This window comes from Eucalyptus grandis, chromosome 11 (genome assembly GCF_016545825.1).
Source record: "Eucalyptus grandis isolate ANBG69807.140 chromosome 11, ASM1654582v1, whole genome shotgun sequence".
Lineage (NCBI taxonomy): Eukaryota > Viridiplantae > Streptophyta > Magnoliopsida > Myrtales > Myrtaceae > Eucalyptus > Eucalyptus grandis.
The window spans coordinates 20139787-20211875 of record NC_052622.1 but is presented as its reverse complement, the minus strand read 5'-3'; the positions used below and the strand labels follow the sequence as shown (position 1 = coordinate 20211875).

At 39.8% G+C, this 72089-nt stretch overlaps 3 protein-coding genes and 2 pseudogenes across 3 annotated transcripts in view; all 5 read right to left on the bottom strand.

The window, feature by feature from the left end:
- Positions 1-19744: 19744 nt before the first annotated feature.
- On the bottom strand, positions 19745-28969 carry LOC104427404 (annotated as a pseudogene).
- Positions 28970-30563: 1594 nt separating this feature from the next.
- Positions 30564-31292, bottom strand: LOC104427403 (annotated as a pseudogene).
- An 8552-nt stretch (positions 31293-39844) lies between these two features.
- Positions 39845-41136, bottom strand: LOC104427402 (tropinone reductase-like 1). Its single transcript, XM_010040498.3, is given in 3 exon segments — positions 39845-40636; positions 40639-40889; positions 41045-41136. Coding segments are annotated over 3 exon segments (843 nt in total). The 5' UTR covers positions 41068-41136; the 3' UTR covers positions 39845-40067.
- A 9203-nt stretch (positions 41137-50339) lies between these two features.
- Positions 50340-50723, bottom strand: LOC120289813 (tropinone reductase-like 1). The gene has a single exon (XM_039305163.1). It carries the CDS (start codon positions 50721-50723, stop codon positions 50340-50342), a length of 384 nt encoding a protein of 127 aa, XP_039161097.1.
- A 16524-nt stretch (positions 50724-67247) lies between these two features.
- The window catches only part of LOC104425324 (tropinone reductase-like 1), a 6018-nt gene continuing 1176 nt past the window's right edge, over positions 67248-72089 (bottom strand). The window contains 2 exon segments of the mRNA XM_010038001.3: positions 67248-67815; positions 67818-68305. Coding sequence (XP_010036303.2) covers positions 67484-67815; positions 67818-68305 — 820 coding nt within the window. The 3' untranslated portion in view covers positions 67248-67483.

The following is a 72089-nucleotide window of genomic DNA, read 5'->3' as shown; positions in this document are numbered from 1 at the left end:
GTACGGAATTATGAAGGGTGCTTGGACGTTCGCAGGCATCGAAGGGGTACTTGGATGATCACAAGTACGAACTCTTGGAAGATACCTGGTTGTTTTTGAAGGTCTCTTGGTAGATGGAATATGGAGGATGTGCCTTGCATATTCATGAAGGTCTCCTATCTCCTCGTATGTGAAATATCGAGGACATGCCCCGCATATTCATGAAGGTCTCTTATCTCTTGGTAAAGGGAATATCAAGGGTGTGTCCCGCATATTCATAAAGGTCTCTCACCTCTTGGTAAAGGGAATATCAAGGACGCGCCTCGCATATTCATGAAAGTCTCTCACCTACTGGTAATAGAAATATCGAGGACGAACCTGAGATATTCGTGAAGGTCTCCCATCTTCTGGTAGTTGGAATATCAAGGATATTCATGAAGGTCTCTCATATCTTAGTAATGGGAATATTGAGGACGTACTTGGGATATTTGTGAATGTCTCTCACCTTCTGGTAATGTAACTTCAAATGCAGCTCGAGACTTACCTGGATGGCTGTAGGCACTCAGAAGGGTTGGAACACTTGGGTAGCCGCAGGCACACAAAGTAGTGGAATGCTTGAACAACTACTAATATTATTTGGGGACAACTCAGGTAGGTTGAGTGTCATGAAAATGTAGTACCTGGACGGCGGCAGGTACTGGCGATATCTCTGATTTCTAAGAATATGTATGCTATTTGCACAGTATGCACACATGATTGTATATGCTATAAATTCATGAGTTCAAATGCGATTTATGCATGATAATTTTGTTAGTTTTGTATCATCTAAGTTTCACTGGGAAAAATTTTGACAAATAATCTTCATTCAGAATGTAGATGTGTTGAACATGCTAGATGAGGGACTTTCAGTCTGAAAAGACTTTCTGCTTATTCTCATAGGAAAAACTATTCTATCATGACCATTAATGTATGATTTATAAGGATCATACTATCTCACTATCATCATGTCAGCAGGGGTTCGAGTATTCTTGCAAGCAGTACGGCTTTACCAATATGAGAAGTCTATGCCAGGTCCGTAATGTAGGCTCGATTGACAACTCATCCAAGGGGACCCTCAAGGTCACAGCTCTGTGAAAAAAATGCCGCACGATCATCTCCAGGTTTGCAAGTCAAGAATCCTACGCAAAGAGATAGAATAATCTTACTCGTACTTCTTCAAGCGATGTTTATAAACATATGAAATCTTACGTTAATTGAAGTGCCCTAGTTTGAAAAGACTTTTACAATGACATGCAATGTAGGCTTGATTCATGTGTGAAAGGATGAGAGTTGGTGATTGCCTTGGCATTGTCACCAATCCTTCTTCTCACTGCAAGATGGATGCTCTATTAATTGAACCACAACATCAACTTTTCCTAGCTGAATTTTTTGTCTGGGGGCATCGGCTTTGCTTTTACCAGGCACAGTACTTTTTTATGCCCCGAGTCCTTTTAATTCAATTTTTTTCATTTATTGAATTGAACCTTGCTTTTACCAGGTACATTGCTTTTTTTCATGCCCCTGCTTTTCATTATTATCGTTAGAGGAACTGGCCTAGGCATGTTCAAGCACAACACTGTTGTTAGACTCCTGAGTCTTCATTCAGCCGGCATTTTGGGCTATACTGCTTGAATGGTAGTAACTTCTGTTTTGTCTCAATGTGAGAGTAAAATTACAAACTCAATTAGGTTGTACAGTGAATTGCTCTTCGTGATTCTATGGCACTTAAATTAACGCGAGTGTTCATACGCAATAAAGACACATGGAGATTGATGCATGTGTGAGTAAGAAAATTTATATCCATCTTCTCACCTTGCGATGATGTCTTGCCTTCGATCTGCCCCAGTGTGGGGTGGTTTTTGACGGGGGTAGGACATAAACTTCACCAATGTATAGGGCTCAAAGGGGGTGAGCAATGAAATGCCTCTAATTGTTTTGATTATCATACCATTTGCGAGAGAACTATTTACCCTGTAGCCATGGAATCTTCTGCACTCATCTCACAAGTGTGTAGATGAGGGACTGTGTGTAAGATATGGCTTGCCTTTCATCATTCTGACACGCCTTGTCTAGCATGCTCAGTCAATCTTATATTCTTCATTTAATTGTCTATTCTAATAATCCTTAGTGAAATCAATGATTTAGACAGACAAAATCATCATGCAAAATTTATTTGGAAACGGCGTGTAGCATTTTACATATGATGGAACTTGTACTCTCAAAGCAAATGGTTTTTGCTCAAAAAAGACTTTATTGGTAGCTTTAGGGGTTAATAGAATGGTGTTTCCAAATATGTTAAATTTTGAATATCAAAAGGGTTATTCACAAATGGGTGTCAATGGATTTTTTTTATTAAGTAGGGAAATGACACAAGAAAGATCAGCCAGGGTTGGGTTTCTGATCATTGATTTAACAAGCATTTCTGCTTTTGCCCCTGTAGAAGAGAAGATGTGGAAATAGATCAATCAGTAGGGCCAAGATCACACGTGATTTGAGGCCTGAAAGGTTTCTATCATTTGCTTTAGCGATTACTCAGGACGCCATTTCGCTTAGGAGAGTTTGTCATGCCTCTCATTGATTTGTTATCCTTGTTTTTGACAGTCAGGTGATCCTACAAAAGATAGGAAAAAACATGTTATTCGCGAATTCTCTTAAGAGTTAAACAACCGGGAGCGATGCAACATTACCCTTCACTAGTTTGCATATGATTGGATGGACTTGAAGTGTGAGTGGGACACGAAGTCCTACGTCTCTTGCTTCGTTAGGTCAATTATTCTCCCGCTTTTACAATTGCAGGAGAAGCAAAAACTTTTATATTAGTTTTTACATATGGCAACTAGTTGCCACTCCCGAGAATCGAACCCCGGTTGTGTTTGGACCATTTCATCCCCCATACCACTAGGCTAAGGCACCAGTGGTGTCCATAGGGGGTTTCTTTTTTCATTTAATCGAATCGGCTCCTGGATGACATGTCCTTTTACATACTGGTTAGGTGGATTCGATACAGGTTATTTGATTCGCCTAGATTAACCATTAAGCTTGGTTCTTAAATCCGGATGCTTCCTTCAATAGGGAAAATACATCAAAAACGGGTTCAGATAGTGGGAGTATTGGAAACAATAATAAATTACCCTTCCCCAAAGTTTGTATTCGCTGACTCCTAGGGATATTTGAATGTTGATGACGGCCTTTTTGTCTCGACACAGTTCAACATCTCCTTTGATGGGCCTTCCTCATTTGTGGCAATGTGTGCACAATTGATGGCCATTGATTTATTTTCCACACATTCCTTCTATGGAATTTTTCCTTGTATCTTTGACTATATGATCATTAGCAGCATTAGGTAAAGTCATGTATCTCAAGCTTTTATGGAATCTAAGATGGACAATCAAAACCTATAATTCTCTTATGGCAATCACTTCTTGGGGAGAGCACGCGTCTGGAGCAAGAAGTGAGGTTTCCAAGCCCTAATGTCATCATTCGAAATAGGGGGCTAGAGACCACTTCGACTATTTGGATTTTTACTATTGACAGTAGCCAATTCAAAGGGATTGAAGAAATTTCTTCCTTGTGCTTCTTGGCTCGTCGGAGAAAGGGTGAAGGCTGAAGGCAACATGGATGAGGCTATCTTGCCTTGAGCTACCATGGTGTGCATGCGTCAAATTTAACCGTATGCCTATGCCTATTACGTCCTATCTTTTGTCTCCTATAAATAGAAAAGAAAGGACGTTATTTCTGAAATATGTTCAAGGAATAAGCATACCTTTTTTGAAGTGGGATGATCCTTTCTATTTACCCTTGCTTTCTTGGAAGGGTGTCTTTGAATTTGGCCAATTCATATGATGTGTTAGCTTCAAATCCCCCCCCCCCCCCATCAGTTAAGTTAAAGGGGATGATAATTCTGAGACATGAAGTGAACAGGATAAAAATTAACATCTTGTTTTGACAAGAGCTTTTGGTAATGAAATATTTTTTGTTTTCAAAAGTATATATCTTTGGAGGGAAGAAAGCATGAGGAAGCCCAAATGATATTTTCTTTTCATGGTTGGATAGCATTACCGGACTAGTTTGGGATACCTCCTTATGCTTTCAAAACAAAATATTATAATTATACATTAGATTATTGAAATGGAAAATGCAATAGTAGCACACTAGAAAGGATAAAAAACATGAAATTATAAAAACTAGCAAAACCCATGAAAACTCTTATGAAAAGGAGCCCTTTGATAGTGCTGATTCTGAAATCAAGTGCCTTTGAGTTCCTCGCCTCCAGTAGACTCAAAATATTCGCATGAAAGGACCACTTCATTGAAGCTATGGAAGTGCAACCCATGCAACCAACATCGATGCTTGCGAGGTAAAGCCCCTATGAACAGTCATTTCTTCTTCGGCTAGTTGAGGGTAGGTTTGCATCATAAAAGCCTCCACCTCCTTGAATATGCTCAGAAATCCTCCATTGGTCTTCTTCTGAAGTAAACCAAGTTCTCGCAAGGTAGTTTAGTTCCAATCTGGCTTTGATACTGATGGAGGAATGCGGAAGACGACTCATTCCAATCCCTCACGAGATAGATATTGGTTGTGACGAACCATTGCAATGTAGATCCTGTAAGACTTTCTTGGAAGTCCTGAGTTGTGAATGACATCGAGTTGTAGTGCCAACTCATTTCTGCATAGAAATATTGCAAGTGGGCCATGGGGCAAGTCGTGTCGTTATAATTGCAAAGATTAGGTATCCACATTTCTCCGGGGGTCATGATCCTATGAGGGCAAGATAAGCCTGCTGTGTCTTGATTAGGCCACTGGTTTTCTCATTGCATATTTACTATGGCTATGAATTATGTTGCTTAAGGAAAGTTGGACTCTACCGAGATCTTCTCATGGCTTTCTTCCGGGTTGAAATCACTAAATGAGGATGAGGCGTTTACATCATCCTCATAGTCAAGTGATAAGCTTAGTAGTTGATTGGGAGACAAGTCATGATGTACGAGAGTTCCCTCTTCTAACAAACCTTGGATCCTGTGTGTGGGTGGGAGGCAGTCATATGATAAATGGTTGATTTCTTCTGTATAATATTGGTAGTCCTCGGGATTGTACCTTAGGGATTGATAGTCTTCAGGATTGTACCTTAGAGACTGGTAGCCTTCAAGATTATACCCTAAGGGATGGTAGCCTTCAGGATTGTACCCTAGGGAATGCTCGAAGTCTTGGTATAGTGACTCATTAGTTGTCGGATTTGCCTACATTTAGTAGCGAGCGTTGACTCGAACTGCTTAGGCCTTCTTTTCTTGACTCTTGGTCTAAACTTTTTGAGTAAAGCTCTTCGTTTCGCTAGCTGGACTTTGTCAAGGGGACTGGGAGATGGTGGGGTTTCGCTCCCTAGGTTAATGGGGGTCGGCATTCTTTGGACCCTAGCTCTTGCAGTAAGCCTAAAAAACTGTCTCGTCAAGTTTTGGTTATGAGTAGTGATGAGTTCGTCTACGAGCTCCTTGCCTTTCCTAGTGGGAAGCTTCTTAGTAATAAGATATTGTTCGGTTGCCCTTTTATCGTGCAAGGCTTCATTGACATCTTCTTCTCTGAGCCGCAAGTTCGAATGGGTGATCAAGCTCCTCCCGAACATGGCATGTGTTGTTAAAAACATATTATCTCCCATCTTTATGGCTATCGACTCTTCGAGCTCCGTAACCATCGGTTCTTCGTAGGGCAAGGTGATGTCGACGCCGATGTTAACACTATATTCTTGACGGAAAGTATTAGTTAGTTCTCCTTAGGTCTTAAGGAGACTAATCCTCTTGACAATGTACCATCGCAAGGCAGGGCCAGTCAAGTTTGATTGGTACGATTGAATCATCTATTGGACCAGGTAGGCCTGCAAATAGGTCTCTGGGCGAGAGGTATCAGCATAGCTTTCGCATTTAGGTACTTTGAGCTCTTCAAGGATCTTAATGCTGGCATAATCAGATAAGTCTATGGGATCTTGCCCCTGCAACTGACTTACCTTCTTCATGATCTTTACAAACTGTCTATCTTGTTGATCATCCTTTCGAAAATTTGCAGGTGTCATGAGAGTGTTTAAAGCAGCTATGGAGTTGGGCTTAGCTTGAGTGGATTCCATTTGCCTCAAGAGTTGTTGAAGGACAACGGACATCTATCCTATACCGTTTTCAATGTTGGTGATGCGATTTTGTACATCATTCTGATCAAGCCCTATCACGTGAGGCCATTCACGGGTGGCTGGTAACTAGCGATTCATAATTACCTAGCATCGCAAAAACAATGAATGAGCACGAAAGTAAACAAAGATTGACCCATGGCAATGGTCTAATTGTTTTTTATTTATCAAAAGAGGATTTTATAAGTCGTAGACTTCTGACTTCTAAAACTTAAAATTAAAACAACAAAATGAAATACTAGGTATTAAACAAAAGTCCCTAACAATGAGACAACTTTTGCGATATTAACACTAGGGGGCACATAACTGCTATTTTATATGCAACGGGGAGTCTTGTTCTTACGAGAATGCCTGCTTCCTAGACTAGCTCTGAGACATGTACCCAACTTATTCCTAAATCCCCTTCCATATGCTTTGCTGCTCTTATAGGCTGATCTCGCTGATTAGATGAGGGATTGATGGCTTTAGTTTCGTTGGGATGCGATGGTTGTTGATGTAGGACTCAGAGGCATGATGGGTTTTTTCCTGTCCCTCAAGGTCTTTGGGTACCACGATTCTCTTGCAATGGCACTTGTTCCATGTTTCATCGATAATGGCAATCTCAAACGTGTAGTCACGACTTTGATGGGTGAAACGGAGTGGGCGGAGCTTTCTCTTGAAAAGCGGCGTGATTTCCTAAAGGGCTCCATACTGTCGGGTCACCGGTGAGGCCAAGCAACGGGATTGGATTGTAACATTTGTAAGCAAAACAAGCTCTTTTTTCATGGAACCAATCATCACACCATTGGAATGCCTCAAGAGCGAGGTTCCTTAGAAAGTTTATCCAATTAAAACAGCTTTGGTTGGGAATGTATGGTCATAGGACCACAAATTTCTGTAATGGATTTTCGAAATCATTTGTTTCAGACGATTGCATAGGGCCTTGAAATTCACTTAGGTGAGAAAAGAACCAAACTTGCAAAATTTCCGAGGAGACTCGCATGATTTTTTTCCACATTTTCTTTAAAACAATCAAGAGACAAGAATGTTTCGATTAAAATCATGTTGACACAATTTTGCCCCCTTGAGACCTAATCAACCACCCATGCCATTGAGGGATTTATGGCGTCTCTTTGATGGGGAAAAATGATGAACCTGAAAAATGCTAAAAGGAAAATTTCACTATTTTGGGTCATGAGTTGATTTTCAAAATAGGCCGTCAAAAATGCTAGTGGGCAGGTGTTATGATTGTTTTCAAGAATTTGTCTCATAACATGAAGTTCAGTTCCTAAAAATCACACTAACCCATGCAACGGGTCGATGCCTATTAGTGGCCTAAGAAGCCTATTCTCGAGAGACTTTCTAGTGATGATGCAATATTCCTTTAGAGTTGGGGTTAGCTCAAATCTACCGAACATAAAAGTGGATGTTCTCGAGCACTAGAAATGTGCTATGGCCCGTAGGATTTTAGGACGAACATGGATTTGGAACAACGATAGGAGATGACTAACTTTGGTGGCTGGGGTTCAAGAGGAGGAATGTGATGGCGACAACGCGGCCAGTGGCGGTGGCGGCAGTGGCGGCTACTGCTACCTATTTGTAGCAATGGCGTGATGAGGCGGCGAACAGTGGTGGTGATGACAACAAGCCAGCAACGGCGGCCCCACAGCTCTCAGATCTAGCGTGGCGTCAGTAGATCAGTCACAACACAGCTCTGTAGGGATCTCGACTCACGTCGGACAGTGTCAAAGGATGACAGCGGCATGGCGGCTGGTTGGAGCTTCAGCGTGGGCTATCAACAGCGTTAGGGATGGCAGTGGTGGCTCGGTAGGTGATGGCGAAGCAGCGCCGTCTCCCAAATCTAATCAAATCTGGCCCTTCTGCAGACCCTCGCCCTCAAATCTTCAGATCTAGTCTGTAGATCTCAGCCCCTCCAGTCTTCCTCCTCTCTTCGGGTTCACTTGCCGCTAGCCTCCCTCGATGTCTCTCAATGGGAGGTTGTTTAAGCTCATGACCCCTCTTTGTTGTGCTCTCTCTTTAGGTTCCCCTGAAGTCTCTCAAGGGGATCTCTTTGAGCTCGATAGCTTGTGTGTCCATTGAAGGAGGTGGTGCTCTGCTATTTATAGGCGAGGGGGTTCGGTCAACGGAGGGGCTTGGTTGCAGGCCTTTGGCTTGCCGACCAAACCTCCGCAGCTGAATCGGCATCCCATCCTCGCTCCTCCACTAAGGCGGGCTTGGCATTGAATGCGGCCATTAATGGCACCTGAGATCTGTCTCTCTCATTCGACGTCAGCCTACCCTCCTTGGCCATAGGTTGTCCTTCGCGTGTCGGCTCCTTCTGCGCACGTGAGTTGCAGAGGCGGAGGGGAAGAAGAGGGAAGAAGAAGAAGAAGAAGAAGAAGAAGAAGAAGAAGAAGAAGAAGAGAGATGGGGTTGGGTTGGGGGTGAAAAGGGCCGGGTCGCACAAGTTGGGTCTTGGGGGCCCGCTCGAGAAAGAAGGGAGGGGCTAGGCTTGTAGGCCCAACCCCCTTTGGCTACTTCTTTTTTTGTTTTCTTGTTTTTGTTTGTTTTGTTGTTGTTTTCTCTTGTTATTATCTATTATTTATTTATCTGAAAAGAAGGAAAAATACATAAATAGAGAAGCTAAGGCCTAATTAAAAATCTAGTCAAAATTTAGGTGTCAACATAGGATCAATCTAGACTGACTTTTACCATTTATTTTTTTGCCTAATCAAAATCTTGCGGTTTCAAAACAATGACATTTTTTGCAAAATGTATATGTTGACTCACCTAGATCCATATATGTAACTTCTTTGCATCTTTTGACATTTCAATAATATTTTAAATTTTAATAGGAAAGCAAGAAAGTTTATGAAAAAGGATTGAAGATTCCGACTCTTATATGTTCTTATTTCAATCTATTTATTTCAATCATGAGGACTTGCGTAACTCTGGACTCAAACCTTACCTATTAGAGGAGGGCGGGAAAGGGATTTGCACTCGTTTACTATTGTTGAGAAGACGGATGGAAGGGTGTGCCTTCTTAACATCTATTAAAGGAGTATATAAGGAGGACGTTCTTAGTTGTTTAAGTAGAGTGCGCGATAGAAAAATTCCAAAGTCTGAAGCTCCTATTTGTTTAGATAAATCCTTTGAGCGAATACTTGTATACAAAAGAGAGTCTATATTTGTGAGAGACCTTGAGGAGGTGTGGCAGTACATCTACACTGTGGAATCAAGGCAAAGCGTGCTGTAACTACTCTTTTGATCATAGTGAAATCCAGCCGGTGGGCTGTCAGTGCGGAAGAGTGGACGTAGGCTTGGAATAAGCCGAACCACTATAAATCCTGTGTTTGATTTTCTCTTCCTTACTCTCTCTACATCGATCGTATTTCAATATGTTGCTTCCGTATATAGACAAATTGTTTGTGCGCCTATTCACCCCCCCTCTAGGTGTTTATACTAGCAATATCAATTGGTATCAGAGCTCGTGTACTTACTTTATTTGAAGTGTTTTACTTCATAGTAAAAGATCCATGGCTAGTATGTTAGCACCAGGGCTGATGGAAGGTCAAAGTAATACCAGACCACCCTACTTTGATGGAAAGGATTACAACATCTGGAAGAACAAAATGAAAGCTTTCCTACGATCAAAGGATCCTCTGGAATGGGACGTTGTAGAAAAAGGAATTACTCCTACCACTGCATAGTCTCTGAAAGAGGAAAAGAAACTGAAGAATCCAGCGGAATGTCTCAGGAAGAAAAAACCAAGAGACAGACACTCGATGCAAAAGCAATTTACTCCTTATATTGTGCTTTATCACCAACTGAATATAATAGAATATCTTCCTGTGGTACAGCAAAAGAAGTTTGGGACAGATTGCATATCACCTATGAAGGAACAGATCGAGTGAAGGAAACAAGAATCAACATTCTTCTTGGTCAATACGAAGCCTTCGTAATGAAACCGGGAGAATCAATATCGACATGTTTAGTCGTTTTTACGATATTGTGAATGGTCTTGAAAATCAAGGCCAACCAACTTCTGATCCCATGAAGGTAAACAAGCTACTGCGTGGACTCTCAAGGGATTGGAATCACATAAAGACTTCGATAAGAGAGACGCGGAGAATTATGCCACTATCTGTCGACGAGCTGATTGGAACTCTTCAGTCCTATGAAGTGGAAAGGATCAATGAAGATGAAGATCCAAGAGGTAAGAAATCCATTGCGTTAAAATCAAATGATGATTACGATGTTACAGATTTCGAAGAAGATATGGACGATGAGGAGCTTGCTCTCATGATAAGAAGATTCAGAAATCTAAACGAAGAAAAGGAAGAAGGTTCAACTCAAAGAAACAAGGCTTTCAAAGACAGCAGACCAAGTACGTTGATGATGAGGAACCAAACAAAGATGTAGTCCGCTTTGAATGCAAGAAAAAGGGACACATCGACCCAACTGTCCTCTTTTGAAGAAAAAGAAAGGAAAAGCTGAAAAATTTTGAAAAGCTCTCAAAGCTGAAAACTGGAGTGATACCGAGTGTGAAGAAAGTGATAATGAATATGCCAATCTATGTCCGATGGCACAATCGGACTCGGACTGGATCGACTCGGGATCGACTGACAAAGTGAATTTGAGGCAAGTAATTTTAAAATTCTGTCAAAGTTTCTAAATATATTGAGGAACTATGCTTTAGTCTTAAGATTTCTCTCAAAAGAATTTCCAAACTGAAAAAAGAAAACTCAGCTCTAACACTAAAAGAAAATGTTTTAGAAGAAAGAGTTAAAAGTCTAGACATGTCTGTTTCCAATCTTTTGAAAGAAAATGCTTGTTTAAAAACAGACTTATCTAATATATCAAAGAAATTTTCTATGGGGTCTGAAAAACTTGAGAAAATTCTTTCAGCGCAAAGACCTTACTTCAATAAGTCTGGTCTAGGTATGACAGAAGAAACAATTCCCTTGATTGATTTTCCTAAAGTAAAAGAAAGAATCAAGAAAAGGTTTTCGAGTGAAGTTTACAAAAATAACTCAGTTTTTGTTAAACCCGTAGGAAGAAATGCTCTCAAATGTTCAAAGTGTAATAGTCCGGATCACTTTGAAAAAGAGTGTCCTATGGTATGGAAACCTGTTAAGAAAGTATGGGCTAATACTGTTTATATTACTAACACCAAAGGACCCAAGAAAGTTTGGGTACCAAAGAAAGCTTGAGACTTTATTTTAAATGCAGGTCTCGTCAAGAAACAGTAAAGTGGTATCTTGACAACGGATGCTCAAGACACATGACAGAGACTCAAATTGTTTTATAAAGCTTGCTCAAGTAAATGGTGGAAAAGTTTCATTTGGAGGAAATAGCAAAGGAAGTTTTGTGGGATTTGGAACCGTGAAAATTGGTACTCTCACAATAAGTAATGTCTCCCTAGTGGAAGGACTCAATTACAATCTTCTCAGCATTAGTCAATTGTGTGATACTGGTTTCAAGATCTTCTTTCAAGAAGGAACATGTTCTGGAATCAGTAAAGACTCTACTCAATCTTTCATGGGTCGAAGACATGGAAATATCTATCTTCTGGATGTGAAACCAAATGAATCGCAATGCCTTATCTCAATTCAAGACGAAGCAAGCTTATGGCACAAAAAGCTTGGTCATGTCAACATGAAGCAATTAGCCAAAATTTCTTCAAAACAGCTTGTTCGAGGTCTACCTGATTGCCATACCAAAAGACTCGATTCATGCATTCCATGTATTCTGGGAAAGCAAGTAAGAAATTCTTTTAAGCTAATTAATTATGTCTCTACTAATCAAGTACTACGGTTGCTGCATATGGATCTCTTCGGACCAACAGAACTCAAAGTATTGGGGGTAAGAAGTATTGCCTAGTAATTGTTGATGATTACTCCCGTTTTACTTGGGTATATTTCCTTGCAAGTAAGTCTGAAACCTTTTCGTATTTTAAAAAATTTGCTAAAATGATTCAAAATGAAAAAGGTTGTGTTATATCAAGTATAAGAACAGATCATGGAGGTGAATTTGAAAATCAAGATTTTGCAAAATTCTGTGATGAATCTGGCTGTAAGCATGTGTTTTCCTCTCCATATACTCCTCAGCAAAATGGAGTTGTGGAAAGAAAGAACAGATCTTTTCAAGAAATGGCTAGAACTCTTTTAATTGAAAGTAAAATTTCTTCTCGATTTTGGGTTGAAGCTGTTTCAACGGCTTGCTATATCATCAATAGAGTCTTCTTAAGATCTATTCTTCAGAAAACCCCTTATGAGTTATTCAAAGATAAGAAGCCTATTGTTTCATACTTTCATGTATTTGGGTGCAAATGTTTCACATTGAAAAATGCAAAAGATCGAGTTGGTAAGTTTGAAGAAAGATCAGATGAAGGTATCTTCCTTGGATATTCTACTTCAAGCAAAGCCTACAGAGTCTATAACAAGAAGAGCCGACCGTGGAGGAGTCAATGAATGTCAAATTTCAAGACTCAACGCAAGATGAATCAAGTCAGACTCATCAAGAAGAATCTGAACCTGCTACAGACCCTCCAAAGTCTACAACTCAAGAAGCATCTCAAACTCTGGAAAACCAGCTTCAAGATGTTCGTGAAGATCTAAACAAAGAAAAAGATCATCAACCAGACAAATCAACGAGTAACTGGAAGCATAAGTCTAGTCATCCCAAAGATCTTATAATCGGCGAAATTAATGAAGGAATTCGCACCAGATCCAAAAGGCGAGAAGAGTCTAGTGCTGTGGCACTCGTTTCGAAATTGAACCAAAGAGCATAGAAGAAGCTTTATCGATGAAAGCTGGATTGAAGCTATGCAAGAAGAGCTCGACAGTTCAGCATAAATGATGTCTGGAAATTGACATCCAAACCTAAAGGTAAAATTGTTATTGGAGCTAAATGGGTTTTCGAAACAAGATGAACGAAAAGGAAAAGTCGTACGAAATAAAGCAAGACTCATGGCCAAGGGATATACGCAAGAAGAAGGAATAGACTATGATGAGACTTACGCTCCAAAGTGGCAAGGTTAGAAGCTATTCGACTATTACTTGCGTTTGCTTGTTATAAGAATTTCAGGTTATTCCAAATGGACGTCAAAAGCGCCTTCTTAAATGGATTTATCCATGAGGAAGTTTATGTGGAACAACCGCCAAGGTTTGAAGACCCAAAGAAGCCGACTCGGTCTTGATCGAAAAAGGCTTTGTATGGTTTAAAGCAAGCACCTCGGGATTGGTACGACAGATTGAGTAAATTTTTAATTCAAAATGGTTTTGTCAAAGGTAAAGTAGATACGACCTTATTTATCAAGAAGGAAAACAAAAGTTTCTTACTTGTTCAAATATATGTGGATGACATTATTTTCGGATCCTCTAATGAGAATCTGTGCAAGAAATTTTCTAAGTCTATGCAGGATGAGTTTGAAATGAGTATGATGGGAGAATTAACATTCTTTCTTGGTCTTCAAATAAAACAATTGAAGGAATGAACTTTTATTTATCAAGAAAAATATGTGAATGATCTTGTCAAAAGGTTTGACCTGGAGAATTGCAAAAAGGTCGACATTCCAATGTCAAGTTCTTTAAAGATAGACAAAGATGAAGAAGGGAAGAAAGTTGATCAAAAGCTGTACAGAGCATTATTGGATCACTTCTTTATCTTACTGCCTCTAGACATGATATTTTGTTGAGTGTTTGCATATGTGCTAGGTTTCAATCAGATCCTAGAGAATCCCATCTCAGTGCTGCCAAACGCATCATTAAATACGTCGCTTCATCATCAAGCATCGGTCTTTGGTATCCTAAGAAGGGAGACTTTAATCTTCTGGGATATTCAGACGCAGATCTGGCCGGTTGCAGAGTTGATAGAAAGAGCACTTCAGAACTTGCCGGTTGCTTGGAAGCGGGGGATGTGTCTTGGTTTTCAAGGAAACAAAGCACTGTGTCTCTTTCAACAACAGAAGCAGAGTATGTAGCTCTTGGAAGCTGCTGTTCGCAAATTCTATGGATAAAACAACAGCTAAGAGACTTTGAAATTGAAGACTCATGCACGGAGATTAATTGCGACAACACCAGCGCTATCAACCTCACCAAAATCCAATTCTCCATTCAAGAGCAAAGCATATAGAGATTCGACATCACTTTATAAGAGACCATGTTCAAAATGGAGATGTTTCAATTCAATTTGTTGACTCAAAGAATCAACGGCGGATATATTCACAAAGCCTTTGGAGAAAAATCAATTTGAGTCTATACGGTCCAGACTCAACATTTTGAGGTATGAGGATATCAAAGTCTAAAGACTTTCAGACTCAGGCTTACAAGACTTTATCTACTGTCTTGGCTCGACCTTCAGACTGTAAGTCTCTCTCTCTCCAATCTTATCTTGAAAAGGTACGATCATCATACTGTGTTTAAATTGTTGCTATATTTAATTAACATAAATATTGCATCGATTCATTTTCAAAAGGGAAGTTACTTTTGAAATAACTATTTTTGCGGATAAAGACAGTTATTTTGAAAAGGCATATTTTTATTTCCTTTGTGACGGTTTGTTTACTCTTCTTTTAACCGAACGAGCACCTTTTGTCGATTTCTCTTCACTCTTCTACTCTCTCTCAAAAACCCTAGAAAGCATCGATCCTCCATTCCCGTTTGTCTTCTTCGCTAAATCTTCAAAAAGTTGTCATCTTTTCGGGAAAGTCAAGCAAGGAAACTTCCAAACACGTTAAAGATGTCTTCTTCACGAAAGTCGTCAAGAATCGCAAGCGGGGACCACGGAGAATGAGTGAGGGGCCTACGCACTTCGATCTTCGAAGATGAAGTTACTCCAGATCAGCAACCGAGCCCACAACATTCTCAAGCAGCGTCATTCTCCACCATCTAGTCCTCAAGGCGTTGTTGATCAGCATCGGAAGAAATCATCGAGGAGGGCACCAGTAAGAGTTCAAAAGCCCGCTTTTATCTACAAGCTATATCGTGCTTTAAAAGGAATTCGTACTCCTTTGAACTATGTTGATGATTTTGTTAAAGAAAAAGGATATAGGAACGAATATATCTTTCGAAAAGAATGGAAAGTTTGGGAATCGCTCGTAAAGGGGTGGCCGAGGAAACCCTTGCGAATATCCCAAGTGATCCTCATGACCGGGGCCGAATCGTAGATGGGAATGATGATGACAATCTGTTCAGTCTATTTCAACCGAAAATGGGTATTGCGGCTGAAATTCAAGGAAAAATGGGAGATTTGTTCAGATCAAAGGAACAAAAGGATCTGTACTCGAAATTGCTGAAGCGTGGGGTAATAAACCCTAGAAGTGTGGACTTTGATTTTCTGGATCTTTGTGAAAGTGAACTTGAGGGAAAAGTTCAGTTATCTTCAACTTGAGAAGTTTTGCTCTGACTCTACTGAGGCTTACGCTGAATTGACTGCTTACTTCTATTCAAATCTTAGCTTTTTAGATGCGAATAGATTTTCCTTCAGTGTCAAAGAACAAGACTATGTTGTGGATATGAATATACTGGCAGATGTGCTAGAAGTTGAGAGAGGAGATATCAACCGATTAAAGTTTCCATTCTCGGGGCTACACTTGAATTGGTGAAGGACAGGAGAACAGATGAGAAGATCACTTACTCACGGATGAATGCATTCAACATTTTGCTTCACAAAATTGTGATCAATTGCCTTCGGCCGAAATCAACTTCCAAAACTGATGTGTCAAGTTCTGAGGCAAAGTTGATGTATGCCATCCTCTGTGGTAAGAAGTTTTCTCTCCCTCATACTGTTATGTTTCATATGTATAGAGCGGTGATGAAGGACAGAGGTCAACTCCCTTACCCAAGCCTTGTTACTAAGTTATTCGAGACATCTCGAATATTCAGCCTCCGCAAATCTTTTGTGTTCGATCATGCGATCATATGGTGGTAGGACTGAAAATGGTAACCAAAATGCGTCTGAAGGAACTGAGCAAGGAATTGGAGAAATTCAAGGAGAAGACTCCTACCAAATCTCATCAATTCTCTTCTTTTGCTAAGAGAAAAGGGAAGGAGCCCATGGCTGCTCCATCAAAGAAAAGAAGAGCTCTCCTCGTTGAGGATGAAGATGATGACGATGACATCACCATCTCCGCAATGGCTTTGAAGAACTTAAGTCGTCCCTGTTCCACGAAAGAATCGGAACAAAGGACGAAAGAAGCGGAAGAGGAGAAGGAAGAAGAAGAAAGAGAAGCAAAGGAGAAGGAAGAGCAAGAAAGGGAAACAGAGCAAGAAGCAGAGCAAGAAAGACCTGAAGAAGAAAGAAGAGAAGAAGAACCTGAGGAAATCTCTTCTCCACCTGTAGGCATGAAAACAGGGGGAGTTCAGGAGAAAGGAGTGACATCTTCATTTCCGGATGAAAGTGAAGGAGTCGCCGCTCGCCTCTGCACCCGAGAAGATGTTTATGCATCTCAATTTCTAGAGGAAGGTCATGAAGCTTCATCGCCCAACCTGCGAGATTATGCTGATCCACCATCATATGCTTTTACTCCATCAGAACGAGCAGAAGCAAGTACTCAGACTGATAATGGAGCAGATTTTCGCAGAATCATGGATATTCTCTTGGAGATGAAAGGTCAGATTTATGCCTTGGGATGCGAAGTTCAAAGCTTGAAGAATGAAGGTCAAGCTTCTTCCTGTTCATTAAATGAAAAGATGCAAGCCCTCTCTATTCAGAATCAGGCCAATGCCAAGAGTGAGGAGGTTGTACAGCTGAAGGAAGACTTTAAGAGGCTGGAAGGCACAGTCTATGGAAGATTTCCAGCTTGTCCGCGTTCCCAAGCAATCTTGATTTCATCTCATCCTTTTTAAATGATGACAAAAAGGGGGAGAGATGCATGATTTGAAAACTTTCAATTTCAATCTTTTTTAACTGTTTGTTGGATTGTGTTTAACTGTCTGTTTGTTTTGACAGACTTAGACTTTGTTTTGTGTCTGGACAAGAACTGCCTAGACTTGGACTTGACTTTACTGCTTTTATTGATCAATATTGATATCTTATGAATGGCTTAAATCATATATTGGACTAACCTATTTTCTGTGGTTGCAGATTCTAGTGTTATTCTATTAGCCATTTATTTCTATAAGATATGCATATGTGGTTGAGAAATGTTTTGCAGGTCAAAGTTATCCAAATCTGCAGGAAGGTTTTGTCACCATCAAAAATGGGGAGATTGTTGGAGAAATCCTCGTGAAGAGTTTTGAAGTTGACAAAACGTTTCCATCGTCTAGTCCGAAGGTCGGCAGACTCTGTTGGTTAAAGTCTAAAGACTTCCGGACAGCCAGACTCAAGACTCAAAGTCTATCCTCATTGACAGTCTCTGATCCGTTGAAGAAAGGTTATCCCGAACTAGATGTTTTGTTCAGGATTTAACCTTATCATCTGGAGAAGATCTCGTGGCTGGAGAAGACGTATCAGAATCCTTTGATTGAACAAGATTGATTCAATGACTGAAGATTCGATGATTGTCTAAATATTATTGGAAGGTTCTACTTATGGAAACCGAGATCCCCGATTGTATGGGCGAACGGGATTGATGGGCTATCAACACGTTCCTTTAATAGCTCGAACGATCTTCCTAATTGATTCCGTCCAACGGGTAGATTGGAGGAATTCCTTTGGAAAGTGCCAACGGGTATGATGGCATAAAGGAGTATATAAGGAAGACGTTCTTAGTTGTTTAAGTAGAGTGCGCGATAGAAAAATTCCAAAGTCTGAAGCTCCTATTTGTTTAGATAAATCCTTTGAGCGAATACTTGTATACAAAAGAGAGTCTATATTTGTGAGAGACCTTGAGGAGGTGTGGCAGTACATCTACACTGTGGAATCAAGGCAAAGCTGTGCTGTAACTACTCTTTTGATCATAGTGAAATCCAGCCGGTGGGCTGTCAGTGCGGAAGAGTGGACGTAGGCTTGGAATAAGCCGAACCACTATAAATCCTGTGTTTGATTTTCTCTTCCTTACTCTCTCTACATCGATCGTATTTCAATCTGTTGCTTCCGTATATCGACAAATTGTTTGTGCGCCTATTCACCCCCCCTCTAGGTGTTTATACTAGCAATATCAAGAACCTCCCGCTAAAGATAATTTAGCAACAAGAGGGCTCGAACTCCCAACCTTTGCGGTGGAAGGGAGAACGCACAACAACTACGCTGCCCGTGATTGGGTATGGCTCTAATCATTTTATTATGTTAAAAAGAAAATGTCGGAATAGAATCGGGATTTTATTGTTTAGATTTTCGGATATTAAATAGGATAACAATTCAATCTATACGATGTTTAGTATACTTCAATTTAATTAAAATACGTAGACAAAAAAGCTAATCAAATTGCTTGCAATAGGACAAAAAGAGAAGCTAAAGCACCACAAGAACAACAAGAACAGCAACACATCCAAGGGCGCACAGTGGCACGATCCCTCCTTATTCAGCCCACAACCGATGGCCACAATCTCAATTCACGCGTTCGAACCGAGCTTCCTGTTCGAGCGGCTCGCGGCAAGAGCCATCATCAAAGACGGATTGACCATGCCGTAGCCGCCATCCATCACCATGTTGAGCCAGCTCACGTAGGCCGGCTCGTCGCTGGCCAGGTACAGTGCCGCCCTCGCCACGCTCTCTGGCGCCGGCACCTGCCCCTTCAGGTTGCCCATCGCCCTCATCCAGTCGTCCATCCTCTCCAGCTCGGCCTCGTTCATCTTCCCCAGCCCTAACATCCCCATCCTCGAGATCACATAAGGGGACACGGAGTTCATGTTGGAAAATATGATTTCAAATCAATAGCGCAATCAAGTCGGATTTTGAAATATAATATCATTTTTTTAAAGATTTATTTACTCCACAATATTACTAATGGTCATTGACAAATATCATTTGGGATAAACAAAATTTCAAATAATAATACTAGATAACAAACTATAGTATTTTTCCAGGGTCTCTTTAAAAGAATCGAAAAATAGTCGTAGTTTCAAAAGAAAACTCTAAAAATGATTTCTTTATCGTTCACCCAAAAATTGACACAAACACACACACACACACACACAAATCAGTTTTAAAGTACATAGGGAACTCTTCGTGAAATGTTACAAAGTGAACGAATGCATCATTTTGGAAGAAGTTGCAAAATGAACGAAGGTGTCCCTTCGAAAGAAGTTGGAAAATGAACGGGAAAAGTTGCAAATTGAACGAGTATAAATTTCAAAGTTGTCTTGAAAAGACATAAATATAAAAATTCAAAATAATAAAAATATATATAAATTATGAATAATATAAATAATAATAAAATAATACATTTTTTAATAAATAAAATTTCACATTTTCATAATTTTCAAAGTGCATCTAATAATCACGCATCCACATGCAGTTATAGTGAGGTCTACCCACACCAAATCTTTTTCTTCAAACACATTAAAGAAGCCTCACACTTATTAACTGGCCCACCTATTACTAATTTTCCTATGTGAGACAAGGAAAAACACACTTAGTTTGTTTTACAAACAAACTTCCAATAATTCACCCATATCTCATGCTCTCCAAGCTTCACCGCCAGCCCCGGGTCAACCCTACCACTGCATGCTTTGATGCGGCGTACGTGTGCATCGCCAACCCCACGATTGCCGTGCACCTACTCTCCGTGAACAAGATGTAGCCCTTGCGCTGCGGCACCATGACCCGTGCCGCGTGCTTTGCCTCATGGAAGGCCCCATAGAGGTTGATGTGGAGGACGCAGTCGAGGTTGGCGAGAGATGTGTTGAGGATGCCCCTAAAGGCTGGTTGAGGACCCCGGCGTTGTCGTACATGATGTCAAGCCGACCGTGGTTGGCCACAGTGGCGTCCATGAGGTCGTGCACATTGGCCTCGATGGACACGTCGCAGCGGGCATAGGAGGCCTGTTGGCCCAGCTTCGCAGCCAGGGCCAGGCCGAGCTCGTCCTGGATGTCGGCAATCACGACCAATGCGCCGTGTTGGTGGAAGAGGCTTGCCGTGCTCATGCCGGTCCTGCTCGCACCACTGGTGATGATTGCGACCTTGCCATCTAACCTGGAAGGAAAATCAGAGCTTCTCTATCTCTATTATATTACCCAAAAGCCTTAACTAGATACACTAAAATCTCCATTCCCATTCCATTCGCGAAACGATCGAGATACTATATAGCAAAGGCCAGTAAAAAGGATGAACTACATGCATGGTCACGTTCCAGCAATGCCATATTAAATACCTCTTGCACTAATTTTTTGCCATAGCCAAAAAGCTTGATCTCTTCGGAAATATGTGCAGCAACAAGATGATTAGAAGCCTGAAGATGGAGATGTAGGTTGTAGATTTGATTATGGTGTTTGTTTGGCAAATCTCCAATATGCGGCGGCGCATGTAGGCAAAAGAACGCTTCAAGTGCCATAACTTAGCACAAAGGGACACACTTAAGTGCCATAACTTACGAAAAGTATACTTAAGTGTCACATTTTAAGAAAAGTGGAACATTTGAGTGACATCTCCGGTGAAGTTGGCAGGAAATCATATGTGACATTAAAATATTAATATTTCTCGCCGATGTGTCTCGCCAGAGAGCTGAGTAAGTTCGAATTCACCCAAAACGACGTCGTTTTGGGTGTTCGCCAAAATAAAACTCCTAAATCGACCAAAACAATGTCGTTTTGGCATAATTTGAATTTTAATATAATATTAAAACTATTTAAATTAAATTTAAATTAAATTTATTAAAACATTTAAAAATAAATTAAAAACTTTAAAAACATTAAAAATTTAAAAAATTACAAAAAATTACAAAAATTTTAAATATTTACAAAAAAATTTACAAAAATTTACACGAATTTTCCGCAATAGCCAAAAAGCTTGATCTCTTCACAAATATATGGAGCGACAGGACGATTAGAAGCAGGAAAAAGGTGAGATGTAGATTTGATCATGGGGGGCTATATAATGGTGCACGTATATATAGGGAGAATGCCAAGTGATATATGCCCACCTCGACTAAAGAAAAAGCAAAAAGAAATGTAATATTTGCGTGATCAAACTTAATTTATCATCACTAGTATAAGACGGGGCCACACCTTTGTCTAAATTTTGTTTTCGGACAAAAAACAAAGCTCACTCTCTCTACCCGGACATTGTATTATACGACATTATGCGTAAAAAAAGACGAACAAATTACACTAAGATATAGCATTTTTAGAACGGCGGATCAATCGCAAGGCGGGCAGTAATTCTTGGTATGACTCGGTTGCATGACACAACAAGTTTAGGTAGGCTTATGTTTGGCAAAACCCGTTTATGATGTAATTAAAAAAAATCATGTTTTATGAGATTGATCCATTCAGTTTGTTTAGAAATGTTTTAACATGTTTAATACATATTTGAGACTTATTTATCTTCAAAAGCTTATGAAGAATAACACCCGGATCAAGAAGTATAAATGATAATATAAAACTGTAATAGGGATGCAAAAGTCATAAAACATAAAGAAAAATTAATGACTCAACAATGCAATTTAGATCAATGTATAGAGAAATTCTTATGTTGTCTAGGAATGCTTTGAAAGTGCTAGCATGGATTATCATATATAAATGTGTTTTATGTGAATATCATATAAACAAATCAACATATATTTTTAAATAAGTTAATGCCCTTTGTTTCATGTGACACAACCAACGTGGCATAAATTTTGCCTAGCTCATTCATCTCTCACTCTTCCTAAAGGAAGAAGGGAAAAACATGAAAAAGGAAAATCATTTTCGAAGTCAATTTCAATTTTAAGGGACTAAAGTCGTCCATTTGAAAAGTCAAATTTTGAAGATCCAATCTTCCATTAATGGCACCGACGTCAATCCGGGTTGTTAGATACGTACTTTAGTAAAATCTTCATTTATTTTTTTTAGGCTTAAAGATCCCATGTATGGAAATGGGCCCCTACATTTCAAACAAGTCAAATAAAGATCTGACTTTTGTAATAATAAATAATAATAAAAAGCTCCAACTCCTAGATTGCCTCATGAAATGACAGTGATTGCTCAAGTCGACTCGTGAACAAAGGGTGCGCATGGATTTATTTCTGTGCTTTTTTGTTCCCGGGAACAGAAAAAAAAAAAGTGTTTCTGTTCCTGGAGAGAACAATTTTTGAACAAAAGAACACGTTTGGTAACGTTTGGTCGGGAATAAAAAATGAACAGAAACACATTTGGTTAAATTTTATTATTTTTTTGTTTCTTTTAATTTTTTAAACATTTTTTATTATTTTTTATTTTTTTTTCTTTTTCTTTTTTTTTTTTTTTCGGCCGGTCACCGGCCTCCGGACCGGCCGACGGGGCGGGCAGCTGGCCACGGCGCGCCCACGGCGAGGCCGAGCTCGGCCGTGGTTGGGCGAGGCTCGGCCTTGGCGAGGCGGGCTCGCCAGATCCGGCGAGGCCCGGATGCAGGCGAGGCTCGGCTCGGATGGGCGAGCTCGAGCTCGCCCAGCCATGGCGAGGCTCGGGCTCGCCGGATCCGGGCGAGCCCGAGCTCGCCCAGCCAAGGCGAGGCTCGGCCCGCCGCGCGGGCAACGCCGAGCCTCGCCTTGGCCGGGCGAGCTCGAGCTCGCCAGATCCGGCGAGCCCGAGCCTCGCCATGGCTGGGCGAGCTCGAGCTCGCCAGATCCGGCGAGCCCGAGCCTCGGGCTGGGGGCGGCGACGCTCGGCGTCGCCCGGCCAAGGCGAGGCTCGGCCTCGCCCGCGCCCGGCGACGCCGAGCCTCGACGGCCGGTCGCCGACCATGGCCGAGGCCGGCGACCGGCCAAAGAAAAATAAGAAAAAAAAAAGAAGAAAAGAAGAAGAGAAGAAGAAGAGAGAGAAGAGTCGTTTTGTTCTTTTGTTCTTCCGAGAAGTGTTTCTTTTCTGGAGAAACAACTTTTTTGTTTCTTTTTTTGTTCCTATTTCGTTCCGAAACAAAAAAAAAAAAGGAACAAAACGCAACCAAACGCGTTTCTGTTCCTTTTTTGTTCCCGGGCACACTTTCCGTACAAAGTGTGCCGGAAACGCATTCTTAGAAACGTTTCCATGCACGCCCAAAATGTCCCGCCACGGCAAACGGTACTGAACATGGATGGCATCGGGTTTGATTATTCCCTGAAGAAAAATATTTGGATGGTAATTTTTAATTTATTATGAGAATAACAATTTATGATCGATCACAAAAAATCAAATAAAATATTCCCTTTAAGAACTTATGACTTACGGCAAATTATCATTCTCATGATAATCCAAAAACCATTATACTAGTAAAGTGTTTTAGCCTTTTTCTATAGTCTTTTTTTTCTTTTATCTATCGATAATATTTAGAGGCACGCGTGTGGAGATTGGGCTAATTGTAGACCCATCGAGCACTCTACAAATCTCACAAATCGGTTAAGCCATTTGACATATAGGTGACTTTGATTTGGAGCAATTTGCACCCGATCAACGAGATTTGAACGGATGACCAAAACTTCTATATATTCTTGTCTAATCAATGGAATTAAGAGGATAAGCTTTCAATAAATTTATAAAGCGACTAGTTACAATATTCACTTACCAATTCTATCGGGTGCCATAAGCACATGATGTATGTTTGCATTGTCAGTATAAGAAATATTTTGTATTTTGTTGACTCTTTTCTTCATAAGCCATTTTTCATCACTCTCAAATGAGTAGTTATGTTTCTAGAAATTTAGCAAATATCCAAATTAATGGTGAATAGTATGGCTAGTGGAAAAGAAAAAATGATATTACACAAACGAGTTATATAAAAAATTCTCTTGCACGCTCAACTACTTTGAGATGATATTGTGATTTCTTTTTACTAAATTTAATTAGCGATATCATTTTTGGGATAGATGAGAGCCGCCATATATAAAATATAGATTGCATGCTATATAATGATATCAGTTTCCCTAAGTCGTATTAACATTCATGAAAAATGAGACAAAATGGTGGTTATGACACTTGTGCTCTACCTGCTTAGACGGTGATTAATTGCTCTACCTTTCTCTGGGAGGCAAAAAGGACAGGGTTTGGTTGAATAAAGGTAGGATGATAAAGACATCATTCATATGGCATTTTTCTCAAAATTTGTCCGGAGGCAAAAGGACAACGATTGACATCTCGCATAGAAGTTGGACGAGATTGGACCTAAATAAATCCTTAAAAAAGCTTTATCTCAATTCTCATCTGAATCTTGGGATTACTGGGATGTAATAATGAGAGGGTATTCCATTCCCTTGGGGCAAATAAAGATACAAGGGGAATTAGGGATATGAGGTCCACAAAAACATTATTTATATGACAAGGTATCCAACGGCCCAATTGTTGTCCTAGATCTTAAATAAAAAGCACATCTACATTTGTGGACGTATTAGCCCTCGCAACATTCCCTGACAACAACCGTGAGGGTTACGGTTAACGCTATGACTATGATCCATGTTCATAGCACTGGCTGAGTTTCCACAGCGCTTGGCTGTTCCTCTAGATATGGAAAGTTCAGTCTGCTAGGAAGCTGAAAGCAACTTCCAGTTCTGGTAACTCCTCAAAGACAATGTATCGAGGTTCTAAGACCCCACTGACTTTTTTGTCCTAAAAAAATCTTGCTGACTTGGTCTCAGCAATCCTGATTGGGAGCGATGGGCAATCAAACAACTATCCCTTATACCTCTTCCCAAAGATGACATAGAAGACATGTTTGGATGTCGGGAACAAAACCATCGAAATTGGAACGGAAGCTCCCTTCATTTTTTCATTCTAATATCATTTAGCAAATTCGAATGAGGCGGAATGGAAATAGAAATTGAGAATGAAAATTACCGAATTCTTGCATTTCCATTAACATGAGGGGAGGTGGAAATGAGTGAGGATCAAAGGGAAGGAGTAGATTAAAAAAAAAAGAAGGAAAGCACACAAGTGGATTATGGATTATTATGTAAATTTATGTTTTAGTAACTTTTTCTGTCTATAAAATTTCATAGGGTAAAGTATGCTTTACCTTATTTTCCTACTATGTACAACCGTTCAAACAATAAAATACAAACTATGAAAAGTCAAGATGTGTCACTCAATGTAATAATAGGAAAACAAGGTAAAGCATACTTCTTATAAATTCATTCGAAGTCCTTTTATCTTATTCTTTTTGCATTGTTTTAAATATACCAAATGAGGCCTAAAATTAATGTGATTCAGTCGACAATCGCATCATACAATTCATTTTGTATAATCTAAATATATATCGAACTTGACTTTACAATACATAGCACCAAGTAAAGCCATTCTATATTTCTATGTAGGTATGCTTTGGAAATTAATAGTGACCTTATTATATCTAAAAATATAAATATTCTACTGAAAAGTAGTTGAAAACATATATGGTGTAATTTGAGGAAGGGAAGCTAATAGTAGCTAGGGTTTCAAGAGAGCATACCATTATAGAAAGGTGATAGAAATAGGATTATTCTTCTTTGTTTAAGTTTTCTTTTGGGTGAGAGGGGAAAGATGAGAGAGAGAGAGAGAGAGGAATAGAAGAAGCGCACTCGAGAGAGGGTCAACAGTGTCCACCGGTGGGCCGAAAGTCGAAGTGAATCGATTGTGGACTTTCAGCCTACACACCCGGAAGCTCTCATTTAAGGTTGGATTGACTTAAATAACCCCATGGTTTTATTTTTATTTTTTGACCAATCTAAAGCTACCAACTACATCTCCACCCCGAGGCTCAGCCCATTCAACTTGTTTAAGAAACACATGGATAGGTATATATATATTTATAATACAGAGATACGAGTGCAAAAACTTGGTTATTTAGAGATTTATGAAAGACTCTTTAAGTCTCAAAAATTGGTTAAGTATATAAGCCTTCGGCCATGGCCAAAGCAGTTCAGACGCAGCTGGCGATTTTTGAACTGATGACTCCAGTTTCTAAAGTGGGAATCTCCTGATGCCCAAGTTTACTTTTGCTATCTAAGGTTGCTCTTTTCAGTAGGTTATGAATCACTAATTTCATAAGTTTGGCGTTTAGTGGAGAAGAGTGCACAGGAGATATCCCCTTAACAAGTAATACGAGACAATTACCCCTACTTCTACGTGAATGTGGATGAGCAATTGCATGGAGTTAAAAGAAAATACAATTAAAAACTCATTTAAAAATGAAAAATTCAAGCTTTACCATTGCCTTATAAGAAGTTTAGAATAAAACAAACAAACGATTGGCGCACCTTCATGAGATAGTAAAGGGGCAGGTAGAAAAGAATCTGACTCCGCCAGCATATTAATGGTTATCGGTTTTAAAGTTTAAGCCGTCATATGAAAGAGGGTATTATCGAGTATCCAAGATTATGATAAGTTCGGTACTTGGTAAGTGTAATTGGGATAAATTGAACACCGTGATAGGTCAAAGTGATTATGGTTTAGAGAGCATATATGAAGGGGCCAATAAATACTGTTATTTGGAGTTTTACATCATTCATTAAGCAAAGGTTAGTACGTTCTTAGTAGAGCAACACACATATTATGATTAGTTTGCAAAATTAGTTAACTAAGTGACATGACAGGCTATAAGAAAGTACTTAAATAAGTGAGTCATATTTAGCGTGATGGTCTGCCATGTCACTATACTATATTGATCTTGCAAGTTGGTGTAATAGACTTAATTGGCTCCTCTTTTGGTATGCCAACCTTGTAAAGGAAAGTCAATCTCCCTTTATATATTATTGAGTAATCTCGCGATTTGAGGGTTTACACTATTAAGTGATCAAGAAAACATATCCGTATTGAATAATATGATCATTTACTTGGGTAGAAGATACGATATCTCTTTCAATAGCTACAGATGCTCGTAGGAAGATCTGGTCTACGATCAAAGGAAAGGAGGGACATGCAGTCTGTACATGTGCATGGATGAATGTCAAGATATATATATCCACAAAGACATCAGAATTCGATTCCTTTACATGGAGTTTCCGCCGGAGTCATGTGTCGATCGATTGAGAGAGAGAGAGAGAGAGAGAGAGAGAGAGAGAGAGAGAGAGAGTAAGAATATAAATATGAGGGATGGCTTTTCGTGCTCCTTGAGGCCTCTCTTTTATATAGAAGATGGAAGTGATTTAGATTAATCTTTTACGAATTGCTTAATTTCATGTGTAATAGTTTGACAGAGGGGATATCTGTCAACAAGAAGTCCTGTAGAATAGAAAAGAAAAAAGGAATCACGGAAATCGTGCTCTTAAGAAGAAAAAAATGGCTGCATTTGCGAAGTAGACGTAAAATGACGCTTCTTTCCTGCACGTATGGAAGTGTAGTCCTTAATTATTTCTCTACAAAACGACTTCCTGTTCGTGCATCATCATGAGATTAGGGTGGTTACATCAAAATAATCGTTGCGTACGTTCAAAAATACGCGGGCAACATGTGGAAGTGGAAATTGTGCAGCGATGTATGTAGCTTGGCCCGATGGTCATGTGCGCGCACATGGAACTTCATTTCCAAGGAAGATTGTATTCCGTAAGTTAATGTAGGAACGGATGGAAGCATGTGGTGTTATGTAGATTAAGAAGCGCAATTATTGGGAGCATCCCGTGAGATCTTTTCGAAGATTTGATATCTGGCTTAATATTTAGTTTGGTATATGGGGCTTAGTATTTAGTTTGGTATTTGTTGGTAATCCGTATTTATTCCGTCATTGACTTTTAATACTAGTCCCGATATTTTACCGCCTCTATGGATCCATGAAAAATGGACGGTCCCCACAAGGTGAATTTCACTGGGAGAAGTATAGTTGGAAAAGCTTCGTTTTGTACGTAAACATATACAATGTGGGTTTTATTTACGACTCTCGCGTCGAAATTATTCAAATGAATGATATTGATCTTTTGGAAGGGAAGAATTTTAAACCCCACCTATTAAAGGAGGGCTGGAACTGCTAGACTGAAGGCGGGAAAGAGATTTGTACTCGTCTACTATTGTTGAGAAGACGGACGGAAGGGTGTGCCTTATTAATATCTGTTGCATAACTGGAAAGAGATTTGTACTCGAGTCGAGTACGTACGACAAAATGCAAAACTGCAAAGGAAACTCAATGGGTTGCTATCTGGGCATAATGTCTTGAGCAATCTTGGGTCGAAAACTACGATTCTGGGTTTAGGGTAGAGGGCTGGTCAACACTGAATTAAGTTAATATATGGTACAATGAAATGAAATGAGACGATGGCTCTAATCATTTTATTAGGTTAAAAAGAAAATGTCGGAATAGAATCGGAATTTTATTGTTTAGATTTTCGGATATCAAATAGGATAACAATTCAATCTATATGATGTTTAGTACACTTCGATTTAATTAAAATACGTAGACAAAAAAGCTAATCAAATTGCTTCCAATAGGACAAAAATAGAAGCTAAAACACCACAAGAACAACAAGAACAGCAACGCATCCAAGGGCGCACAATGGCACGATCCCTCCTTATTCTGCCCACAACCGACGGCCACGATCTCGATTCACCCGTTCGAACCGAGCTTCCCATTCGAGCGGCTCGCGGCAAGAGCCATCATCAAGGACGGGTTGACCACGCTGTAGCCGCAACCCACCGCCATGTTGAGCCAGCTCACGTAGGCCGCCTCGTCGCTGGCCAGGTACAGCGCTGCCCTCGCCACGCTCTCTGGCGCCAGCACCTGCCCCTTCAGGTTGCCCATCGCCCTCATCCAGTCGTCCATCCTCTCCAGCTCGGCCTCGCCCATCTTCCCCAGCCCTGACGGCCCCATCCTCGAGACCGCATAGGGGGACACAGAGTTCACGTTGAAAAATATGACTTCGAATCAATAGAGTAATCAAGTCAGATTTTAAAGCATGATATCACTTTTTTAAAGGATTTAATTACCTTACAATGTTGCTAATGGTCACTGATAAATATTATCTATGATACAACAGAATTTCAAATGAGAATATTATATAACAATGCTAATGTTTCTCTAAAGTCTCTCTAGAAAACAATCGAAAGAATGACTATAATTTTGGAAAAAAGACTCAAAAAATGATTTCATTCTTGTTCACCCAAAAACTGAAATACACACACACACACACATATATATTGGTTTTAAAGTACATAGGCAACTCTTCGTGAAAAGTTGCAAAGTAAACAAATGCATCTCTTAGAAAGAAGTTGCAAAATGAACGAACGTGTCCTCTTCAGAAGAAGTTGGAAAATGAACGAGAAAATTTGCAAACTAAACAATTATCATTTTCAAAGGTTGTCTTGACAAGACACAAATATAAAAATTCGGATTAATAAAATTAATAGAATAAATAAATATAAAAAATTCGGAATAATAAGAATAAAAATAATATTTTTTTAATAAATAAAATTTCGAGTTTTCATAATTTCCGAAGTGTACTTAATAATCACGCATCTGCACGCTCGGGTCTAGCCCACACCAAATATTTTTCTTTAGACTTACTAAAAAAGCCTTACAGTTATTAACTGGCCACCTTCTCCTAACTTTCTTATGTGGGATAAGGAAAAACACACTTAGTTTGTTATACAAACTTCCAATAATTCACCCATATCTCGTGCTTCTCAAGCTCTGTTGCCAGCTGCAGACCAACCCCACCACTACATGCTTTGACGCGGTGTGCGTGTGCATGGCCAACCCCGTGAGAACCGTGCACCTACTCCCCGTGAACAGGATGTAGGGCCCGTTTGATTCGGCTTTTGGGGAATGCATTTGCCAAACTGCAAATACCTTTGGGTAAAGAAGGTTTTCTGAAATGCAAATATCGTTTGGTAAAATTTGCATTTGTAAATGATTTTTATTAAATTAAAAAAACAAAAAAAAAGTATATTTTCTTTTTTGAAGTCCAGCCACTGGACCGTCGGATTTAGCGGCCGGACCGTCGGATTCGGTGGCCGAATGGTTGGATCTAGCCACCTGGGTCGCGCAACCTTAGGGGACCGGATGGCCAGATCTAGCTGCCTAGGTCGCACGACCCTGGCAACTAGGCGACGGCTGCGCGTGACCCAGGCGACCGTCGCCTGGGGTCGCAAGATCTGAGCGTCACTTGAGGTCCGGAGTCGGTCGCCGGGGTCGAGCGACCCTCAAGCGGTGGTCACCAGCGCGCGCCATCCCTTCGCCGATGGTCGACGGCCTCCGATCAGCAGCTGGGAGAGGTTGGAGAAGATGAACAGTAACCAAGCTACTTGCATTCCCAAAATGCAACTTCCCAAAGCACCTCAACCCTTGCATTAAACTAAAGTCCCTTAGAGCCACTTGGAGATGCAATTGCATCTCGCCAAAGTCGCCCACAAAATGAACCAAACACCTTTGCGGACTTTAGAGCCCAAATGAGCATTCCAAATGCTTAACCAAACAGGGCCGTAGCCCTGGCGTTGCAGCACCATGACCGTGCCGCGTGGCTTGCCTCATGGAAGGCCCCGTAGAGGTTGATGCGGAGGACGCGGTCGAGGTTGGCGAGAGATGTGTCAAGGATGCCCCTGAAGGCCGGTTGAGGACCCCGGAGTTGTTGTACATGAAGTCAAGCCGGCCGTGGTTGGCCACACCGGCGTCCACAAGGTCGCGCACATTGGCCTCGATGGAAACGTCACAGCGGGCATAGGAGGCCTGCTGGCCTAGCTTCGCAGCCAAGGCCCGGCCCAGCTCGTCTTGGATGTCGGCAATCACGACCAATGCGCTGTATTGGTGGAAGAGGCTTGCCGTGCTCGCGCCGATCCTGCTCATGCCGCGGGCGGTGATTGCGACCTTGCCATCTAACCTGGAAGGGAAATCAGAGCCTCTCAATCTCTATCGTATTACCCAAAAGCCCTAACTAGATAACGCTAAAATCTCCATTCCCGTTCCATGCACGAAACGATCGAGAGACTACATAGCAAAGGCCAGTAAAAAGGACGAACTGCATGCATGGTCACGTTCCAGCAATACCTCTTGCACTAATTTCTGCCATAGCCAAAAAGCTTGATCTCTTCAGAACTATGTGCAGCGACAAGACGATTAGAAGCCTGAAGATGGAGATGGAGGTTGTAGATTTGATTATGGTGTTTGTTTGGCAAATCTCCAATATGCGGCGGCGCATGTATATACATAGGGAGAATACCAAGTGATATTTGCCCGACTCAACTAAGGAAAAAGCAAAAGCGTTCGACCAAAAAAAATACTAGACAAAAAGCACAAAAAAAATGAAGAAAAAAGAAGAAAAAGTAATATTTGCATGACCAACTTAATTTATCATCACTAATATAAGAGGGGACACGCCCATGTGTATTTTTTTTTTGTTTTAAATCTCTCCCTCTACTCGGGCATTGTACGATACACCGTCATGTGTACAAGTGATGCACAAAATACACTAGGATACAACATTTTTAGAGTGGTGGGTCGATTGTAAGGCGGGCAATAATTCTTGATGTGACTCAATTGCATAACATGACACATTTAAATAAGCTTATGTTTGGCATGACCCGTTTATGACGTGATTAAATAAGTTGTGTCTTATGAAGTTGATCCGTCTAAACTTGTCAATCCAGCCAAACACAAATTAGTGAGTTGAAATTAATGTGTTAAATGTCATTTGTTTTAATATGATACAATTAGGAGTGTTTTAACATCTTTAAGGCATATTTGGGACTTGTTTATCTTCAAAAGCTTATGAAAAATAACACCCAAGAAACCACCGGCCGTGGTGGCTCTGCTAGGTAGGCTTCTGCCTTTGAAGGGAAAGGTCAGGTGTTCTGGTAGACCATTAGGTGTATTATGCGTAGCACCCTGGTGGTGGGTCTTGGGCTAGCGTCACCGAGAGGTTTACGTGGCGGCTATCTGCCAAAACGGTTCCTCCGACACAGGAAAAAAAAAAAAAAAAAAAACCAAGAAGAATAAATGATAGAATGAAACTTTATTAGGGATACCAAGGCATCAAACATAACGAAAAATTGACTCAATAGCAAACTTTAGATCAATGTGAAACAATATTACTCATCTTGTCGGGAAAAGTGTTGCCATGAGTTATCATTTGTAAACGAGTTTTACGTGTGTACCATATAAATGGGACACTTGTAAATGAGTTAATGCATCATGCCGTACTGACACCCAAGATAACAACATATTCGTCGGATAATCATGTTAACCATGTCGTATGTGTCACTTGCTTTATTAATCGTGTCGTTTTTGAGATAAGATGAGAGCCCCTCACCTGTTGCTAGCTCATTCATCTCTCCCTCCCTCCCTCCCTTTGCTCCTAATGGAAGACGGGGAAAACCAGGAAAAGGGAAATCATTTCCAAGTAAATTTCCATTTTTAAGGGGACTAACGTCGCCCATTCGAAAAGTCAAATTTTGAAGATCCAATCTTCCATAAATGGCGTCGACGTCAATCCCTCAATTCGGGTGGTGAGATACATACTTTAGTAAAATCAGCATTTATTTTCGTTAGGTTTAGCGATTTTATATTTGGGGATGGGCTACTACATTGCGAACAAGTCAAATCGTGTAAAAATCTGACTTTTAGATTGCCTTGAATGGAATGTCGTTGACGTCGATTCATGAACAATGACCCCCCACAGCAGACAGAACTAAATATATGGATGGCATCACCGTTTGAATATTCCCTAAAATCACCAAAGTGCTCGATTAGATTTGCTTTGCAAAAAGAGATTTTAACCTGTGATCGTTATTGATGTCATTTCGCCTGCTTCCTATAGTCTTTTTACTTACACATTTACCTACCGATTCTGTTTAGAGACACGAGCCTGGAGATTGGGCTATTTATAGGCCCATCAAATACCCTACAAATCCCCTGAACCGGTTAAGCCTTTTGACATGCGGATGATTCTGAATAAAAGCAGTTTGCACTCAGTTAGCAAGATTGCAAATCTTCCAATAAACTTGCAAAGCGACTATATACATTTTTCACATACCAATTCTATATGTTGACATAAACAGATGATATATGTTCATGTTGTTTAAATAAGAAATATTTCGGATTTTGTCAACTTTTTTCTTCATAAGCCATTTTTCATCACTCTCGAAATGTGTAGTTATGTTTCTAGATCTTTAGACAATATCCAAATCCATGGTGAATAGTATGCTAAGTGGAATAGATAAAGTGAAATATTACACAATCAATTTATATGCATATCATATATAAAAATTCTCTTATATGCTTTACGCGTATTTGACTACTTTTTGAGATGGTATTGTAATTTCTTTTTACTAAATTTAATTAATTATATCATTTTGAGATAAGATGAGAGTTGCCATATATGAAATATAGGTTACTTGCCATATAATGATATTGGTTTCCCTAAATCGTATGGACACTCATCAAAAACGAGACAAAATGGTGGTTATGGCAACTGTGCTCTACTTGCCCAGACGTAATTCATTTCTCTGCCTTTCTTTGGGAGGCAAAAATGACAGGGTTTGGTCTCTCTCTCTCTCTCTCTTGTATAAACGTAGGACGGGAAAAACACATTCATATGGCATTTTCTCAAAAAGTTGTCTAAGTGGCATCTCCTTTCTTAGGGAGGCAAAAGGACAAGGGTTGATATCTTGCATGAAGGCAGGATGAGAAAGTATTCCTATGGCAATGAATCTGATGACCTATTGTTGTCCCAGATCTCAAAAATAAGGAAGTACATCTATATTCATAGACGTATGTAGTTATTGTTCGGAGTTTTTTTTTTCATTCCAATCCAAAGATGACATAAAAGACATGTTTGGATATCAGGAATAAAACCATCGGAATGCGGATGGAAGCTCCCTTCAATTTTTTTTTATAGGGATAAGTGCTACAAAAATTCTAAAACTTGTCACGAAAATGCATTTGAGTCCTAAACTTGTAAAAAGTGCATTTGAGTCCTAAAACTTGTCAAATTATTTCAATCAAGTCCTAAAGTTAACGCCATTAGCTTTTTCCATTAAAAATGCTAATGTGGCATTTAAAATTAATTTTTCAATTTTCACGTGGCTTTTAATTATTTTTATTTAAATTAGATTTAAAAATTAGAAATAAAATTCAAATTTTATTTTAAAAATAAAACATTTCAAAAAAAAAAAAAAAAAAAAAAAATTGGTAGCCGTTTGGCTGACTGTGGTGAGGCCTTGTCGGCCCCAGGCGAGGCCAATGACCCTTGCCCGAGCTTGGGCGAGGGTGCCCAGATCTGGGCATGCCAGCCCTCGCGAGGGGCGGCGACTGTCCCCACCTTGGGCGACGCCTCATCGGTCCTCGCTTGGGGTCGACGAGGCTCGCCAGATCTGAGCAAGCCTCGCCGGCCTCGAGTGAGGGTCGATGAGGCCTTGCCCGGGCAGGCGATGGTCACCGACCTCGGGTGAGGCCTCGTCGGCCCTCGCCAAGATCTGGTGAGCCTTGCCGGCCCCAAACGAGGGCCGACGAGGCATCGCCTAGGGCCGGCAAGGCCTCGCCCGGGCGAGCAACGGTTGCCGGCCCCGTGAGGGCCAGCGTGCCCAAATCTAGGCGCCTTCGCCCACGTCAGGCGAGGTCGCCAGGGCCGGCGAGCCCTCACCCATGCCATGTGAGGGTCGCCGGCCCTCGCCTTGGTCAAACGGTGACTGGCGACCGTCACCGGCCCCTCCAGCGATGGGCAGTCGGTGACTCCTACCCTTTTTTTTTTTTTTTTAACAGTTTCTAAAAATTGAATTTTAGTTTTTAAATATAATTTTTTTTTAAATTGAATAAAAAAATATTTTTAAAAACCAACTAGAAAATAAAAAATCATTTAAAATACTACGTCAATGCCACGTTAGCATTCTCCATCAATAAAACTGAAGGTATCGATTTTAGGACTCAAATAAAACATTTTGACAAGTTTTAGGACTTATTTGCACTTGCAAGTTTTAGGATTCAAATGCATTTTCACGACAAGTTTTAGGATTTCCGCAGCACTTATCCCTTTTTTATATCATTTGGCCAATTGAAATGAGGCAAAATGGAAATAGAAATTGAGAATGAAAATTTTTGAAGACATTGTTGCCTCACATAATTGATCCTAATTTGGATACTAATTCTAATTGATGCGGATTAGTTCATCGATTGGGAATTAGAATATCATGTATTAGGGGAATTGATTTTTTTTTGTATATTTTTTTCCTAATTAGTTGCTCCTATGTATTATAAGTAGGACACTAATTGTGCAATATTAAGGCTGCGTTCGTTTCACGGAAAATAACTTCCAGGAAAATGTTTTCCGGATTTTCCGGTGTTCGTTTCACGGAAAATCAACAACTCAAGGAAAATATTTTCCATCAACAGTAAAATTTACATGCAAAGCTGAGGAAAATGTTTTCCACTTCTGAAAAGTGAAAAACATTTTCCACAACTTCCTCTGCCTTTTTTTTTCTTTCTTTTCTTTTCATTTTTCTTCCTTAGCTTGGCCGATGGCCGGCCCCGACAGCGGCCGGCAACCGGCGACCGGCCGCGGTCACGAGCCAGCTCGAGCTCCGCCCCAGGCCGGCGAGGCTCCACCTAGCTCGATCTGTGGAAGCCCAGCTTGCCCGAGCTCGGCGAGCTCGGGCCTCACCAGATCGGGCGAGGCGGAGCCTCGCCGGCTTGGGGCGGAGCTCTGGCCTCACCAGATCCGGGGAGCTGGGCAGGGCTTGGGCCTCGCCCGAGCTCGCCAGAGGTCTGGCGAGCCGCGAGCTCGCCGGATCTGGCGGCGGAGCTCGGGCTCCCGATCAAGGCGAGCCCGAGCCCCGCCCAGCTCGCCGGATCGGCGACCGGATCTTGGTCGGCTCAAGCATCGTCGGGCGTGCGGCGGCGGAGAAAGGAGGAAGGAGGAGGAAGAAGGAGGAGGAAGGAGGAAGGAGGAGGAAAATAAAAGGAAAAAAATAAGAAAAAAAGAAAAAGAAAGAAATTAGTTAACGAACGGTGGAAAATTTTTTCCACTCAAAATTTAAGTATTAGCCGAACACCGGAAAATATAGCCATTTTCCTGGAAAATGACTTCCGGGAAAATGTTTTCCGGAGATGGTCCATTTTCCGTGAAACGAGCGCAGCCTAAATAGTAAAAGCAATATACAATTTCCCTATTCCCAATCACTTTCTACCATCCAATTCTCTTACAAAAATAACCGCATTCTTGCATTTCCATTACCATGAGGGGAGGTGGAAATGAGTGAGGATAAAAGGGAAGGAGTAGATAAAAGATGAGCACCTTGGCTGGATTCGTGATTCTACTCAACTTAAGTGTATAACACAAACCTATTTTGAACAACTCTATCGCTCAATTGGCTTTAGAGATTATCAGCCTGTTCTTACACAATGCCATCAGGTCATCACAGCAGACATGAATGCAATTTTAACAGCAGTTGTTACTAGAGAGGAAGTTAAGCAAGCTACTTTCCAACTTGGAGCCAACAAAGCCCTTGGTCCTTATGGTTTTAACGGGTTATTCTTTCACAACCACTGGGATATTATTCACGATGACATATATACATCAGTCAGCAATTTTTTTAATTCAGGAGTGATGCCCTCTACTGTCAACAGGACTCTAATTTCTCTTATCCCTAAGGTGCCACATCCGGAAAGGTTAGAACAGTATCGCCCTATTAGTCTATGCAATTTCACATACAAAATCATTTCTAAAGTGTTGGCCAACCGTTTAAAGCAGTTTCTTCCAGAACTAATCTCAACAGAACATAGTGCTTATGTCACAGGTAGACAGATTCAAGGCAATATTATGGTTGTGCAAGAGGTTTTGCATCATTTAAATCACAGCAAAAGAAAGAAACATTTTCAAGCAGTTTTAAAGCTCGACATGCATAAAGCTTATGATCGGATTGAGTGGGATTTTTTAGAGGACTATCTTAAACAACTGGGCTTCCATGTTCAATGGGTTCGGTGGGTGATGCAATGTGTCACCACCACCACATTCAGTGTTAAATTTAATGGTGAATTATTGGATTACTTCCATCCTACAAGGGGTCTTAGACAGGGGGATCCACTATCTCCATATTTATTTATCCTTTTAGCCAATCTATTATCTACTATCATGCATTAAGCTGTCCAATCAGGCACTCTCAAAGGAATCAAACTGAATAGGTACTGCCCTATTCTTTCCCATTTATTTTTCGCGGATGATGCAATCTTTTTCTTGACTGGAACTACCCTAGAAAGTCAGAATCTAGCCAATGTTTTACATCAGTATTGTCTAGCGACTGGCCAAGCTATCAACATAAATAAATCTGGCTTATTCTGTGGTAAGGGTTGTCCTCTGATTTTACAACAAAACCTTGCTGCAGAGTTAAGAGTTCCTGTTATATCTAAGATAGGCAAGTATTTGGGTATTCCATCTGACTGGGGTACATCTAAGAAGGATATGTTTGCATGGATTTTGGGTCGGGTTTGTGCTACACTTGATGGCTGGAAAGAGCACTTTCTTTCTAAAGGAGGGAAGGAAATCTTGTTAAAGATGGTAGTGCAGGCTCTCCCGCAATATGTAATGTCTATTTTTAAACTTCCAGTTTCTATCTATAAATCCATTGAGCAGAGAATCGCTAAATTCTAGTGGCAAACAAGCAGTAGTACTACAACTGGTATTCATTGGAGAGCATGGGATATTCTAAAACAGAGAAAGATAGCAGGTGGCCTTGGCTTTTGTGATCTATTGACCTTTAATAAAGCCCTCTTAGGGAGACAAGCCTGGAGACTATTTCAAAACCCATCCTCACTTTGGGCTAGACTTTTCAAAGGCCTATATTATCATTCTACCAATTTTTGGCATGCAAGGAATAAGACCAACTCCTCTTGGGGATGGAAAAGTTTACTCTTAGGTCGAGATACAATTCTTCCTAAGCTTCAGTGGTCTGTTGGAGATGGACAGCAAATAAATATTCGAGATGATAAATGGCTTACCTCAGGCATAATAGGTGGACCAGCCCCTCGAGCAGAATCTAAACTGGTTGCTGGTTTCATAATCCCTCCTGCTCAGGTTTGGAATATCTCTCTTCTCCAACAGCACTTTGACCAACATATCGTTGAGAAGATACTTACTATCCCATTAAGTCGTGCTCCTTCAGCTGATCATCTTATCTGAACAGGAACACAATCAGGTTAGTATTCAGTTAAATCGGCCTACAACTTCCTCAGACAATTAGCCCACCCTTCGAACCCCAATCTTCCCTCATCCTCTTATCAGCCATCAGCCCATCTCTGGCGATCTATCTGGCATCTCAACACCCCTCCTAGGATTAAAGTTTTTATCTGGTCATTGTGTCATAATGCTCTCCCTACCAAATTTAATCTCTTCCGAAGACACATCTTACTGACCCTCTCTGTCAACTCGTTCTATGCACACCCCTGAAACTACCGAACACATTATGTTATTTTGCCCATGGACATCAAAGATTTGGTCTCATCAAAGAGTACAACTTTCTCATTCAGCCTACAATAGAAATCGAATGGATGCGTGGCTTGAGGAAGTTTTTGAAAGTCAGGCGGGTTTACCTTCCAAAGAGATCGTTGCTTCCATCCTCTGGCATATATGGAAGGCGCGCAATCATTTTATTTTTCGGCAGCAGCGAACAGCTCCTGATCAACTTGTAGATATGGCCCTCGCAGACGCAACGCTATACCGAAACTCACTGCAGCAATCGACCATTATGGACTCTGCTCTACTCAACCCTAATCGGCTTTGGACTCCACCGGACCAAGGCAGTTTTAAGGCGAATATTGATGGGGCTTTTACCTACGATACCCACACTGGTGCAATCGCATGTGTCCTCAGGGATTACACTGGTATTTTGATCGGCGGATGCAGCAGTTCTGTTCGTGCGTCTTCAGCCCTGCAATGCGAAGCTCAAGCCCTAATTTCCACTCTCACTTATTTGCTAGAACAAGGTAAGGAAGAAGATCACCTCATCATCAAATCTGACTGCCTGACCCTTGTGGAAACCCTCAATGATCGCTGTTCGTCACCATGGGAGATTCGAGCTTTTGTTGCAGATGCTTCGTGCTGCGTCTCTCCTTTCCTCGCTTGGATTCAACACTGCCGAAGAGAAGCTAATGCTGCAGCTGATTGGGTCGCTAAGGCCCAAGCACGCAATTCTCTCTCACTTTCTTGGCCCAACTTTCCTCCTGCACCGTTAACGACTTTGCTATGTATTGACGCCCTATCTACGGGTTGTAATTTTCGTCCTCCTTGAATACTAATATCATCGTTTCTGTCAAAAAAAAAAAAGATAAAAAAAATAGAAAGCACACAAGTGGATTCTTATTTTTTAAACTTGGGTTTTGGTAATTTTTTCTGTCTAAAAAATTTTATAGGGTAAAGTACACTTTACCTTATTTGCTACTACATACAACCGTTTGAACAATAAAATACAAACCATGAAAAGTATATTCTAATTTTGACGTGTCACCAAATATAATGATTTATTTATTTAATTTTCATTCTGACTTCTTATAAATTCATTCCGGATCCTTTCTCTTATTCCTATTGCCTCATATTCTATATACCAAATGGGGCCTAAAATTAATGTGATTTATTCAACAATCACATCTATCTTAAGGATACGATTCATTATGTAGAATCTAATATATATATTGAGCTCGACTTCACAATACGTAGCGCTAAGCAAAGCCATGCTATATTTCTACAAAAGTATGCTAGTAGCCTTATTGTATCTAATATTATAAATATTCCACTTAAAAGTGGTTGAAAACATATGTGGTGAAATTTCAGGAAGGGAAGCTAGTAGTAGCTAGGGTTTCAAGAGTGCATACATAATAGAAAGATGATAGACAAACACAAATCCAAGGGCGCACGATGGCAAGATCCCTCCTTATTCAGCCCACAACCGACCGCCACAATCTCTTTCCCCGGCGACCGCGCGTGCGCAACTCACACGTTCAAACCAACCTTCCCAACTGAACGGCTCGCAGCGAGAGCCATCATCATAGAGGGGTTGACCACGCTGTAGCCGCCATCCACCACCATGTTGAGCCCGCTCACGTAGTCCGCCTCGTCGCTGGCCAGGTACAGCGCCGCCCTTGCCACGCTCTCCGGCGCCAGCACCTGCCCCTTCAGGTTGCCGATCACCCTCATCCCATCGTCCAGCCTCGCCAGCTCGTCCTCGCTCAGCTTCCCCAGCCCTGACATCCTGGTCCTCGATACCGCGTGCGGCGACACGCAGTTCACCCTTATCCCATGCTCCCCGAGCTCCGCTGCCAGCCCCCGGGCCAGCCCCGCCACTGCTTGCTTTGACGTGGCATAAGTGTGCGTCGCCACCCCTGCAATTGCCGTGCAGTTGCTCCCCGTGAACAGGATGCAGCCCCGGCGCTGCGGCACCATGACCCGCGCCGCATGCTTTGCCCCATGGAAGGCCCCGTAGAGGTTGATGCGGAGGACGCGGTCGAGGTCGGCAAGGGACGTGTCGAGGATGCTCCCGAAGGGGCGGTCGAGGACCCCGCATTGTTGTACATCACGTCAAGCCGGCCATGATCGGCCACAGTGGCGTCCACGAGGTTGTGCACGTCGGCCTCGATGGAAACGTCGCAGCGGGCATAGGAGGCCCGCTGGCCCAGCTTCGTGGCCAGGGCCTGGCCTGGCTCGTCCTGGATGTCGGCAATCACGACCCATGCGCCATGCTGGTGGAACAGGCTCGCCGCGCTCGCGCCAATCCCGTTCGCACCGCTGGTGATGATCGCGACCTTGCCTTCTAACCTGGAAGGGAAACCACAGATGCTAGATCTCTATCAGAGCACCAAAACCCTAACAAGATATCGCTAAAATCTCCATTCCCATTCCATGCATGAAACGAAACGTAAAAGGACGAACTGCATGCATGGTCACATTCCAGCAAATGCCATGTTAAATACCTTTTGCACGAATTTTCCGCCATAGCCAAAAAGCTTGATCTCTTCACAAATATATGGAGCGACAGGACGATTAGAAGCAGGAAAAAGGTGAGATGTAGATTTGATCATGGGTGGCCATATAATCGTGCACGTATATATAGGGAGAATGCCAAGTGATATATGCCCACCTCGACTAAAGAAAAAGCAAAAAGAAATGTAAAATTTGCGTGACCAAACTTAATTTATCATCACTAGTATAAGACAGGGCCACACCTTTGTCTAAATTTTGTTTTCGGACAAAAAACAAAGCTCACTCTCTCTACCCGGACATTGTATTATACGACATTATGCGTAAAAAAAGACGAACAAATTACACTAAGATATAGCATTTTTAGAATGGTGGATCGATCACAAGGTGGGCAATAATTCTTGGTATGACTCGGTTGCATGACACAACAAGTTTAGGTAGGCTTATGTTTGGCAAAACCCGTTTATGATGTGATTAAAAAAAATCATGTTTATGAGATTGATCCATTCAGTTTGTTTAGAAACGTTTTAACATGTTTAATACATATTTGAGACTTATTTATCTTCAAAAGCTTATGAAGAATAACACCCGGATCAAGAAGTATAAATGATAATATAAAACTGTAATAGGGGTGCAAAAGTCATAAAACATAAAGAAAAATTAATGACTCAACAATGCAATTTAGATCAATGTATAGAGAAATTCTTATGTTATCTAGGAATGCTTTGAAAGTACTAGCATTGATTATCATATATAAATGTGTTTTACGTGCATATCGTATAAACGAATCAATATATATTTTTAAATAAGTTAATGCCCTTTGTTTCAGCATAAATTTTGCTTAGCTCATTCATCTCTCATTCTCTCTCACTCTTCCTAAAGAAAGAAGGGGAAAACATGAAAAAGGAAAATATTTTCGAAGTCAATTTCAATTTTAAGGGACTAAAGTCGTCCATTCGAAAAGTCAAATGTTCCATTAATGGCATCGACGTCAATCCGGGTTGTTACATTTTCGAAGTCAATTTCAATTTTAAGGGACTAAAGTCGTCCATTCGAAAATTCAAATGTTCCATTAATGGCGCCGACGTCAATCCGGGATGTACATTTTCGAAGTCAATTTCAATTTTAAGGGACTAAAGTTGTCCATTCGAAAATTCAAATGTTCCATTAATGGCGCCGACGTCAATCCGGGTGGTTAGATACGTACTTCAGTAAAATCTTCATTTATTTTTTTAAGCTTAAAGATCCCATGTATGGCATGTATGGAAATGGGCCCCTACATTGCAAACGAGTCAAATAAAGATCTGACTTTTGTAATAATAAATAATAGGGTTAATATCCTAAAAAACCCTAAATTGGTACACCTGTAACAAATTTACCCCAAACTATTTTTTTACCATAAAAAATCCTAAACTGGTACACATGTAACAAATTTATCCCGACTGACCATAAAAAACCATAAACTTGTACATTTATGACAAATTTACCCCGAACTAATTTATTCGATCATAAAAAAACCCAAAACTAGTGAATTTGTGACAATTATACCATTCGCTAAATTAGATTAATACCACAAAAAATTCACAAAAATTGTAAACTGTAACAAACGAAGTATAAAATCTCAAATTAGTATACCAGTCAATTATCATGTATTATTTAACTTAATTAAAATTTAACGAAAACTAACAGAGGGCAAATTTGTCACAAGTGTACCAGTTTGGGGTTTTTGGTGGTCAAAAAAATAGTTTGGGATAAATTTGTCACAAGTGTACCAGTTTGGGATTTTTTAGGGTATTAACCCTAAATAATAATAAAAAGCTCCAACTCCTAGATTGCCTCATGAAATGACAGTGATTGCTCAAGTCGACCCGTGAACAAAATGTCCCACCACGGCAAACGGTACTGAACATGGATGGCATCGGGTTTGATTATTCCCTGAAGAAAAATATTTGAATGGTAATTTTTAATTTATTATGAGAACAACACTCTATCATCGATCACAAAAAATCAAATAAAATATGCCATTTAAAAACTTATGACTTACGGCAAATTATCATTCTCATGATAATCCAAAAACCATTATACTAGCAAAGTGTTTTTTCCTTTTTCTGTAGCTTTTTTTTAATCTTTTATATATCGATAATATTTAGAGGCACGAGTGTGGAGATTGGGCTAATTTTAGACCCATTGAACACCCTACAAGTCTCACGAATTGGTTAAGCCATTTGACATATAGGTGACTCTGATTTGGAGCAATTTGCACGCGGTCGGCGAGATTTGAACGGATGACCAAAACTTCTATAAATTCTTGTCTAATCAATGGAATTAAGAGGATAGGCTTCCAATAAATTTATAAAGCGACTAGTCACAATATTCACTCACCAATTCTATCGGGTGCCATAAGCACATGATGTATGTTCGCATCGTCGGTATAAGAAATATTTTGTATTTTGTTGACTCTTTTCTTCATAGGCCATTTTTCATCACTCTCAAATGAGTAGTTATGTTTCTAGAAATTTAGCAAATATCCAAATCAATGGTGAATAGTATGGTTAGTGGAAAAGATAAAATGATATTACACAAACGAGTTATGTCAAAAATTCTCTTGCACGCTCAACTACTTTGAGATGATATTATGATTTCTTTTTACTAAATTTAATTAGTGATATCATTTTTGGGATAGATGAGAGCCGCCATATATAAAATATAGGTTTCATGCTTTATAATGATATCAGTTTCCCTACGTCGTATTAACATTCAAGAAAAATGAGACAAAACAGTGGTTATGACTCTTGTGCTCTACCTGCTTAGACGGCGATTAATTGCTCTACCTTTCTCTGGGAGGCAAAAAGGACAGGGTTTGGTTGAATAAAGGTAGGACGAGAAAGACATCATTCATATGGCATTTTTCTCGAAATTTGTCCGGAGGCAAAAGGACAACGATTGATATCTCGCATAGAAGTTGGACAGATTGGACCTAAATAAACCCTTAAAAAACTTTATCTCAATTCTCATCCGAATCTTGGGATTAGTGGGATGTAATAATGAGAGGGTATTCCCTTCCCATGGGGCAAATAAAGATACAAGGGGAATTAGGAGTATGAGGTCCACAAAAACATTATTTATTAGCCCTCGCAACATTCGCTGACGACAACCATGAGGGTTACGGTTAACACTATGACTGTGATCCATGTTCATAGCACTGGCTGAGTTTCCACAGCACTTGGCTGTTCTAGATATGGAAAGTTCAGTTTGCTAGGAAGCTGAAAGCAACTTCCAGTTCTGGTAACTCCTCAAAGACAATGTATCGAGGTTCTGAGACTCCACTGACATTTTTGTCCTAAAAAAATCTTGCTGACTTGGTCTCAGCAATCCTGATTGGGAGCGATGGGCAATCAAACAACTATCCCTTATACTTCTTCCCAAAGATGACATAGAAGACATGTTTGGATGTCGGGAACAAAACCATCGAAATTGGAACGGAAGCTCCCTTCATTTTTTCATTCTAATATCATTTAGCAAATTCGACTGAGGCGGAATGGAAATAGAAATTGAGAATGAAAATTACCGGATTCTTGCATTTCCATTAACATGAGGGGAGGTGGAAATGAGTGAGGATCAAAGGGAAGGATTAGATTAAAAAAAAGAAAGAAAGCACACAAGTGGATTATGGATTATTATGTAAATTTATGTTTTAGTAACTTTTTCTGTCTATAAAATTTCATAGGGTAAAGTATGCTTTACCTTATTTTCCTACTATGTACAACCGTTCAAACAATAAAATACAAACTATGAAAAGTCAATTACAATTCAGATGTGTCACTCAATGTAATAATAGGAAAACAAGGTAAAGCATACTTCTTATAAATTCATTCGAAGTCCTTTTATCTTATTCTTTTTGCATTGTTTTATATATACCAAATGAGGCCGAAAATTAATGTGATTCAATCGACAATTGCATCATACAATTCATTTTGTATAATCTAAATATATATCGAACTTGACTTTACAATACGTAGCACCAAGTAAAGCCATGCTATATTTCTATGTAGGTATGCTTTGGAAATTAATAGTGACCTTATTATATCTAAAAATATAAATATTCTACTGAAAAGTAGTTGAAAACATATATGGTGTAATTTGAGGAAGGAAGCTAATAGTAGCTAGGGTTTCAAGAGAGCATACCATTATAGAAAGGTGATAGAAATAGGATTATTCTTCTTTGTTTAAGTTTTCTTTTGGGTGAGAGGGGAAAGATGAGAGAGGGAGAGAGAGAGAGAGAGAGAGAGAGAGGAATAGAAGAAGCGCACTCGAGAGAGGGTCAACAGTGTCCACCGGTGGGCCGAAAGTCGAAGTGAATCGATTGTGGACTTTCAGCTTACACACCCGGAAGCTCTCATTTAAGGTTGGATTGACTTAAATAACCCCATGGTTTTATTTTTATTTTTTGACCAATCTGAAGCTACCAACTACATCTCCACCCCGAGGCTCAGCCCATTCAACTTGTTTAAGAAACACATGGATAGGTATATTTTTTTTTATAATACAGAGATACGAGTGCAAAAGAGATTTATGAAAGATTCTTTAAGTCTCAAAAACTGGTTAAGTATATAAGCCTTTTGGCTCATGTAGATAGCCATGGCCAAAGCAGTTCGGACGCAGCTGGCGATTTTTGAACAGATGACTCCAATTTCTAAAGTGGGAATCTCCTGATGCCCAAGTTTATTTTTGCTACATCTAAGGTTGCTCTTTTTAGTAGGTTATGAATCACTAATTTCATAAGTTTGGTGTTTAGTGGAGAAGAGTGCATAGGAGATATCCCCTTAACAAGTAATACGAGACAATTACCCCTACTTCTACGTGAATGTGGATGAGCAATTGCATGGAGTTAAAAGAAAATACAATTAAAAACTCATGTAAAAATGAAAAATTCAAGCTTTACCATTGCCTTATAAGAAGTTTAGAATAAAACAAACAAACGATTGGCGCGCCTTCATGAGATACTAAAGGGACAGGTAGAAAAGAATCTGACTCCGCCAGCATATTAATGGTTATCAGTTTTAAAGTTTAAGCCGTCATATGAAAGAGGGTATTATTGAGTATCCAAGATTATGATAAGTTCGGTACTTGGTAAGTGTAATTGGGATAAATTGAACACCATGATAGGTCAAAGTGATTATGGTTTAGAGAGCATATATGAAGGGGCCAATAAATACTGTTATTTGGAGTTTTACATCATTCATTAAGCGAAGGTTAGTACGTTCTTAGTAGAGCAACATACATATTATGATTAGTTTGCAAAATTAGTTAACTAAGTGACATGACAGGCTATAAGAAAGTATTTAAATAAGTGAGTCATATTTAGCGTGATGGTCTGCCATGTCACTATACTATATTGATCTTGCAAGTTGGTGTAATAGACTTAATTGGCTCCTCTTTTTGGTATGCCAACCTTGTAAAGGAAAGTCAATCTCCCTTTATATATTATTGAGTAATCTCGCGATTTGAGGGTTTACACTATTAAGTGATCAAGAAAACATATCCGTATTGAATAATATGATCATTTACTTGGGTAGAAGATACGATATCTCTTTCAATAGCTACAGATGCTCGTAGGAAGATCTGGTCTACGATCAAAGGAAAGGAGGGACATGCAGTCTGTACATGTGCATGGATGAATGTCAAGATATATATATCCACAAAGACATCAGAATTCGATTCCTTTACATGGAGTTTCAGCCGGAGCCATGTGTCGATCGATTGAGAGAGAGAGAGAGAGAGAGAGAGAGAGAGAGTAAGAATATAAATATGAGGGATGGCTTTTCGTGCTCCTTGAGGCCTCTCTTTTATATAGAAGATGGAAGTGATTTAGATTAATCTTTTACGAATTGCTTAATTTCATGTGTAATAGTTTGACAGAGGGGATATCTGTCAACAAGAAGTCCTGTAGAATAGAAAAGAAAAAAAGGAATCACGGAAATCGTGCTCTTAAGAAGAAAAAAATGGCTGCATTTGCGAAGTAGACGTAAAATGACGCTTCTTTCCTGCACGTATGGAAGTGTAGTCCTTAATTATTTCTCTACAAAACGACTTCCTGTTCGTGCATCATCATGAGATTAGGGTGGTTACATCAAAATAATCGTTGCGTACGTTCAAAAATACGCGGGCAACATGTGGAAGTGGAAATTGTGCAGCGATGTATGTAGCTTGGCCCGATGGTCATGTGCGCGCACATGGAACTTCATTTCCAAGGAAGATTGTATTCCGTAAGTTAATGTAGGAACGGATGGAAGCATGTGGTGTTATGTAGATTAAGAAGCGCAATTATTGGGAGCATCCCGTGAGATCTTTTCGAAGATTTGATATCTGGCTTAATATTTAGTTTGGTATATGGGGCTTAGTATTTAGTTTGGTATTTGTTGGTAATCCGTATTTATTCCGTCATTGACTTTTAATACTAGTCCCGATATTTTACCGCCTCTATGGATCCATGAAAAATGGACGGTCCCCACAAGGTGAATTTCACTGGGAGAAGTATAGTTGGAAAAGCTTCGTTTTGTACGTAAACATATACAATGTGGGTTTTATTTACGACTCTCGCGTCGAAATTATTCAAATGAATGATATTGATCTTTTGGAAGGGAAGAATTTTAAACCCCACCTATTAAAGGAGGGCTGGAACTGCTAGACTGAAGGCGGGAAAGAGATTTGTACTCGTCTACTATTGTTGAGAAGACGGACGGAAGGGTGTGCCTTATTAATATCTGTTGCATAACTGGAAAGAGATTTGTACTCGAGTCGAGTACGTACGACAAAATGCAAAACTGCAAAGGAAACTCAATGGGTTGCTATCTGGGCATAATGTCTTGAGCAATCTTGGGTCGAAAACTACGATTCTGGGTTTAGGGTAGAGGGCTGGTCAACACTGAATTAAGTTAATATATGGTACAATGAAATGAAATGAGACGATGGCTCTAATCATTTTATTAGGTTAAAAAGAAAATGTCGGAATAGAATCGGAATTTTATTGTTTAGATTTTCGGATATCAAATAGGATAACAATTCAATCTATATGATGTTTAGTACACTTCGATTTAATTAAAATACGTAGACAAAAAAGCTAATCAAATTGCTTCCAATAGGACAAAAATAGAAGCTAAAACACCACAAGAACAACAAGAACAGCAACGCATCCAAGGGCGCACAATGGCACGATCCCTCCTTATTCTGCCCACAACCGACGGCCACGATCTCGATTCACCCGTTCGAACCGAGCTTCCCATTCGAGCGGCTCGCGGCAAGAGCCATCATCAAGGACGGGTTGACCACGCTGTAGCCGCAACCCACCGCCATGTTGAGCCAGCTCACGTAGGCCGCCTCGTCGCTGGCCAGGTACAGCGCTGCCCTCGCCACGCTCTCTGGCGCCAGCACCTGCCCCTTCAGGTTGCCCATCGCCCTCATCCAGTCGTCCATCCTCTCCAGCTCGGCCTCGCCCATCTTCCCCAGCCCTGACGGCCCCATCCTCGAGACCGCATAGGGGACACAGAGTTCACATTGAAAAATATGACTTCGAATCAATAGAGTAATCAAGTCAGATTTTAAAGCATGATATCACTTTTTTAAAGGATTTAATTACCTTACAATGTTGCTAATGGTCACTGATAAATATTATCTATGATACAACAGAATTTCAAATGAGAATATTATATAACAATGCTAATGTTTCTCTAAAGTCTCTCTAGAAAACAATCGAATGAATGACTATAGTTTTGGAAAAAAGACTCAAAAAATGATTTCATTCTTGTTCACCCAAAAACTGATTTCATTCTTGTTCACCCAAAACTGAAATACACACACACACACACATATATATTGGTTTTAAAGTACATAGGCAACTCTTCGTGAAAAATTGCAAAGTAAACAAATGCATCTCTTAGAAAGAAGTTGCAAAATGAACGAACGTGTCCTCTTTAGAAGAAGTTGGAAAATGAACGAGAAAAGTTGCAAACTAAACAATTATCATTTTCAAAGGTTGTCTTGACAAGACACAAATATAAAAATTCGGATTAATAAAATTAATATAAAAAATATATATAAAAATTCGGAATAATAAGAATAAAAATAATATTTTTTTAATAAATAAAATTTCGAGTTTTCATAATTTCCGAAGTGTACTTAATAATCACGCATCTGCACGCTCGGGTCTAGCCCACACCAAATATTTTTCTTTAGACTTACTAAAAAGCCTTACGGTTATTAACTGGCCACCTTCTCCTAACTTTCTTATGTGGGATAAGGAAAAACACATTTAGTTTGTTATACAAACTTCCAATAATTCACCCATATCCCGTGCTTCTCGAGCTCCGTTGCTAGCTGCGGACCAACCCCACCACTACATGCTTTGACGCGGTGTATGTGTGCATGGCCAACCCCGTGAGAACCGTGCACTTACTCCCCATGAACAGGATGGTTTGGCTTCTGGGGAATGCATTTGCCAAAATGCAAATACTTTTGGGTGAATGAGGTTTTCCGAAATGCAAATATTGTTTGGTAACATTTGCATTGAGATACAACTTTGGCCAAAATACCATTGGTAAAATTTGCATTTGTAAATGACTTTTATTAAATTAAAAAGACAAAAAAAAATTCTATTTTCTTTTTTGAAGTCCGGCCACCGAATCGTCGGATCGATGTACGAACCGTCGGATCCAGCGGCCGAATGGCCGAATCTAGCCGCCGGGTCGCGCGACCTCGGGCGACCGTCGCCCGGGGTTGCGCGACCTCAAGTGACAGTCGCCGGGGTCATGCTAGCGACCGGATGGCCAGATCTAGCTGCCTGGGTTGTGCGACCTCAGGCGACGGTCACCAGGGTTGTGCTGGCGGCCGATGACCAAATCTGGCCGCCTGGGTCGCGCGACCTCAAGCGGCTGTCACCTAGGTCGTGCGACCTCGGGCGGTCGTCGCCGGGGTCGCGTGACCTTAGGTGGCCGCCTAGGTAGCAAGATTCGGGCGTCACATGAGGTCCGGCAACAGTTGCTGAGGTCGGGCGACTCTCAGGCGGCGGTCGTCGGCGCGCGCCATCCCTTCGCTGGTGGTCATCGGTCTCCAATCAGCAGCTTGGAGAGGTTGGAGAAGATGAACAGTAACCGAGCTACTTGCATTCCCAAAATGCAACTTCCCAAAGCACCTCAACCCTTGCATTCAGCTAAAGTCCCTTAGAGCCACTTGGAGATGCAATTGCATCTTACCAAAGTCGCCCAAAAAATGAACCAAACACCTTTGCAGACTTCAGAGCCCAAATGAGCATTCCAAATGCTGAACTAAACAGGGCCGTAGCCCTAGCGTTGCAGCACCATGACCGTGCCGTGTGGCTTGCCTCATGGAAGGCCCCGTAGAGGTTGATGCGGAGGACGCGGTCGAGGTCGGCGAGAGATGTGTCGAGGATGCCCGCAAAGGCCGGTTGAGGACCCCGGAGTTGTTGTACATGAAGTCAAGCCGGCCGTGGTTGGCCACACCGGCGTCCATAAGGTCGCGCACATTGGCCTTGATGGAAACGTCACAGTGGGCATAGGAGGCCTGCTGGCCCAGCTTCGCAGCCAGGGCCTGACCTAGCTCGTCCTGGATGTCGGCAATCACAACCAATGCGTCGTGTTGGTGGAAGAGGCTTGCCATGCTCGCGTTGATCCTGCTTGTGCTGCGGGTGGTGATTCCGACCTTGCCATCTAACCTGGAAGGGAAATCAGAGCCTCTCAATCTCTATCATATTACCCAAAAGCCCTAACTAGATAACGCTAAAATCTCCATTCCCGTTCCATGCACAAAACGATCGAATAGCAAAGGCTAGTAAAAAGGACGAACTACATGCATGGTCACGTTCCAGTAGATGATGGGAGAACGGTAATAATTCGAACAATATCAAATCAACGCAGTGGAATAAAATAATCTCCCCTCTTGTATAAACCTAATAGGAATTGATATAGTAGAGTAAAATAAATACCAAGCACGCGAACATAAGACGATTTTTTACGTGGAAAACCTCCTTGATGTGAGGAGATAAAAAACCACGGGACCGGAGTCCACCCGAAAATCTTCACTATCAACAAAATTGTTCTTCTCTAGCAAATACTAGAGGTACATAGCAGCAAAGATCTCAAGAACATAATTCTTGGCAATACACATAAACTTCACAAGAGATCAAGGATAAATCTGACCAAAAACGCAGGTTTTGATCAATTCACAAAAAACCTAATGTATGGAGCTTCAAACGAAAATCAAACCGTTCAGATTCGATAAAATTGCGCTACGAACATGCTGACAAAATTTCAGCTCAATCGGACCACGAATCAACCTCCGACGCAGGCTTGATGTAAATCAGATATTGCCCCAAACCATAGATTTTCTGCTTTCTCTTTTTCTCTTGTTACTGTTTCCTTTTTTGCGACTACCTTTTTATATAGATAGTGAAAAATCATATTTCCTTATATAACTTATTATATGGGCTCAAGTCCTTTTTGGGCTTGCAACTCATTTGGCTTCTTCCACATAGAAGTGAACCCAGCTAATAAATCTCCCCCTCACGACAATGTGGAGGGATTCACCATCCCTGCTATCAAACGGCAATGTTCAAACTTCTCTCTTGGTAGAGTCTTTGTCATCATATTGGAGCCATTATGATCCGTATGAATTTTCTCAAATTCCAACAATTTTTCATCTAGAACATCCCTTATCCAATGATATCTAACATCAATATGTTTCGATCTAGAATGAAAAGATGAATTCTTACCAAGATGAATTGTCTAACTCACTTCCTTTTTTCTTTGTGAGTTTCGGGAATACCCCCATTCATAGGTCCGAGATCCACGCTTTGATTATAACAAAATAGCACATACCTCTTTTGCTTGAACCCAAGTTCTTCTAAGAACTTCTTCATCCATAGCATCTTTTTACTAGCTGCAGTCACTGCAATAAATTCAGCTTCAGTTGTAGAAAGTGCAACACACTTCTGCAATCTTGACTTCCATGACACAGCTCCACCCGCAAAAGAAATCAAATAACCAGAAGTAGATTTACGAGTATCAATATCTCTTGCTAAGTCAGAATCTGTGTATCCAACTAACTTAAGTTTCCCAGTCCCGAAACTGAGTTTCAACTTTGAAGTTCCCCGAAAATATCTCATAATCCACTTCACTACATTCCAGTGCTCTCTACCTAGATTTGACAAATAGTGACTAACAACGCCAACCGTGTGCGCCAAGTTTGGGCATGTACATACCATCGCATACATTAAGCTTCCTACAGCTGAGGCATATGGAACACTTTCCATATCTTTCTTTTCTTTATCAGTCGTAGGACTTTACTTCATATTTAACTTAAAGTGGGCAGCAAGAGGAGTACTAACCACTTTAGCCTTGTCCATGTAAAATTTTTTAAGGATCTTCTCGATATATTTCTCTTGCGACAAAAATAACTTCTTAGCATCTCTGTCTCGGGTAATTCTAATGCCAAGAATCTGCTTCACCGAGCCCAAGTCTTTCATGGCAGAAGACTTGCTCAATTGTTTCTTCAATAACTCAATTCTTGAAGCATTCCTGCCAACAATCAGCATATCATCAACATAAAGCAAGAGAATAATAAAGTTATCATCGGAAAAACTTTGGACAAACACACAATTATCCGAGGAAGTCATCTTATATCATTGTTCTGTCATAACCGACGCAAACTTTTTATACCACTGCCTCGGTGCTTGTTTTAGGCCAAAGAGATTTTTTTTCAATTTGCACACATAATCCTCTTTTCCTTTCACTTTGAAACCTTCAGGTTGTTCCATGTATATCTCTTCCTCCAAGTCACCATGTAGGAAGGCCGTTTTAACATCCATTTGCTCAATTTCCAAATCTAGGCTAGCTGCTAAGCTTAGTACCACACAAATAGAAGACATTTTCACTACCGGAGAAAATATATCATCAAAATCAATACCCTTTCTCTGACTGAATCCCATAACAACCAATTTAGCTTTGTACCGTGGTTGTAAAGTATGTTCATCTTGCTTTAACCTATATACCCACTTGTTCTTCAAAACTCTTTTATCTTTAGGTAACTTCACCAACTCAAAAGTATGATTATCATAAAGTGACTGTATCTCATCTTACATAGCATCGAACCAATTGCTTTTGTACTCATCTTCTATTGCTTATGCATAACACTCTGGTTCACCTGCATCGGTCAATAATACATACTTGTTGACACCTATTTTAAAATTTAATTTATTTTTTAGAAAATAATAATATAGCATTTGGTTGTAGAGGGAAATTTTGAAAAAAAAAAATTGAATTCAAAATAATTCAACGGCCGGACTTGGGAGGATTTGACGGATGCCTTCTTCAAGCAATACAAGTATAATATTGATGTCACTCCATCTCGAGAAGATTTACTTCGACCGAGAAGAAGAGGACGGAATCTTTCAAGGCATATGTCACGAGATGGAGGACTGTAGCCGCTCAGATAACTCCAGAGCCAACAGAAAAGGAGCTGATGGATTTGTTCATGAAGACACTCCCGCTTGAGTATCGAAATCGAATGCTGGGATCGACTGCCAAGTCATTCAATCAGCTAATCCCTGTTGGTGAGCGAATTGAAGTAGCATTGCGTGATGGATGGGCGTCTGATCAAACCAGCTCATATGGAAGAGTCTCAATCAAGAAGGATAAGGAACTTGTAGCGGAGGTTAATGCAGCTTATATGCAACCACCTCGCCCTACCCCGAACACCCATCAGGGAGGAGCATGACCATTCTTTGGCCAGCAGAAGAACTCTTCCAAGCGTCAATTTATGCCTCTTCCTAAGCCATTGTCCAAGATCTTACCAACCCTTCAAAAGAAAGGATTACTCGCTAAAGAGCCTAAGCGACCTAATCCCGAGCGATTCCCCAACTATGATCCATCCAAGACATGTGCTTATCATATGGGAGAGGTAGGGCATTCTGTTGACGATTGCTATACGCTGCAACATAAAATCCAAAATCTTTTGGATGCCAACGTGGTCTCATTCCGAGATGCACAGCCGAACATCCAGAATAACCCACTCCCTGACCACCCAAAAGCTGTGAATACCATTTTCGGTTTTGATGCTGAGCCCACCATGTTTCAGATGATGCATGAGGAAGCATAAGTGATGGACACCCTGGGCAACCAAGTGGCAAATTCGATTACTATGTAAAGTATTCGGCTCCTCCCAGCTCCTATTTCGACCCACGGGATATCATCCTAGATGGATGGGGTGGCATAGATGATCCCGCACCTCCAAAGATTGAGAGCTCTGATGACGCATTCGAAGGAATGACTGAATTGTTTGCCATCGACAAAGCTCGAGAGTAGGAAAATTTTAATTATTTGCACACTCCTCTACGCAGGAGTCTTTATTGCTTTCCATATTTGCATATTTGCATTTTCAATTCTAGGATTTCCCTTATTTCAATAATGTAATTTGCTTTTCATCCAATAAAATGCATGGAGATTTTTCATGTTTTAAGGGCATGTTGAAGTATACCAAACTAGCCCTGTGATGAAATCCTACCAAAAAGAAAACGGCAATGAGCTAATTCTGAAGGCTGGGCTTCTTCATGTTCCCTTGAAAAAAAAAAATTTCAAAATAAAATCATCTTCCAGCATACATCTAATTTACCATGTTTGTTTCATTTAATTATTTGCTTTATGTTTCAGGTGCAGCTCTGCGCACATTTAAGGAATCTCTATGAGCTCCTTTGCAAAGAGGGGCAAGACATAGACACTTAACAGCTTTGACTTTATGATTTGATAGAGCATGGCCTTTTTGTCATTATAGAATGCTTCCACATGATATTGTGCAATTTGTCAATTCCACTTGAAATTTATCAAAATGGATAATTCAGTGAAAGATGTCAAATTACTTGAACATGCTAAATGAGGTGTGAAAGGCAAGCTTTATCCCATACACAGTCCCTTGTTTATACATTGTGAGGTGAGTATGAAAACGTCTTGTACTTCAAGGTGAAGAGTTTTCTTGCGAAAAGTACGACAACTAAAATGACGAGGGGCAGTTCATTTCTCTATCAATGAACCCTTGTTTAACCCCTCTTTGAGCCCAAATACTTGAAGAATTTCTTTCATACTACCCTGTCAAGAACCACCCCACATCGGGGCAAATGGAGGTAAGTTGACATTGAAGGAGAAGGAAAATGAGTTGAAATTTTCTTGCTTTTACTTGCATCAATCTTCAAGTTGTGCTATTACATTGAATTCATGTGATAATTTAAGTGCCTTAGGATGACGAAGAGGAGTTCTTTCTTTATCCTACACACTTATATCATTTGCATAGCCCACTTGAGCCTATGAATTCATTTCATGTCAAACCCGGTTGGTGATCATCCCCACACCTTTGGGGCAAGATGAAAGACAATCATTCGAATAGCATGGTCTAAAATGCTGATGAAAGAAAACTGTGTGAGTCCAGAGAAAATAAATGCAAAAAAATAAGGGGCAAAAAAAAAAGCAGTGTGCTCGGTAAAAGCAAGGCCAATGCCCATGAAAAGAAGAGAGAAATGACTGATGAATTGGGGGGCATGAAAAAAGAGCAGTGTGCCTGATCGATGCCTATCATCAAAGAAAATGATCTCCAGTTGAATAATCATTGGCATCAGTGATAAACTCTTGAGCCAATAAAGAAATTTGTCAAGAAGACAATCAGTGGCGAAGAAAACTAGTGGTAATGTCAAGATGATCACCAACTCTTACCCATTACATACATCTTTGAGCCTAACAATCCTTTCGTTTCTCAAACCCAAGAGCCAAGCCTATGTTACGTCCCTTACAAAGTCTCTTCAGATTAGGGCACTTGAATTAACATAGGAATTCATATGTTTTAAGCATTGCTCGAAGAAGTGCGAGCAAGATTATTTCTTTCTCATTTTGCAGGGTTCTTGACTTGTAAACCCGGAGATAATTACAAAATTGTTCTTTCAATTGCTTTGACTCAAAGAATCCCTTTGTTAAGCCATTGACCAAGCCCACATTATAGTACCTGTTAAAGACCTCTCAGATTAGTAAGGTCGTACTGATTGCAAGAAAATTCGAACTCTTGTCGACAAGATGATGATAAGATTGAGTGATATATTCCCGCATCAATGGTCGGGACAAATAATCCCTCCTAAATGAGAGCGAGTGAAAAAGCCTTTCACACCAAAAGCGTCTCATTTAGCATGTTCAAGAGATTCACACTATAACTGAAAATTGTCCTTGTGATAATTTTTCCAGTAGAAGCTTGATAAAGCCATCATTGAATTTTTCCTCAAAGACCAAAAAAATTGTCTTTGAAACCCTGAGTTTGTTCAGTCATCTTGGTGCTTGATGAGAATTCCAAGTACCAATTTGTAAAATATTTTCAAATGTCTAGTGTGAACTCCAGATATTTGAACCCTTAAACGCTTGATGTGATACCAAGTGTTTGTCTTTCCAAACGTCTGATGTGACTTCCAGATGTTTAGTAAAAACCCTAGATATTTGAACCCTTAAACGCTTGATGTGATACCAAGTGTTTGTCTTTCCAAACGTCTGATGTGACTTCTAGATGTTTAGTAAAAACCCCAGATATTTGAACCCTTAAACGCTTGATGTGATACCAAGTGTTTGTCTTTCCAAACGTCTGATGTGACTTCCAGATGTTTAGTAAAAACCCCAGATATTTGAACCCTTAAACGCTTGATGTGATACCAAGTGTTTGTCCTTTTAAAACGTCTGATGTGATTTCCAGATGTTTAGTAAATGTTTTCAAATGTCCAGCATGAATTCCAGAATTTGAATATTTAAATGCTTGATGTGACTTCCAAGTATTTGTATTTTCAAACATCTGAATGCGATTTCCAAGTACTTAGGATCTGATGAGAGTTCCAGATCTCTAAAGACTTTGAGCCTTTCAATTATCTGAAGAAATTTCCAGATGTTGGTTAGGTCTTATAGGAATCATTTCACACCTAATAATACTTTTCTGAATCTCCAGATAAGTATGACAGGTACGTGTTCTTCTTTGCATTTTGCATTTCATTAAGCATGGACACGTAGAAATATATGCTCTCGATAAAATCATTGCATTTACATTGCATTATTGCATGACCTTGCATTTCAAAAGAATTAAATTTATTTGAAAAAGAGGTCACTAACATTTGCATATGCATTTCATATTCATTTTGCATTTGCATTTCATTGAGCATAGACACATTGAGATCTACGTTCTTGACCAAATCATTGCAGTTACATTGCATTATTGCATGACCTTGCATTTCAAAAAGAATTAAATTTATTTGGAAAAGAGGTCACTAACATTTGCATATGCATTTCATATTCATTTTGCATTCATTTTGCATTTGCATTTCATTGAGCGTAGACACATTGAGATCTACGTTCTTGACCAAATCATTGCATTATTGCATAACCTTGCATTTCAAAAAGAATTAAATTTATTTGAAAAAGAGGTCATTAACATTTGCATATGCATTTCATATTCATTTGGCATTCATTCTGCATGGTCTAAATTTAGGTGTCATTTATCTTTGAAGGAAACCTCTACGAGCTTCCCTTCAAAGAGGGGCAGCTGTTGACACCTATTTTAAAATTTAATTTATTTTTAGAAAATAATAATATAGCATTTGGTTGTAGAGGGAAATTTTGAAAAAAAAAAATTGAATTCAAAATAATTCAACGGCCGGATTTTGGAGCCATTTCTTTGTTGAAGAGGTTGAGTGAATATCGCCGGATCTTCAACAATTTCAAGTTTTTCTTCTATAAAAGAGAAGCCGAGGCTTCGGTTTGAAGGGGGCTTCTCTTCATCTTTCGTTGAAGGAAAAAGAAAACACAAAAAAGGAAAAGTCAAGAGAAGCTTTCGCTTCTGCAAAGAGAAAGAGAAGAGAAAGGGAGAAAAGTTAAAAAAAAGGAGAAAAGTGAAAAATAGAGCAGAAGGGAAAGAAGGTGATTGGACATTTACTGTTCATCACCCTCTTCCCTCTGCTGGTTCCGTCTCGGCCCTCCTCCTGCCGGCTCCGATTTTTACTCCTCTCCACTGCGACGACCGGCTCCGTTTCTGCTTCAATCCGGCGACGCTAACCCGACGGAAAGCCCCCCGATCCGGCGGCCCGTGTTGCACCGACGCCCGCCGAACGGCACGACGACCCGAGCGACCACCACGCCGCGACCACCTAGTGCCGATCTCGCCTCTCATGCGACGTTGTTGCTGCTCTAGCCGAGCCCGAGTCGAGCCATTCCACCCTCTGCCCGACGAACTGCTCCTCCGTTGCAGCCCGACGACCGCGCCTCTACAACCCGCAACCTAGCCAATTCCGAGCAGACCCGCCGCCTCCTCCGCCGCTGCTCCAAAGATCACTCAACATCGGCGGACCTCCATCGCAGCAGCCCGCTCCCCGCGACGCGGACCCGCACCCGACGCCGTCCGCCGCTCGTGTCCTCCCCCTCGCGACGCCGGACTCACACCCAAAGCCCCGCCAACGACCCAACGACGCCGGAGCCCCTCGCAGATCCCACGACGGCCCCGCTCCGATCGCGCCGCACCTGAAGTTTCCCGCGCTGCTCGCCCCGTGATGCTGCAGCACCTCCGTTCGTGACCACCCCGCGACGCCAACAGATCCAGTGCCCACCGTCGCGCCACCTCTGTTCCGCCGACGAAACCGCTCCCGTGCGATTCGAGCCACCGCCGATTCACCTCTTCACCGCTCGCCCACCGCCGGTTCACCTTCGTCGGAGCCCCCGCGGTCCGACGACGTGCTGCTCCCCGGTGACCGAGACTCACGAGCACGTGACTAGAAGAAAAAGAAAAACAAAAACAAAAACAAAAGAAAAAGAGAAAAGCAAATTAGGTAGTTTGCTTTTCTTTATTTTATTTATTTTGTTATTATTGTTCAATTTAGAATATTGAGATGTGCTTTTCTTTTATAAATCTCGTAGGTATTAACTGCAAGTACTTTATCTCAAATTATGGTAATTATTAATTTGACCCGTAAGACGTCGGGTCATTTTTTTAATTACTTTAATTTTTAGGAATTTTGATAGTATTTCAATTGTTAAATCGTTATAGAGTTAAAATAATTGTTAATTTAATCCGTGAGACAACGGATTATTTTTTCGGTTATTTTAATTCTTGTCTTAATTCTTTTAAAATAATTACTTGTTTGGAAAAATTAAAAAATAAAATAAAAATCAAAAAGTACATAAAAATCTAAATATTGCATTAGAGCATTTAGGGTTAGTAAATTAGAATTTGCATTTATAGGATTATAATTTTTAGATTATACTTTTAGATGGGTGGTTTTTGTTAGGGCTAATTTTAAATAATGTTGGCACGTCTTGATTTTTTATATAGCTTTCAGGATAAAGTATAGTTTAAGTTAAATTGATTCCTAAAATAAATTAGAATATCATTCACTTTAGTTAGTCTAATTAGTTTTAGATTAAGTCAATTTTCATTTAGTAAAACAAAAAGAGGAACAAAAATGTTATGCATGCCATGTGAGTTATAGTTTAATTGTTTTTTAATAAAAGGAAAATGCTAAAAGAAAATCATTGCACCATTAAGTTACTTTCTTTTCAATAAAAAACATTATGTCATTAAAAAATAAAAAAAATAAAAATCATTTCATTGGTTAGTTAATAGGTTAATTCATAATTAATCTCACATCATCATTATTTAGCATAGGTTGCATATATGCATTAAAAAATGAATCATCATAAATAAAAAAATCATAAAAGAGCATGCATGTAGAAATATCATGTCATTCATCCCATATCATGTAGCATACGCATATTTAGGATTATAAAAATTAGATTGCATACATATAGTAATAAGTTTAAGTCATACCATATGAATTGCATCTCACATATCATTAAAGTAAAATCCATGCATATTAAATTTAGATTAAGATTGCATATAATTATTTTTTTTAAAAAGAAAAAAGAAAAAATTAGGTGTCATGTCATTTAGAAATCATGTTTAGGACATGCATTTTTATTAGCATTTTTTATTTGAATCTTATTTTATTGATTACGCACCCGCATGACCACCATTTGCATGTTAGTAACTTAGGTTTAAATTAATCAACATTGCCTGCAAAATATTTTTGAAATTAAAATAAAAGGTACCGAAAGGGCGTTAAATTAATCTAGCGTAATCATGTCCCCGGACCTATTGAATCTCTAGTTCGCAATAGTAAAGTATTCTCCCATACTTTACTTGGGTTTCTAACCAGCCCTAATTGGTTAGTGGCGGCTCCAAATTGAAATTGCATGTTTAAATGAATTAATTTCTATCAAGTCGCGATTGGTAGGACTTGGGAGGGTCCGCGCCAAGTCTTCGGACTTAGTAATCCATTAATCTAAACTTCTAGAATTGCCCCTGAAAATTTATGTCGCAACAATACTCATCTTCAGAATACTTGGTGGAAGGTCGCTGGTCTCTAACGGATCTCCAGACTGGAACATCCAGTGGAATATCTAACTGAGCCTCTAGTTCAGGAACAATATTATCTGTTTCAACATGTTCAGGAACATGTGCGTTATTTGGAACATTAACTTCCTACTGCTCTTCATCAACCTGTGTAGGAATATTTGTAAGAGGAACTGGATCTAAATTAACCAGATTATTACCAACCTGTGGTGCTGAAATCATCTCTGCTTTCTCAATATCCTCTATTGTTTGATCTTCCATAAACACAACGTCTCTACTTCTTATAATTTTCTTTTCAAGCGGATCATAAAATTTGTAGCCAAGCATATCCTGTCCATAACCAATAAATATGCAATGTCATATTTTCACATCAAGTTTAGACCTCTCATCTTTGGGAATATGCACAAATGCTTTGCACCCAAAGACATGCAAATAATCATAAGAAACTTCTTTGCCTGTCCAAACTTTATTAGGAACATCAAACTCTAAAGGAACACATGGAGTAAGATTTAATACATGCACAAATGTACTTAAAGCCTCACCCCAAAAGGATCCAAGTAGCTTTGACTATGAAAGTAAGCATCTTACCCTTTCAACCAGTGTTCTGTTCATTCTCTCAGCTAAGCCATTTAACTGAGGCGTCTTGGGAGGTGTCTTTTGATGTCGAATATCTTGTTGTCTGCAGTATTCATCAAAAGGTCCAATATACTCTCCCCCGTTATCAGTTCTGATGCATTTCAATTTCTTTCCAGTCTATCTCTCAACTGAAGCCTGAAATTACTTCAAAGCATCTAACACTTGATTTTTAGTTTTCAAGGTATAAATCCAAATTTTCCTTGAAAAATCATCTATGAAGGTAACAAAATAAAGAGAGCCACCAAGTGATTTTGTTTTCGTAGGACCGCAAACATCAGAATGCACTAAATCCAATATACCTGACTTTCTTAAAGGAGGGGAGCTTTTAAATGCAACTCTGTTTTGTTTTCCTGCTAAACAGTGAGCATACTTCTTTAGCGCTCAACTTTTCAATCATGAAAAGAGCTTCTTCTTGGCCAATATTGACAAACCCTTCTCACTAATGTGACTGAGCCTCTTATGCCACAATTCAGCTGCATCTCCATTGTCTACTGCATTAATTTTGTCTGTGGACAACTTTGCATGCATAATATATAACGAAGAATATTTTTCACCTCTAGCCACAACAAGAGAACCTTTGGTGAGCTTCCATTGACCATTACTGAAGGTGCTGCAATACCCCTCATCATCCAACTTGCCTGTAGAAATCAAATTCAAGCGGATATCAAGTATATGTTTAACATTATTCAATACTAACCTTGTGTCATTGCTGGTTTCTAGGCACACACCACCGATGCCTACAGCTTGAGCTAGTCCATTGTTTTTTAATCTTCACAGATCCGAAGTCACCTAACCTGTATGATGTAAAGAAATCTCTACGAGACGTAGCATGAACGGATGCACCACTATCAATTACCCAACTGGTCTCATGAGAAACAAAATTCATCACAACCATAAAAAATAATGAGAAAGTCTTCATTAAGTGCAGCAACACGATTGTCATCACTGTCATTATCACTTTTCTCTTTACCTTTCTCCTTTTGTTTCTCCCTTTTTAACTGGTGACAAAACCTCTGAATATGTCCCTTCTGATGACAATAATGACACTCAACATTAGCAAATTTATTATACTTACCTCTGCTTTTGTCTCGACTTTTATCTCTATTTCTCGGACCTCGAGACTCACTTCTCCCCATTTTCTCAACAACAAAGGCATCAGAATGTGAAGAGGACAATCCCTGTGTCTTCCTTCTCATCTCTTCATTCAAAATACTACTCTTGGCTAAATCCATGGTAATTGTACCATCTGGGGCAGAATTAGACAAAGATGTTCGGAACGTCTCCCATGAGTCCGGCAAAGTACCAAGCAACCATAATGCTTGTATCTCATCATCAAACTTGATTCCCATCACAACTAACTGATTTATAATTCCTTGAAAAGAATTTAAATTATCAGTCAAACGAGTACCATCATGATATCTCAGAGCCATCATCTGTTTTATCAAAAATAACTTATTATTCCTAGTCTTTCGAGCATATAACTGTTCGAGCTCATCCCATAAACTGCGTGCATGTGTTTCCTCAATAATATGGTTCAAAACATTATCATCTACCCACTGCCTGATATAACCACACACTTGACGATGAAATATAGACCATTCAACATCAGTTTTATTCTCTGGTTTCTCCTCAGCAAATACAGGCAAATAAAAATCTTTCACATATAAAAGATCTTCCATCTTCCCTTTCCAAATATGATAATTCGAATCATTCAGTGTAACCATTCTACTCGTATTCATTTCCATTGTTTAACACAAGGCAAAAAAATCAAGCAATAACCAGATGCTCTGATACCACTCTAATGGGAGAACAGTAATAATTCGAACAATATCGAATCAACGCAGCGGAATAAAATAATATCCCCTCTTGTGTAAACCTAATAGGAATTGATATAGTAGAGTAAAATAAATACCAAGCACGCGAACACAAGACGATTTTTTACGTGGAAAACCTCCTCGATGTGAGGAGATAAAAAACCACAGGACCAGAGTCTACCCGAAAATCTTCACTATCAACAAAATTGTTCTTCTCTAGCAAATACTAGAAGTACATAGCAGCAAAGATCTCAAGAACATAATTCTTAGCAATACATATAAACTTCACAAGAGATCAAGGATAAATCTGACCAAAAACGTAGGTTTTGATCAATCCACGAAAAACCTGGTGTATGGAGCTTCAAACGAAAATCAAACCGTTCAGATTCAATAAAATTGCGCCACGAACATGCTGACAAAATTTCAACTCAATCGGACCACGAATCGACCTCTGACGCAAGCTTGATGTAAATCAGATATTGCCCCAAACTCCAGATTTTCTACTTTCTCTTTTTCTCTTGTTACTGTTTCCTTTTTTGCAGCTACCTCTTTATACAAATAGTGATAAACCCTATTTCCTCATATAACTTATTATATGGGCTCAAGCCCTTTTTGGGCTTGCAACTCATTGGGCTTCCTCCACATAGGAGTGAACCCAGCTAACAGCAATGTCATGTTAAATACCTCTTGCACTAATTTTCTGCCATAGCCAAAAAGCTTGATCTCTTCAGAACTATGTGCAGTGACAAGACGATTAGAAGCCTGAAGATGGAGATGGAGGTTGTAGATTTGATTATGGTGTTTGTTTGGCAAATCTCCAATATGCGGCGGCACATGTATATACATAGGGAGAATACCAAGTGATATTTGCCCGACTCAACTAAAGAAAAAGCAAAAGCGTTCGACCAAAAAAAAAAAACTAGACAAAAAGCACCCAAAAAAAAGAAGAAAAAAGAAGAAAAATTAATATTTGCGTGACCAACTTAATTTATCATCACTAATATAAGAGGGGACATGCCCATGTGTATTTTTTTTGTTTTAAATCTCTCCCTCTACCCGGGCATTGTACGATACACCGTCATGTGTACAAGTGATGCACAAAATACACTAGGATACAACATTTTTAGAGTGGTGGGTCGATTGTAAGGCGGGCAATAATTCTTGATGTGACTCAATTGCATAACATGACACATTCAAATAAGCTTATGTTTGGCATGACCCGTTTATGACGTGATTAAATAAGTTGTGTCTTATGAAGTTGATAAATAAGTTGTGTCTTATGAAGTTGATCCATCTAAACTTGTCAATCCGGCCAAACACAAATTAGTGAGTTGAAATTAATGTGTTAAACGTCATTTGTTTTAATATGATACAATTAGAAGTGTTTTAACATCTTTAAAGCATATTTGGGACTTGTTTATCTTCAAAAGCTTATGAAAAATAACACTCAAGAAGAATAAATGATAGAATGAAACTTTATTAGGGATACCAAGGTCATCAAACATAACGAAAAATTGACTCAATAGCAAACTTTAGATCAATGTGAAACAAGATTACTCATCTTGTTGGGAAAAGTGTTACCATGAGTTATCATTTGTAAACGAGTTTTACGTGTGTACCATATAAATGGGACAATTGTAAATGAGTTAATGCATCATGCCGTACTGACACCCAACATAACAACATGTTCGTCCGATAATCATGTTAACCATGTCGTATCGTGTCACCTGCTTTATTAATCATGTCGTTTTTGAGATAAGAAGAGAGCCCCTCACCTGTTGCTAGCTCATTCATCTCTCCCTCCCTCCCTCCCTTTGCTCCTAATGGAAGACGAGGAAAACCAGGAAAAGGGAAATCATTTCCAAGTAAATTTCCATTTTTAAGGGGACTAACGTCGCCCATTCGAAAAGTCAAATTTTGAAGATCCAATCTTCCATAAATGGCGTCGACGTCAATCCCTCAATCCGGGTGGTGAGATACATACTTTAGTAAAATCAGCATTTATTTTCGCTAGGTTTAGCGATTTTATAATTGAAGATGGGCTACTACACTGCGAACGAGTCAAATCATGTAAAAAAATCTGACTTTAAGATTGCCTTGAATGGAATGTCGTTGACGTCAATTCATGAACGATGACCCCCCACAGCAGACAGAACTAAATAAATGGATGGCATCGTGGTTTGAATATTCCCTAAAATCACCAAAGTGATCGATTAGATTTGCTTTGCAAAAAGCGATTTTAACTTGGGATCTCTATTGATGTCATTTCACCTGCTTCCTATAGTCTTTTTACTTACACGTTTTACCTACTGGTACTATTTGGAGACATGAGGGTGGAGATTGGGCTATTTATAGAGCCATCAAATACCCTACAAATCCCCTGAACCAGTTAAGCTTTTTGATATGTGGGTGACTCTGAATAAAAGCAGTTTGCACTCAATCAGCAAAATTTAAATTGATGTCTTATGATAAACTTGCAAAGCGACTATATACATTTTTCACATACCAATTCTATGTATTGACATAAACAGATGATATATGTTCATGTTGTTGGAATAAGAAATATTTCGTATTTTGTCAACACTTTTCTTCATAAGCCATTTTTCATCACTCTCGAAATGAGTAGTTATATTTCTAAAAATTTAGCCAATATCCAAATCCATGGTGAATACTGTGCTTAGTGGAAAAGATAAAGTGAAATATTACACAATTGAGTTATATGCATATCATATATAAAAATTCTCTTATATGCTTTACTCGTATTCAACTACTTTTTGAGATGATATTGTAATTTCTTTTTACTAAATTTAATTAATTATATTGTTTTGAGATAAGATGAGAGTTGCCATATATGAAATATAGGTTACTTGCTATATAATGATATTGGTTTCCCTAAATCGTATGGATAATCATGAAAAACGAGACGAAATGGTGGTTATGGCAACTGTGCTCTACTTGCCCAGACGTAATTCGTTTCTCTGCCTCTTTTTGGGAGGCAAAAATGACATGGTTTGGTCTCTCTCTCTCTTGCATAAACGTAGGACGGGAAAAACACATTCATATGGCATTTTCTCAAAAAGTTGTCTAAGTGGTATCTCCCCTCTTAGGGGGGCAAAAGGACAAGGGTTGATATCTTGCATGAAGGCAGGATGAGAAAGTACTCCAACGGCAATGAATCTGATGACCCTATTGTTGTCCCAGATCTTAAAAATAAGGAAGTACATCTAACATCTATAGTCATAGACGTATGTAGTTATTGTTCGGAGTTTTTCTTTTTTGTTTTCGTTCCAATCCAAAGATGACATAGAAGACATGTTTGGATATGAGGAATAAAACCATCAGAATGCGGATGGAAGCTCCCTTCGTTCTTTTTTATATCATTTGGCCAATTGAAATGAGGCGAAATGGAAATAGAAATTGAGAATGAAAATTGTTGAAGACATTGTTGCCCCCACATAATTGATCCTAATTTGGATACTAATTCTAATTTATCCTAATTTGGATACTAATTCTAATTGATGCTGATTAGTTCATTAATTGGGAATTATTCATTAATTGGGAATTAGAATATCATGTATTAGGAAATTTATTTTTTCTGTATATTCTTTTCCTTAATTAGTTGCTCCTATGTATTATAAGTAGGACACTAATTGTGCAATATTAAAGTGTGAAAGTAATATACAATTTCCCTATTCCCAATCGCTTTCTACCATCCAATTCTCAGACAAAAATTACCGCATTCTCGCATTTCCATTATCATGAGGGGAGGTGGAAATGAGTTAGGATAAAAGGGAAGGAGTAGATAAAACATAGAAAGCACTCAAGTGGATTGTTATTTTTTAAAATTGGATTTTAGTAAATTTTTCTGTCTACAAACTTTTTCAGGGTAAAGTACACTTTACCTTACCCACAAAAAAAAAAGTGCACTTTACCTTACTTGCTACTACAGACAACTGGTCAAACAATAAAATACAAACCATGAAAAGTAAATTCCAATTTTGATGTGTCGCCAAGTATAATGAATTTTTTATTTAATTTTTATTCCAACTTCTTATAAATTCATTTTGGATCCTTTTTTCTTATTCCAATTGTCTCATTTTCTATATACCAAATGGGGCCTAAAATTAACGTGATTCATTCAACAATCATATCATATATATATATATATATATATATATATATATATATATATATATATTGAGCTCAACTTCACAATATGTAGCGGTAAGCAAAGCCATGTATTTCTACATAAGTATGCTCTAGAAATTAATAGTAGCCTTATTGTATTAACAGTATAAATATTCCACTTAAAAGTGGTTGAAAACATATGTGGTGAAATTTGAGGAAGGGAAGCTAGTGGTAGCTAGGGTTTCGAGAATGCATACAAACCAGAAAGATGATAGACAAACACAAATCCAAGGGCGCACGATGGCAAGATCCCTCCTTATTCAGTCCACATCCGACGGCCACAATCTCTTTCCCCGGCGACCGCGCGTGCGCAACTCACACGTTCAAACCAACCTTCCCAACTGAACGGCTCGCAGCGAGAGCCATCATCATAGAGGGGTTGACCACGCTGTAGCCGCCATCCACCACCATGTTGAGCCCGCTCACGTAGTCCGCCTCGTCGCTGGCCAGGTACAGCGCCGCCCTCGCCACGCTCTCCGGCGCCAGCACCCGCCCCTTCAGGTTGCCTATCACCCTCATCCCGTCGTCCACCCTCGCCAACTCGTCCTCACTCAGCTTCCCCAGCCCTGACATCCCGGTCCTCGATACCGCGTGAGGCGACACGCAGTTCACCCTTATCCCGTGCTCCCCAAGCTCTGCCGCCAGCCCCGGGCCAGCCCCACCACCGCTTGCTTCGACGCGGCGTACGTGTGCGTCGCCACCCCCGCAATCGCCGTGCAGTTGCTCCCCGTGAACAGGATGCAGCCCCGGCGCTGCGGTACCATGACCCGCGCCGCGTGCTTCGCCCCATGGAAAGCCCCATAGAGGTTGACGCGGAGGACGCGGTCGAGGTCGGCGAGGGACGTGTCGATGATGCCCCCGAAGTTGCGGTCGAGGACCCCCGCATTGTTGTACATGACGTCAAGCCGGCCATGCTCGGCCACGGTGGCGTCCACGAGGTCGCGCACGTCTGCCTCGATGGAAACGTCGCAGCGGGCATAGGATGCCCGCTGGCCCAGCTTCGCGGCCAGGGCCTGGCCCGGCTCGTCCTGGATGTCGGCAATTACGACCCACGCGCCGTGCTGGTGGAAGAGGCTCGCTGCGCTCGCACCTATCCCGCTCGCGCCGCCAGTGATGATCGCGACCTTGCCTTCTAACCTGGAAGGAAACCACAGATTCTCGATCTCTATCACAGCACCAAAAACCCTAACTAGATATCGCTAAAATCTCCGTTCCCATTCCATGCATGAAATGATCGAGACTATATAGCAAATGCCAGTAAACATGAAAGGACGAACTGCATGGATGGTCACGTTCCAGCAAATGCCACGTTAAATACCTTTTGCACGAATTTTCCACCATAGCCAAAAAGCTTGATCTCTTCAGAAATATATGCGGCGACAGGACAATTAGAAGCAGGAAGATGGAAAGGTTGTAGATTTGATTATGGGGGGGCTATATAATGGAGCATGTATACATAGGGAGAATGCAAAGTGATATACGCCCACCTCAACTAAAGAAAAATAATATTTGCGAGACCAAACTTCATTTATCATCACTAGTATTAGGATGGGGCCACACCTTTTTGTGTGCTAATTTTTTTTTTTTCGGATCAAAAGAAAAACTCTCTATCTCTACCTGGACATTGTATGATACGATATTATGTGTAAAAAAGACGCAAAACATACAGAATCATATAGCACTTTTAGAATGGTGGATCGATCGTAAGGCAAGTAATAATTCTTGATATGACTCGCTTGCACGACACGGCAAGTTTAAGCAGGCTAATGTTTGGGAAAACCCGTTTATGACGTGATTAAAAATATCATTTCTTATGAGCTTGATCCATTCAATTTGTCTAGAAATGTTTAAACATGTTTAATACATATTTGAGACTTAATTATCTTCAAAAGATTATGAAGAATAACACCCGGATCAAGAAGTATAAATGATAATATAAAACTTTTATAAGGATGCAAAAGTGATAAAACATAGAGAAAAAATAATGAGTCGACAATACAATTTAGATCAATGGGTTGATAAATCACTTATGTTGTTTAGGAACACATTGAAAGTATTAAGATGGGTTATCATATATAAATGTGTTTTACGTGTGTATCATATTTAGAAGTTAACATATATTTGTAAATAAGTTAATGCATCATATCATGCTGACACCCGACATCATAATATGTTTGTTCGATAACCGTATTAATTGTGTTATATCTTGTGACCTACTTTATTAGGATACTCGTGTCAAGATAGTTCGACGAGTTTACTTAACTACATCGTGCGTGAATCAAATACATTCATGCCATGCCCTTGTTTCACGTGACATGATTAACACGACTGGACACAAATTTTGCTTAGCTCATTCATCTCTCTTTCTCTCTCCTCCTAAAGGAAGAAGGGAAAAACATGAAATGGGAAAATCATTTTCGAATTCAATTTCAATTTTAAAAAAGTGGACTAAAGTCGTCAATTGGAAAAGTCAAATCTCGAAGATCCAACCTTCCATAAATGGCGCCGACGTCAATCCGGGTGGTTATACGTACTCTAGTAAAATCTTCATTTATTTTTTATAGGTTTGAAGATTCTATGCATCGAAAATGGCCCTACATTGCAAACGAGTCAAATCAAGATCTGACTTTTACAAAAAAAAAAATAATAATAATTAAAAAAGGCTCCAACATCTCGATTGCCTCATGAAATGACGGTGATTACTCAGGTCAACTCGTGAACAAAATGTCCCCCCACAGCAGAGAAGAACTGAACATGGATAATATCAGGTTTGATTATTCCAAAAAAAAGAAGAAGAAGATTGGGTGTTAATTTTCAACCCATTATGAAAGTAATAATTTAATGTAAATCATAAAAAATTAAATAATAAATAATTGTAAAATATTATAAATTTGTTCATTCGAGAATTTGTAACTTAAGATAAATCGCGATTCTCATAATAACCCAAAAACTATTATGATGTAATCTTTTTATTTTTTATCCATCGATAATATTTAGGGGTATCAAACATCCTACAAGTCTCACGAACAGGTTAAGTCATTTGGCATGCGGGTGATTTTGATTCAGAGCAGTTTGCACGCGATCGGCGAGATTTGAAATGATGACCTTTAAATTTGATTCAAAAACCCTTAAATATTCTTGTCTAATCAACGGGATTAAGAGGATAAGCTTCCAATAAACTTACAAAGTGACTAGTTACAATATTCACTTACCAATTCTATCTATCGCCATAAATACATGATGTATGTTCACGTTGTCGATATAAGAAATATTTTGTATTTTGTTGACTCTTTTCTTCATAGGCCATTTTTCATCACTCTCAAATGAGTAGTTATATTTCTAGAAATTTAGCAAATATCCAAATCAATGGTGAATAGTATGGTTAGTGGAAAAGATAAAAAGATATTACACAAACGAGTTAAAAATTCTCTTGCAAGCTCAACGACTTTTTGAGATGATATTGTGATTTCTTTTTACTAAATTTAATTAATGTTATCATTTTTGGGATAGATGAGAGCCGCCATATAAAATATAGGTTTCGTGCTATATAATGATATCAATTTCCCGAAGTAGTATTAACAATCATGAAAAATGATACAAAATGCTAGTTATGGCACTTGTGCTTTACCTACGTAGACGGTGATTAATTGCTCTACCTTTCTTTGGGAGGCAAAAGGGACAGAGTTTGGTTGAATAAAGGTAGGATGAGAATGACATCATTCATATGGCATTTTTGTCAAAATTTGTCTGGAGGCAAAAGGACAAGGGTTGGTATCCCGCATAAAAATAGGATGAGAATTGGACGTAAGTAAGTCCTTAAAAAAATTCCATCTTGGTTCTCGTCCAAATCTAAAGATCACTGGAGTGTAAAATAATAAAAGGGTATTCCCCTCCCGTGGGGCAAGTAAAGATACAAAGGGAATTAGGAGTACAAGGCCCGCAAAAACATTATTCGTATGGCAATGTATCCAATGACCCAATTATTGTCCTGGATTTTCACAATTGGATTATGGATTATCATTTAAACTTGTGTTTTGGTAACTTATTTTCCTTCTATATACTATCATTTGAACAATAAAATACAAAATATGAAAAGTCAATTCCAATTCTGATGCGTGTGATAAAAAAAATTTATTAATTTTCATTCCAACTTCTTATAATTTCATTCCAAATCCTTTTTTTTCTTTTTCCTACTTTCCCATTTTCTATATACCAAATGGGGCCAAAATTAATGTGATTCATTCAACAGTCACATCTACCTGAAGGATACAACTCATTTACGTATCATCAAGCATATTCATGGTATATTTCTACAAAAGTATGTCCTAGAGCTTAATAGTAGCCTTATTATATCTAAATATATAAATATTCCAAAAAAAATTGGTTGAAAACATATGTGGTGCAATTTGAGGAAGAGAAGCTAATAGTAGCTAGGGTTTCAAGAATGCATACATAATAGAAAGATGATAGAAATAGGATTGTTTTTCTTTGTTTAAGTTTTGCTTTTGGGTGAAAGGGGAAAGTTGAAGAGAAAGAGAGTTCTTCTTTGTTTAAGTTTTTTCTTCTGGGTAAAAGGGGAAAGATGTAGAGAGAGAGAATGAAAAAGTAATAGAAGAAGCGCAATCATAAGAGGGTTAACGGCGAGTGGGCTGAAAGTCAAAATGAATCGATTGTGGACTTTCACCTTACACACTCGAAAGTCATTCATCAAGGTTGGATTGACTTAAAAATTCCCTTTGATCGATCTGAAGCCACCAACCACTCCACCTTCAGATTTAGCCCATTCAACTTGTTTAAGAAATACTTGAATATGTAATATTTTTTTATAATCCAGATATACGAGCGCAAAGATCCAATTATCTAGAGGGCTATGGAACATTTTGTAAGTCTCAAAAACTGGTTAAGTATATAAACCTTTGAC

Coding starts and splice junctions, on each gene's coding strand:
- LOC120289813 (XM_039305163.1), bottom strand. CDS start 50,723: ATGGCAAGCCTCTTCCACCAACACGACGCATTGGTTGTGATTGCCGAC.